Source organism: Muntiacus reevesi, chromosome 9 (genome assembly GCF_963930625.1).
Source record: "Muntiacus reevesi chromosome 9, mMunRee1.1, whole genome shotgun sequence".
Taxonomy (NCBI): Eukaryota; Metazoa; Chordata; class Mammalia; order Artiodactyla; family Cervidae; genus Muntiacus; species Muntiacus reevesi.
This window is the reverse complement of record NC_089257.1, coordinates 36,393,315-36,465,004: the sequence shown is the minus strand read 5'-3', so window position 1 is coordinate 36,465,004 and position 71,690 is coordinate 36,393,315. Positions and strand designations below refer to the sequence as shown.

Below are 71,690 nucleotides of genomic sequence, written 5' to 3'. Positions count from 1 at the left end.
AACCTAAATGTCCATAAACAGAGGACTGGATAAAGAAGATGCAGTACATATACACAGCAGAATAGCAATCAACCTTAAAAAATGAAAAACAATGCCATTTGCAGCAACCTGGATGGACCTAGAGATCGTTACACTTGAGTGAAGTAAGTCAGACACATAAAGACAAAATTATATAATATTGCTTATATGCAGAATAGAAAAAAAGGGCACAAATTAGCTTATCTAAAACAGAACTTAAGAGCCACAGAGGTAGAAAACAAATTCATGATTACAAGTGGGTAAAGGGGGAGAGATAAACTGGGAGATTAAGATTGACATAGGCATGCTACTATATATAAAACAGATAACTAATAAGAGTCTCCTACAAAGATAGGGATGTACTCAAGACTCTGTGATGGTCTACATGAGAAAAGAGTTAAAAAAAAGAGAGTATGTATGTGTATATATAATTGATTTACTTTGTTGAACACCCCAAACTAACACAATACTGAAATGAATTATACTCTAATGAAAATTTTAAAAAATAAAGAAATTTAAAAAATTATTTTGATCATAAGTATTATGTTAAATATATTTTGGGTGATCAAGCACTCAGTCATCTCTGACTCTTTGCAGCCCCATGGACTGTAGCACGCCAGGTTCCTCTGTCTGTGGGATTTTCCCGGCAAGAATACTGGAGTGAGTTGCCATTTCCTCCTTCAGGGTATCTTCCCCAGCCAGGGATCAAACCCGCATCTCCTGCATTGGCAGGCAGATTCTTTTTTATTTTTATTTTTTTACATTTTTATCTCATGCATTTTATTTTTTTCCTTTTTTTCCATTTATTTTTATTAGTTGGAGGCTAATTACTTTACAATATTGTATTGGTTTTTGCCATACATTGACATGAATCAGCCATGGATTTATGTGTTCCCTATCCCGATCCCCCCTCCCGCATCCCTCCCCAGCCCATCCCTCTGAGTCTTTCCCCTGAGCACTTGTCTCATGCATCCCACCTGGGCTGATGATCTGTTTCACCCTTGATAGTATACTTGTTTCAATGCTATTCTCTCAGAACATCCCACCCTTGCCTTCTCCCACAGAGTTCAAAAGTCTCTTATGTACATCTGCGTCTCTTTTTCTGTTTTGCATATAGGGTTATTGTTGCCATCTTTTAAAAATTCCATATATATGAGTTAGTATACTGTATTGGTGTTTATCTTTCTGGCTTACTTCACTCTGTATGATGGGCTCCAGTTTCATCCATCTCATTAGAACTGATTCAAATGCATTCTTTTTAATGGCTGAGTAATATTCCATGGTGTATATGTACCATAGCTTCCTTATCCATTCATCTGCTGATGGGCATCTAGGTTGCTTCCATGTACTGGCTATTATAAACAGTGCTGCGATGAACATTGGGGTGCACGTGTCTCTTTTAGATCTGGTTTCCTCAGTGTGTATGCCCAGGAGTGGGATTTCTGGGTCATATGGCAGTTCTATTTCCAGTTTTTTAAGGAATCTCCACACTGTTCTCCATAGTGGCTGTACTAGTTTGCATTCCCACCAACAGTGTAAGGGAGTTCCCTTTTCTCTACACCCTCTCCAGCATTTATTGCTTGTAGACTTTTGGATAGCAACCATCCTGACTGGCGTGTAATGGTACCTCATTGTGGTTTTGATTTGCATTTCTCTGATAATGAGTGATGCTGAGTATCTTTTCATGTGTTTGTTAGCCATCTGTATGTCTTCTTTGGAGAAATGTCTGTTTAGTTCTTTGGCCCATTTTTTGATTGGGTCATTTATTTTTCTGGAATTGAGCTTCAGGAGTTGCTTGTATATTTTTGAGATTAATCCTTTGTCTGTTGCTTCATTTACACCATGGAATATTACTCAGCCATTAAAAAGAATTCATTTGAATCAGTTCTAATGAGTTGGATGAAGCTGGAGCCCATTATACAGAGTGAAGTAAGCCAGAAAGATAAAGACCAATACAGCATACTAACACATATATATGGAATTTAGAAAGATGGTAACGATAACCCTATATGCAAAACAGAAAAAGAGACACAGATGTACATAAGAGACTTTTGGACTCTGTGGGAGAAGGCGAGGATGGGATGTTTTGGGAGAATAGCATCGAAACATCTATATTATCTAGGGTGAAACAGAAAACAGATCACCAGCCCAGACTGGATGCATGAGACAAGTACTCGGGCCTGGTGCACTGGGAAGACCCAGAGGAATCGTGTGGAGAGGGACGTGGGAGGGGGGATTGGGATGGGGGATACATGTAAATCCATGGCTGATTCATGTCAATGTATGACAAAAACTACTACAATATTGTAAAGTAATTAGCCTCCAACTAATAAAAATAAATGAAAAAAAAAAAAAGAAAAATAGGATATTCTTGAGGAAAAACAGGATGCCCACTAGGGCAATGTGGCCACTGTGACTTCATCCATTGTTTGTCAGGTCACCACAATGGGCCTTATTTTAACTATATACTATGAGCCCCTTGTGAACCCTAACAATTTTTACCAAAATAACCAAATTAAGACTTGCTTGAGAAACAGGTCTGGTCTCAATAAAAGTGGCCTGATGATTTATATAACCATAATTGACCTTAAACTTTTTTTGCTTTTCTGAAACTTTTATAGAGTCTCAGACTGAACTTTTAAACTAAAACCTTTCAGGAATAAGAAAGTCACGTCAAAGGCTTATCACAGATTTTGCCTAACAGATGTAAGTGAATTCCTAAACCTAAAGGTTTCCAATCTCTGGAGGGGTCAGAGAGAGAGAAAAAATAAATGTTTCAATTTGTTTACAAAGTAAAATTTTACTCAATTACTGTCATAATTAGTTTTAGGGGAAGGTTTCCCCTACTCCTGGAAAACACAGATTCAAACTTGTAATTTTTCAGATAGAAACCATAAAAGTTATAAGCATATTTGCCAGTTCTTTCAGTCCTTTTGTTAACTTTTGTGAAGTCAATAGATTTCCCATTCAGTTCAGTTACTCAGTCGTGTCTGACCCTTTGCAACCCCATGGACTGCAGCACGCCAGGCTTCCCTGTCCATCGCCAACTCCTAGAGCTTGCTCAAAAATCATGTCCATCGAGTCAGTGATACCATACAACCATCTCATCCTCTGTTGTCCCCTTCTCCTCCCGCCTTCAATCTTTCCAATCATCAAGGTCTTTTCTAATGAATCAGTTCTTCGCATCAGGTGGCCAAAGTATTGGAGCTTCAGCTTCAGTTCAGAAACTGATATTTATCCAAAAGTCTTCCCCAGTGACTCAGCTGGTAAAGATCTGCCTAATGATACAGGAGACAGAAGAGATGTGGGTTCGATTCCTGGGTTGGGGAGATTCCATAGAGAAGGAAATGGTAACCCACTCCAGTATTCTTACCTGGAAAATTTCATAGACAGAGAAGCCTGGCTGACTACAGTCCATGAAGTTGCAAAGAGTCAGACATGACTGAGCAAACATGCCTTTCTATAATTGAGGAGTAAACATTTTTTGTGAAATTTGGTTAGTGCTATGACAATATTTTAAGAAGTAACTAGAAATATGACTGATAACATTTTACTCAGACATATCAGAATCTTAGGAACTCCATATAGTTTCCAGGATACCTATATTAGTAAGATTTACCGTACAATATAAGTTATTACTTGTCAGGAAGCATTTAACAAGAGGCTTCCTGTGTGCTGTTTTGGATCTGTCAGGAACCCTCTGGCCCTTATTAATTCCTGAATATTCAGAAATTAAGAGGAGAGGGACTGAGGAATCCAGGCATTTCTCATTATGGTGATAAGTACCCTCTTCTCTCGTTAATAGGGATCGCCTTGTGTTTTGTAAGTCTGGAATTTTAATCTTTATCTTTGCTGAGAATAACTACCTTGTAAGACAGTATATATGCCCACGCCATGTTGATTAAAACACCTTTGCTCCATCAGAGGTTTGGTCCCTGTGTCTCTCTCTCTCTCTCTCTATTTCTGGCTGATTCCCTGGAGCGTGGAAGCCGGCTGCATAACCCAGGGAATGTTAGCCTCTTTCCTTCCTTCACTCTCTCATCATCGACTCCAGACCACCAGGTTCCGATCCATTAGAGGCCCAACAATTACTCACTTGATAATACTTCCCACATAATTCTGCATACAAATGAACCTAATTAGTGTAATATCTCTTTGAGATGTTTCAGGGGACCTCTGAAGCATCCAAAAATTAGCTAGAAGTCAAAAGTGCTTCATTAGAATGATTTAGGAAGTTTTGTCAACAAATACTAAAAAGGTTTAGAACACTCAGTCAGGTAGGATGATTGCTCATTGTAAAACAATAGCTATCCATTTTGCCAAACTATAAAGGATTTCAGAACAGATCATTAAAGAGATAAAGAAACTTAAATCTCTCATCAAAGCAGTTCAACATCTGAAGAAAGGGTTTCTCTCTTAACTGAAAGAAAAGCCAAATTTTTGCACCAGCTTACTTTTGAATTTATTTAAAAGTAAACTTAATTTATTTTAAACTTAGTCAATCCTAACCATGCTCCAGGAGTTGGTGATGGACAGGGAAGCCTGGCATGCTGCACATGGGATCTCAGAGTCGGACACGACTGAGCAACTGAACTGAACTGAACCATGCACAAAACGCTTTTCTCAGGGTCCATTTTCCACAAAAGTTCTTACCACTTTCTGTACCCAATACTTTGTTCTCCCATCCTGAAATGGCCACCTGTAAGTCAGGCCTGCTTTCTTTTCCCTTCATAAAATGCAATTCCTTTCCTCATACCTTCTTTACCAAAAACACACTTCCTATTTTCCTTAAGCAACCAAGAATGTATGTTTATATTAGTATCCTATAGATTGGTGAACATAGGTACCAGTGATAATTTCTAAAAGCTTTTGTTTTTTTATAGAAAACATTTCAGGATGGCACCAAATATTATTTATTAATAGTCAAAAATCTTTTTAGTTTCTCTGTAAGAGGAAATTAGTTTTCAGTAATCAGTGTTTCAGAATCTTATTTCATTTGGAAATGACCTAGCCATTTAATAAATTTTATCACTTAGTTTAGCCCAACTCTAGAAATTTAAGTTACCCAAATCTGGAGAGACTATTTTAGACAGACACACCTAAATTATAATTATTTTTAATAGAATTTATCTAAAAGTTCCTATTTCATTAAAAATTATTTTTCACTTGAGTTGCATTCCTTGTTGACAAACTTGTAACAGATATAATAATATTTAACATTGGCACAATGAAAATATTATCCCTTAATGTTAATGACTCTTAGACATGTCTGTAACAGGAGGGAAAGGGGCAGGGGACAACTTTTGAAAGAATGACATAGCCCAAGGACACAATATAAACTGACTAGAATCAAATGGGACAAAGATGGCAGATAAGACTAGACCTTGACCCTGAATCAGCAAGTGAAATGACACACCCAGAGGTGCCAAGACAGTTCCCAGGCACTGTTAAAAGATCAAGGAGTGGGTGGTGGCCCAAATCCAGGGAATCTCTGCCCCTTCCCCAAAATAGTTGGATTAGTCCTCCCATTCATTAGCATATGAAATTACCTAGCCTATAAAAACCAACCATGCCACATTTCATGGCCGCTGCAATTGCCCTCTGTGATGGCCCACACCGTCTGTGGAGTGTTCTCTCTGTATCTGAATAAATCTACTTCTCACCTATCACTTGGTCTCTCACTGAATTCTTTCTGTGATGAGATGTCAAGGACCCAAGCTTCATTAGGTCCTGAAACCAGGTACTGTGGTTTTTGGCTGGGTTCAAGTCCCAGCCATGTGGGTTCAAGTTCCAAGCAGGATTTTGGCTGACTTCAAGTCCCAACACATGGGTTCGAGTCTCAATCTGTGGTAAACGGTTTTATGTTTACATTAGTTAAATCAACAAATAAACACTAATACCAGGTATTTAATACTGAATATTTTCCAGTTCATGTGAACCTGAAAATCATTTAGGTTAATTCTCTTGTATTTAGAATTGCTTGATTTATAAGCACTTACTTTTCTTTAGGCCAATTATATTAGCGCTCATTTACAAACTAGTTTCTGCAATTAGTAATATTATCCAAAGACAAAGACATATACTGAGACATACATATATCTAAATATATATACAAGGATTTTGTAGCTTTGTTTTTCAAACTTAGCTATAAATCAGATCTCACAATATAAAACTCACAAATTGTAAACTAGAGTTGGAATAAGAAACTTTTAAAAAGGCATTGTTCCTTTCTTCCTTTTTTTTTTTTTTTGTGCATGTAAAAATATAAATTTTGAAATATCAAAAGAACCCCATTAACTAGGCACTTGCAAGTATGAGCCTCCTATGTATTGTACATGGATCTGGCTGGAGTGTTAGAGGTTGGCTTTCTGACTCCCCTCATTCTGTTTTTAAGACTTTGTTTTTCTTTTCTCTTTTCTAAGACTTTGTCTTTCTTGTCTCTCTGTGGCCACCACAGAGATGAGCAGGACAGGAGGGCCAGGAGGAGAAAGCCCCAGGGGCACTGCGTTCTCGCTCACTACCCCCCACCCCCACTCACACCGTTGCTTCACTCCCTCCCCTGATCTATCTCTTACCTAGCCACTCAGCAAGACCACCCAGGCTTTTATAACTGAGTAACCCTTGGGCCCAGAATTTTTTTTTGTGGTCTTTTTTGAACCCTCAACATCCTCCCAATGGATGATCCAGGGGAATGTCACAGGAGAATCCTTACCTCCCTTTTCAGTGGTTCCCTAGGCCTAGAACATTTTTGACTGGTCCCTGAGTCTGAGTTTTCCTGTACACTCAACCACTCCCACTGGAGGTTTCTTTTATATCCTGAGAATTTCTTCGTCCGCTTCTAGTCACCTCCCTCACAAGAGAAACTGCAGATTGTGTTTCCCTTCTCGCTTGGAGTCTAGGACACAACTCTCTCACACGCACTTGATCACTGAAAATGCCCAACCACCAAGGAAGTACTTGTAGTCCAGTTTTCCCTACCTTGGCTTGTGCATGACGTTGCCTGGTTGCCTTAGTGCTGGCTTTCTCTTTCCCACATAGCTCCCGCTGTCCTCCAAGCAGGTCTCAGGTCTTTCTATGGCGTCTGCAGAGAGCTGGGCTCCAATGTAGCGGGCTACCCATAGTGGGGCGGGACACGTCTTCCCTACTACCAAAGTCCCACCTCCACGCCTGCACAGTGAACCTGGAGGAGCCTCCAAAATTGTGGAAAATAAGACCCACCAGCCCAAACCCAAAGAATGGACTTGGAAACACGAGGAGCAGCAGGAAGCAGGACTTTAAGACCTAAAAGCAAGGTTTTGCAAGGAGCATAGGAGTTGTCAGGTGTGGCAGAGAGTCTCAGAGGCGTTCAGGGTTGGGCAGAGCCAGAGTCCCCTCCTGACATCAGGCTACTCTGTGACATGGAAGAAGTTCTCAGACATCATTCCTTATAGGGGACAAAGGACCTGCTGGGGCCCAGCCTGGTGACACTGCTTGATGGTGACAAGTGGGACAGGAGGCAGTCAGCAGAGCTCTGCCAGCAGCCACCTGGCCTGACCCGGCATCACCCTCTCAGGAGGAGTCGGTTTTGCTAGGGATCAGAAGGTGGCAGAGATGGCAACATAGGAGCTACTGAGTGAGCAAAGGCAGAGGGGAGGGAGCAGTCAGAGCACATGTGGGAGAGATTTCTTGGTGAAGGTCAGGGTCAAGGTGAGTTTTCAGGAACCTAAGGTTGAGGTTTAGGCCTTTGTGCTGCAAAGTTCTATTGAGATAGAGAGGGAGCAGGGAAGACAGGGTCCCTGAGGATTCCTGGCCTGCTGTCTGGGGAACTACTGTCCAGCCCAGAGGTCAGAATTGATCCCCCAGGTAGGGAGGAGCTCTGGAAGGTGCTTGAGCTGGAGTGGGTCATGGACCAGATAAGAGAGGCAGTGGATGCCTCAGGCTGGACTGAGCATCTGTCTTAGTGACCCCACAGCAGGGCAGAGTCAGCTGCCTGAGCAACTTGCTAGTGAGCACCTACTGGGCTGGGCTCTGGGTGGATGCTCCACGTGCAGTATCTCGATGTAACTAACAGTGACCTCCTCATACAAATGAGGTTCACATCAGAGAGGTTAAAAACCTTTCTAGAATCCTGGTACCAATATGAAAACTGCCTGCCCAAGTGTTCTGCTCTCACCTTGCCTACTGTGGCCTCAAACTCAGCCAAGTTGTACATTGAAAAGATCAAAGGCACCAACTATGCCTATGGACCCCCAATACCACCTGCACTCTGTGCCCATACAACTCACATCCTCTCCCATCTTCACCTGTAAATGGTTCAGCCATAAATGAGGGGTCAATCAATGCCAGTTCTTCCTTGTCCCTTCCAGTTATAAATGCCTGGAAGTAGTTTTAAAGACTTGGGAGAGTTTGTGTCAATCATGAACTAGGTTTGGATTTTTCTTAGATTCTATGTCTTCCTCTCACTCCTTGCCAGAAAGCTGACCTGAGTGTTTCCTTCTTCAGCAAGTTGAACTGATGGTCAAGTTATATCCTTAGTGGGAGAATGGATAGAATAGATGTGTTGGAAGATTCCTTCCTTCAACTGCTTCAAAAAAGGTTCTGAACAGAAAACCACAGCATCAAACCCTGGTCTTATCTGTAAATGTCAATGATGAAGGGTCAAAAGAGTCTTCCTGCCTCAAAAAAATTTAAAAATGTCAGAAGTTACTGTTAGAATTGCCCTAGATTATGCTTCTCAATTAATTGTGGTTAAAACATCAGGTTTTTGCATTTTTCTTTTTTCTAAGCTACCATGGACTTATCTACTTGTAAAATAAAATATAAATTACCCAAGAAAACAAAGATAAACAGTCCAAATATAATTTTAATTTTTAGTTTCAATACACATAGAACTACTGTGCCACATTGCTCTAAGGTTTCTGAGCAGTCACTCTTAAACTCTGTACTTACATTGTCAGGAACCAGTGACAGGCAGGTCGTGGACAAGGCAGGTCCTCATACCTCACAGGAGCAGCACTGCCCCAGGAAGTATGGTACTGCCTGGTTGTTGGCCTGAAAGGAGACTGTGGGGTGAGGGACACAGAACCCCTGGTGAACTGCTGAGCACTGTACATGGGTCAGTAGGGGCTGTCGTCTTAGTTCCTGATACCTGGTAGGATGAGGGGCTCTGGGAAGGGAAGGACTTGTCTGAGGTCTCACAACTGGAAAGTGGCCAATGCAGGACTGGTCTCAGCCCTCATCCGAGGCTCTTCCAATCTGCCTTGGCGACTTTAGCCCATTTCAGGACCACTCTGATGGGTCATTTGGTTCAGCTTCTCTCTCTGCCCAATTCCACTACCTTCCTTCCTCATAAACGTTTCACAGAGAGGAAATGCAGTGAATAAAGTCATGTCCATTCATGATGAGGAATTGGAAATCAGGACCCCCAACTTGATATCTCCCTACACAACAGGAAATAAGATGTCTGAATTTACCAAGAAGGAGAGAGGATCTGTATCTATGGGACACTGATATAATCTGGGTGAGATGTAAATTGGTGCTGCTATTTTAGGAAAGTCTGACACCACTACTCTGTAGCTTGTGCAACCATGAAGCCTTAGACCCAGTTGTCCCTCCGACTGTTGAGAGTGTGGGAGAGAGAAAGGACACAGAGACAGAAACCAGTGAGAACAGTGGTGTCAGAGTTGATCAGAGGTTGGCTGTGGGAGTGAAAAGCAGCTTTCACATGCAAGAGATATTTAATCAATATTTATTGAATCAACAAAAGACTAGAACACGAACATATCATAAAATGATATTCAAATGAATAGTGAATATTATTTTTCACAGAGACTTTTAAAATTACACTACTCTTTGCACTGTGTATGGGAACAGTATGTTTAATTTACTAAGTCCAAGAGAAAAGATAATTCACTGACAGAATGACACATCCAAACATCCAAATATCTTCATTTAAAATTTAAAAGTACTTTATGGTGAATATGATGAATGGATAAGGAATCTGTGGTATAGATACACCATGGAATATTACTCAGCCATTAAAAAGAATTCATTTGAATCAGTTCTAATGAGATGGATGAAACTGGAGCCCATTATACAGAGTGAAGTAAGCCAGAAAGATAAAGAATATTACAGCATACTAACACATATATATGGAATTTAGAAAGATGGTAATGATAACCCTATATGCAAAACAGAAAAAGAGACACAGAAGTACAGAACAGACTTTTGAACTCTGTGGGAGAAGGTGAGGGTGGGATGTTTCGAAAGAACGGCATGTATATTATCTATGGTGAAACAGATCACCAGCCCAGGTTGGATGCATGAGTCAAGTGCTCAGGCCTGGTGCACTGGGAGGACCCAGAGGAGTCAGGTGGAGAGGGAGGTGGGAGGGGGGATCGGGATGGGGAATACGTGTAACTCTATGGCTGATTCATATCAATGTATGACAAAACCCACCGAAATGTTGTGAAGTAATTAGCCTCCAACTAATAAAAAAAATAAAATAAACAAACAAACAAACAAAAAAAAGAATCATTGCTTTAATAAAGTGTAAAGTACATGAGACAATTGCTTACTGATGGAGCAGTCATTTTGGATAAGAGAGGTAGGCAATACTGCCTTTTGTGTCTATATAGGCCATGGAGAATTTCTGGAAAAGTAGCTGACAATTCCAGGTGTCTAATATGATTGCAATTATCTAGTTTCTTCTCCATCTCCTCACTGGTCTGTAAGCTCATTGAGGGTAGTGAAAGTGTCTTATTCATCTTGAGATTGCCCCATCACATTCAGGTTCAGGACAATAGATGTTCAATAAATAAGTAGTTAATCAGTAAATGAATGAAAAAAGAAGAAAAAAAATTACTTTAACTATAGACAGTATCATGTAGAGCAGAATTCTAAACCAGATCCTCCCAAATTAAGTTTCTATCTTTCAGAAAAGTCTCTTCTTGACAGAATTGTTTCTCCTATAAGCTTAGTAGGTTCAGGAGCGGATTACCACAGCGCTTTCTCAACCCCAACAATTGCCCATGAAGGATGAACATTCCACAAAGCCTCCAGCACCACTTTACATCTGTGCAGGGGATCTTTCAACACATGATTCCTGATTCTAATGAGACGGCAATTACTGAAAAGGGCAGCAATTTCTTCATCAGCCACTGATTGAAGTTTATTTGGGAAAATGGTATTCTTCCTGAGAATTGCTCCATAGCCTCTTTACTTACAGGCCTTTTTCTTCTCTTCTGAAGACGCATGTTTTCCAGTCCATATAGTAACTTCAAACTTGGCCTGAAGCTGATGAAAGAACAACTTACCGGACAATCCACAAAACAGATCCAAGGATGGAGGCTGCCATGTTGTCCCGCCCCATTCAGTCAGTCAGCTCAGTCACTCAGTCGTGTCTGACTCTTAGGTGACCCCATGAATCGCAGCATGCCAGGCCTCCTGTCCATCATCAACTCCCGGAGTCTACTCAAACTCATGTCCATCGGGTCAGTAATGCCATCCAACCATCTCCAACCATCTCATCCTCTGTCATCCCCTTCTCCTCCTGCCCACAATTCCTCCCAGCATCAGGGTCTTTTCCAAAGAGCCAACTCTTCCCGTGAGGTGGCCAAAGTACTGAAGTTTCAGCTTCAGCATCAGTCCTTCCAATGGACACCCAGGACTGATCTCCTTAGAATGGACTGGTTGGATCTCCTTGCTGTCCAAGGGACTCTCAAGAGTCTTCTCCAATACCACGGTTCAAAAACATCAATTCTTCGGTGCTCAGCTTTCTTCACAGTCCAACTCTCACATCCATACATGACCACTGGAAAAACCATAGCCTTGACTAGACAGACCTTTGTTGGTAACATAATGTCTCTGCTTTTTAATATGTTGTCTAGCTTGGTCATAACTTTTCTTTCAAGGGGTAAGTGTCTTTTAGTCTCATGGCTGCAATCACCATCTGCAGGTGATTTTGGAGCCCAGAAAATAAAGTCTGTCACTGTTTCCACTGTTTCCCCATCTATTTGTCATGAAGTGATGGGACCAGATGCCATGATCTTAGTTTTCTGAATGTTGAGCTTTAAGCCAACTTTTTTATTCTTCTCTTTCACTTTTGTCAAGAGGCTTTTTAGTTCCTCTTCACTTTCTGCCATAAGGGTGGTGTCATCTGCATATCTGAGGTTATTGATATTTCTCCCAGCAATCTTGATTCCAGCTTGTGCTTCTTCCAGTCCAGCATTTCTCATGATGTACTCTGCATATAAGTTACATAAGCAGGGTGACAATATACAGCCTTGGCATACTCCTTTTCCTATTTGGAACTAGTCTGTTGTTCCATGTCCAGTTCTAACTGTTGCTTCCTGACCTGCATACAAATTTCTCAAAAGGCAGGTCAGGTGGTCTGGTATGCCCATCTCTTTCAGAATTTTCCACAGTTTGTTGTGATCCACACAGTCAAAGGCTTTGGCATAGTCAATAAAGCAGAAATAGATGTTTTTCTGAAACTCTCTTGCTTTTTTGATGATCCAGCGGATGTTAGCAATTTGATCTCTGATTCCTCTGCCTTTTCTAAAACCAGCTTGAACATCTGGAAGTTCCCGGTTCACATATTGCTGAAGCCTGGCTTGGAGAATTTTGAGCATTACTTTACTAGTGTGTGAGATGAGTGCAATTGTGCAGTAGTTTGAGCATTCTTTGGAATTGCCTTTCTTTGGGATTGGAATGAAAACGGACCTTTTCCAGTCCTGTGGCCACTGCTGAGTTTTTCAAATTTGCTGGCATATTGAGTGCAGCACTTTCACAGCATCATCTTTTAGGATTTGAAATAGCTCAACTGGAATTCCATCCCCTCCACTAGCTTTGTTCGTAGTGATGCTTTCTAAGGCCCATTTGACTTCATATTCCAGGATGTCTGGCTCTAGGTGAGTGATCACACCATCGTGATTATCTGGGTCATGAAGATCTTTTTTGTTCAGTGCTTCTGTGTATTCTTGCCACCTCTTCTAAATATCTTCTGCTTCTGTTAGGTCCGTACCATTTCTGTCCTTTATTGTGCCCATCTTGGGAGGAAACCTCTAATTTTCTTGAAGAGATCTCTAGTCTTTCCCATTCTGTTGTTTTCCTCTATTTCTTTGCCTTGATCACTGAGGAAGGCTTTCTTATCTCTCCTTGCTATTCTTTGGAACTCTACATTCAAATGGGAATATCTTTCCCTTTCTCCTTTTTTTTTGCTTCTCTTCTTTTCACAGCTATTTGTAAGGACTCCTCAGACAACCATTTTGCCTTTTTGCTGTTCTTTTCCATGGGGATGGTCTTGATCTCTGTCTCCTGTAAAATGTCACGAACCTCTGTCCATAGTTCATCAGGCATGCTGTCTATCAGATCTAGTCCCTTAAATCTATTTCTCACTTTCACTGTATAGTCATAAGGGATTTGATTTATGTCATACCTGAATGGTCTAGTGGTTTTCCCTACTTTCTTCAGTTTAAGTTCAACCTCTGTTAAGCATTGAGAAAACACTGTTAAGCACAATGAAGTACACGAGGAATCCCAGATCTGAGCAGTGAAAGTGCAGAGTCCTAACCAGTTGACCGCCAGTGTAATGTGTAATGACTTTGGGAAACTCTATTGCTTTGTGGAGACTGTAGAAAGGGTGTGTGAGGGGAGGTCAAGTTCAGTTCTAGATAGACTGTGATGGAAGTGCCGAGGAGAGTAGCCAAGAGAATGTCAAGTACCCACCTACAAAGTCAAGTCTGGAGCCTGGGGGAGGTCAGGCAGGAGATGCAGTTTAGAAGCCTTCATCCTGTAGACAGATTCCAAGGCCATGAGCCTGGATGAAGTCCCTGCAGGAGAGAGGGTGGAGAGAAGAGGGAAGGTCCAGAGACTGAGGGGACAGGAGGATTCTCAAACACTTAACCTGGTGAAGGATAAGAGCCACTGTGGAGACCCAGGGGCAGCCAGAGGGGCAGGAGGCAAACCAGGAGAGGGTAGTGTCCATAGGCCAAGTGCTTTCAAGGAGGAGGGAGGGACCAACTGTGTCTGAGGCTGCTGAGAGGTCAAGACAAGAGCTGAGAATTGACCACTGGATTCAGCAGCATGGAGGCCACTGGTGAACTTGTCAGGGGCAGTTTTGTGGAAGAATGATGTCTGAAGTCTAGAGGAGGGAGGGCAGAATGAGAGGGGGAGGGTGTTTAATGCAGATGGCTCTTTCTTGAGTTGTGCTGTGCAGGTGAGCTGAGGAATAGGGCAGGAGATGGAGGAGATGGTGGGGCCAAGAGATATTTATATGGCAACTCTGAAGGGAAGATATGTGAAGAGGAACCCCTGACCTGGCAGGTGAAAGGAGATTGAGGCCAAGTAGTTGGGTAAGTGAAAAGAGGACAGGATTGGCCTATACTTGCTGCTTCACTTGCCTAATAATGGGTAAGATTAGAGCAAAGATGATCTGGCAGATAATATTCTGCTTGAAGAGTAAACTGTACTTTTCTTCCTCCATATTCAGCTAGGCTCAGGTCAGATGTCTTTAAAGATTTCTCAGGAAATCGGTTCTTGCTGGGGCAGGTGCAATGAGATCTTAGGACTGACTAGATATCCACCCCCAGTCCCCATAAATGCTTAGGTAACTGTTGACAACAATGGAAACCAGCAGGTGTTGCAGAGCTCAGAGAAGACTCCAGAGCCAGCAGAATAACCATTATGGTGGAGTTCGTGCCCTTGTGTGTGCCATGGGAATGCAGGCTGCAGACACTGGTGGTCCTGCAGTGGGTCGGCTGTTTGGTGTCCTTGGGTAAGGCAAGCTGGGTTGGAAAGGGGCAACCTAGGGCACCTGTCACATCTGGTACACACTGTGCACTGATGGGGGAATAATCACCAGCTCAGTGCCTGGGGATCACCAGAAATTAGGAAGATCTTGCTCAGCTTGCCTTGAGGGAGCTCTGGGAGCTGTGTCTGACTAGCTGCGCCAACCCCCAGCCCATCCTGGGTCCTGGGAGTGTCAGGAACGGCACAGGGAGGTGAGGTAGCCTTGGGCCTGGAGCTAGAGGGAGGGCAGCTGAGAAAAGGTATCTGGGCCCACTGGTGCCAGGAGCAGGAGCTTGTACTAATCCCTTATCTGGGGACAAAGGAGAGGCCCAGGTGGGCTTTAGATATAGAAGTAACATGGTCCAATCTGCGTGTGACAGGCTGCAATTCAGGGATCTTCTGTGTTGCGATGTCTGTGGAAGAGAGATCACAGGGAGCGGTTGTTACCAAATCAAATTTGTACCAGCTTGCCTGAGTACAGGAAAGCTCCCATGTTGATACTGGGTTGTGGTGAAAGAAACTGCAGTATTTATTGCAGGGACCAAGCAAAGAGTCCAAATAGTTTTAGTCAAGACACTTGACCCCCTCCCCCTCTCTCTCATGAATTTCAGGGAATGGCTTCTAGAGATTGGGTGAGGTAGAGTTGCTTGGGCACATGATCAGCCCCTAGACAGTTATCTGATTGCTTGGTGGTGAGGTAACTGGGAGCCAACATCACCAACCTTCTGGCTTCCCCTGGTTTGAGGTCTACGGGATGGAGAGAAACTTCCTCTACCTGGTGGTGGCTCAGTGGTGGCTCTGCAAAGAAGCTCAAAGATAAGGCTCAGAATTGTATCTATAGCACTTGTTTTTGTTTTTGTTCAGTTGCTCATTCACGTCCAACTCTTTATGACCCCATGGACGGCAGTATGCCAGGCTTTCCTGTCCTTCAGTCTCTCCTGGAGTTGGCTCAAACTCATGCCCATTGAGTTAATGATGTCATCCAATCATCTCATGCTCTGTTGCTCCCTTCTCCTATCTTCAGTCATTCCCAGCATCAGGGTCTTTTTCAATGAGTTAGCTCTTTGCATCAGGTGGCCGAAGTATTGGAGCTTCAACGTCAGCATCAGTCCTTCCAATGAATATTCAGGATTGGTTTCCTTTAGGATGGACTGGTTGGATCTTCTTTCTGTCCAAGGGACTCTCAGGAGTCTTCTACAGCACCACAGCACTCAGCCTTCTTTATGGTCCAACTCTCACATCCATACATGACTACTGGAAAAACCATAGCTTTAACTAGATGGACTTAGGTTGGCAAAGTGATGTCTCTGCTTTTTAATATGCTATCTAGATTTGTCATAGCTTTTTTTCCCCCAAGAAGCGACTGTCTTTTAATTTCATGACTGCAGTCACCATCTGCAATGATTTTGGAGTTCAAGAAAAGATAGTCTGTCACTATTTCCATTTTCCCCCATCTACTTGCCATGAAGTGATGGGACTAGATGCCATGATCTTAGGTTTTTTTTTTTTTTTTTAAATAATTATTTATTTGGCTTTGCTGAGTCTTAGTTATGACATGTGGGATCTAGTTCCCTGACCAGGGATGGAACCCTGGCCTCCTGCATTGGGAGCTCAGAATTTTAGCCATTGGACCACCAGGGAAGTCCCATGATCTTAGTTTTCTGAATGTTGAGTTTTAAGCCAGCTTTTTCATGCTTCTCTTTCACCTTCATCAAGAGGCTCTTTTGTTCTTCTTTGCTCTCTGCCATGGGCTTCCTTGGTAGCTCAATTGGTAAAGAATCTGCCTGCAATGTAGGAGACCCCAGTTTGAGTCTTTGGTCAGGAAGATCTGCTGGAGAAGGGAACAACTACCCACTTCAGTATTCTGGCCTGGAGAATTCCATGGACAGAGGAGACTGGCAGGCTACAGTCCATGGACTCACAAAGAGTTGGACACAGCTGAGTGATTTTAACTTTCTTTTTTTTGCCATGGAGTGGTATTAACTGTGTGTCTGAAGTTATTGATATTTCTCCTGGCAGTCTTGATTCCAGCTTGAGTTTCATCCAGCCTTGCATTTGGCTTGATGTACTCTGCATATAATTTAAATAAGCAGGGGTACAATATACAGCCTTGACATATCCCTTTCCTAATTGAACCAGTTCGTTGTTCCTTGTTTGGTTCTAACTGTTGCATCTTGACCTATATACAGGTTTTTCAGGAGGCAGGTAAGGCGATCTGGTATCCCCATCTCTTTAAGAATTTTCCACAGTTTGTTGTGACCCACACAGTCAAAGGTTTTAGCATAGTCAATAGGGCCAAATCCAGCCTCCTGATTGTGCTTGTATTTTTGTAGAGCCCAAGAGCCAAGAATGGGTTTTACAGTTTAAATGCTTGTATGAGAAATGATTTTGTACCTATGCAGTATCCTCCAAATTGCCTCTTGAACCTCACATTCTGAATTACAGCTCTGAATTCTGAAAAGATTACTTACCTTGGTCTATGGAGGATAGCAGTGGGCAGAGAGATGGGGCCCCTTTTCAAAGATACTTAAGAGGTTGTCCACAGACAGAATGCAGACTGGCAGGAAAGTAAGGGTTTCCAGTGCTCCAGTAAATGCTGCACATGTAGTGAACTGCTGACTCATGCTGGACATAGAGCAGGCATTTGGGGGAGGGGCAAAGAAATGGCCTGAAAAGTCAACAGGGACCTGTCATCAAGGTCTCAAGTCCAAGAAACAAATACTTTCCATTGGTTACTTGTTTACTCTGTTTTCTTTTTTTCTTTAATGCACATACTCACACAGGAAGGTAAGCTCCTTTCAAACAGGTGGTCTTCTCATCTGTGTCTCCAGCTCCTTGAAGAGTTGATGTTGATAAGTGTTGAATGAATGAATGTTGGGAGCATGATGGAGCAAAACTGTAGAACTGAATGTCAGGTCCCATCCTACTAGCTTGCTGTGTGACCTTAGCCAATCTGCCTATCCTCTTGGTAAAGTGTGGTTTTACATTTTTCCTTCTGGGTATTATGAGGGGAAAGAAGGGATCTTCCATTCTCAGGGACTGGAAATACTCCCAAGTTTGACAATGCCCGCTGATAGGAGTTAAAATATGAGCCCAGGGTGAGGTATACTGTGGGGTGAGGAGAGTTTTTTTGGTCAAGTGGAAATACAAGCATTTTTAAAATCTTTTATTTTCTGAGTGAAAAATGAATCTATATTATTGTAACTCATCCAAATAGAATATGTACGCTAAAAGTGAATTGTACCCTGTAGGGAGCCACTGTGAACAAGTTGGGTTCTATTCTCTAGACCAGACATGGGAGTTCTTATTTCATGGGTACAGAGGTTCAGTTTGGGAAGATGAAAAGACTTCCAGAGACGAAGGATAGTGATTGTTACACAATATGAGTGAATTAATGTCATCAACAATACACTAAAAACCATTTCAGGTATATGCCCAGGAATGGGAATGCTGGGTCTAATGGTAGCTCTATCTTTGATTTCATAAGGTATCTCATTATAGTTCTCCATAGTGCCTTTGTCAAGAAAACCACAATTTGAAAAGATCCAAGCACCACAATGTTCTTTGCAGCACTATTTACAATAACTAAGACATGAAAACGATCTAAATGTCCACTGACAGAAGAATGGATCAAGAAGATGTAGAACATATAGATAATGGAATATTACTCAGCTATTAAACAGAACAAAACAATGCCACTTGCAGGAACATGGATGGACCTAGAGATTGTTATACTGAGTGAAGTAAGTCAGAAACAAAAAGACAAATATTAGTTGGAGACTAATTACAATATTGTAGTGGTTTTTGCCATACATTGACATAAATCAGCCATGGATTTACATGTGTTCCCCATCCTGAACCCCCCTCCCACCTCCCTCCCCATCCCGTCTCTCTGGGTCTTCCCAGTGCACCAGCCCCGAGCACTTGTCTCATGCAGCCAACATGGACTGGCGATCTGTTTCACACTTGATAATATACATGTTTTGATGCTATTCTTTCAGATTATCCCACACTCGCCTTCTCCCATAGAGTCCAAAAGTCTGTTCTATTCATCTATGTCTCTTTTCTGTAATGTTAAGTGTTTGGATAGGTTTAGTGAAATAAAGACTGAAAAGGAAAAAAAAAAAAAAAACAAAAATGAAAAGACAAATATTATATGGTGTCACTTATATGCAGAATCAACTAAAAGGGCACAAATAATTTTATTTATTTATATATCATTAATGGAGTCATGGATGTAGAAAACAAACTTATGGTTACCAGGGGAACCAAGTAGGGAAAGAAATATTGGGGGATTTGGATTGACATATACACACTACCATCTACAAAATAGATAGATTAGACCTATTAGACAGAGTGACTGATGAACTATGGATGGAGGTCCATGACATTGTACAGGAGATAGGGATCAAGACCATCCCCAAGAAAAAAAAATGCAAACAAGAAAAATGGCTGTCTGAGGAGTCTTTACAAATAGCTGTGAAAAGAAGGGAAGCGAAAAGCAAAGGAGAAAAGGAAAGATATACCTATTTGAATGCAGAGTTCCAAAGAATAGCAAGGAGAGATATGAAAGCCTTCCTCAGTGATCAGTGCAAAGAAATAGAGGAAAATAATAGAATGGGGAAGACTAGATATCTCTTCAAGAAAATTAGAGATACCAAGGGAACATTTCATGCCAAAATGGGCTCAATAAAGGGCAGAAATGGTATGGACCTAACAGAAGCAGAAGATATTAAGAAGAGGTGGCAAGAATACACAGAAGCACTGAACAAAAAGGATCTTCATGACCCAGATAATCACGATGGTGTGATCACTCACCTAGAGTCAGACATCCTGGAATGTGAAGTCAAATGGGCCTTAGAAAGCATCACTACGAACAAAGCTAGTGGAGGGGATGGAATTTCAGTTGAGCTATTTCAAATCCTAAAAGATGATGCTGCAAAAGTGCTGCACTCAATATGCTAGCAAATTTGGAAAACTCAGCAGTGGCCACAGGACTGGAAAAGGTCCGTTTTCATTCCAATCCCAAAGAAAGGCAATGCCGAAGAATGCTCAAACTACTGCACAATTACACTCATCTCACACACTAGTAAAGTAATGCTCAAAATTCTCCAAGCCAGGCTTCAGCAATACGTGAATCGAGAACTTCCAGATATTCAATCTGGTTTTAGAAAAGGCAGAGGAACCAGAGATCAAATTGCCAACATCTGCTGGATCATCGAAAAAGCAAGAGAGTTCCAGAAAAACATCTATTTCTGCTTTATTGACTATGCCAAAGCCTTTGACTGTGTAGATCACAATAAACTGTGGAAAATTCTGAAAGAGATGGGCATACCAGACCACCTGACCTGCCTCTTGAGAAATTTGTATGCAGGTCAGGAAGCAACAGTTGGACATGGAACAACAGACTAGTTCCAAATAGGAAAAGGAGTATGCCAAGGCTGTATATTGTCACCCTGCTTATGTAACTTATATGCAGAGTACATCATGAGAAATGCTGGACTGGAAGAAGCACAAGCTGGAATCAAGATTGCCAGGAGAAATATCAATAACCTCAGGTATGTAGATGACACCACCCTTATGGCAGAAAGTGAAGAGGAACTAAAAAGCCTCTTGATGAAAGTGAAAGAGGATAGTGAAAAAGTTGACTTAAAGCTCAACATTCAGAAAACTAAGATCATGACATCTAGTCCCATCACTTCATGACAAATAGATGAGGAAACAGTGTCAGACTTTATTTTTCTGTGCTCCAAAGTCACTGCAGATGGTGACTGCAGCCATGAAATTAAAAGATGCTTACTCCTTGGAAGGAAAGTTATGACCAACCTAGACAGCATATTAAAAGCAGAGACATTACTTTGACAACAAAGGTCTGTCTAGTCAAGGCTATGGTTTTTCCAGTGGTCACGTATGGATGTGAGAGTTGGACTCTAAAGAAAGCCGAGCCGTGATGAATTGATGTTTTTGAACCGTGGTATTGGAGAAGACTCTTGAGAGTCCCTTGGACAGCAAGGAGATCCAACCAGTCCATTCTAAAGGAGATCAGTCCTGGGTGTCCACTGGAAGGACTGATGTTGAAGCTGAAACTCCAATACTTTGACCATCTGATGCGAAGAGCTGACTCATTTGAGAAGACTCTGATGCTGGGAAAGAATGAGGGCAGGAGGAGAAGGGGACAACAGAGGATGAGATGGTTGAATGGCATCACGGACTCAATGGACATGAACTCTGGGAGTTGGTGATGGACAGGGAGGCCTGGCATGCTGTGGTCCATGGGGTCGCAAAGAGTCGGACACGATTGAGCAACTGAAGTGAACTGAACTGAACTGATCTATAAAATAGATAACTAATAAGAACCTCTATAGAGCACATAGAGCATTGTTTATATGGGAAAAGAATTTTTAAAAAGTGTGGATATGTGTGTACATATAACTCATTTACTTTCTTGTACACCTGAAATGAACACACTGTGAATTAACTATACTCTAATAAAAATTTTTTTAAAAAATACTGAAATACAAAAAATTATTTTGATGATAAGTATTATGTTTAATCTATGTTTTACTACCATAAAAAATTGAATAAACAATACAAACTGCCCCAGACACAACACTGAAGTCCCCAGCATAATGGCAAGAATATGTGTGTTGTTCACAGGTGGATCACCAGCATCTGACACATTGTAGGTGCTCTGAATAAAGTGAGCTTCTGTGAGCCCCAACCTACTCAGCTTATGCATTTACTACTATTCAGACTGGATCAAAAGTCTTGCCTCCTGGAAGTTGGCCATGAATGATAAGCCCAGTCTACCTTACTTTCAACTGGAATACAAGTGGAAGTTGATCTTCTTAAAGAGTGTGAGAGCATGGTGTCAAGTAGAGGGAATGGAATGGAGAGACACAATATTTTCTAAGAATGAGGTCCATTGGCTTCAGATTAAAGACAGCCTCACAGACCACCTGACCCTGAGTTAAAGCTGGGATTAGCCTGTGAAAGGAACTCAGAAAATCCTAAGTCTGGGATGAATTCCTCTCTGTGCTGCTCCTAGTCCTGTTGCACTCCTGATGTACAGGCCAGGCATGGGTTGCCCTCTTCTTCTCTCTCTCCTTCAGTAGGACAAGGTATAGCAGTGGAGAAAAGAGCTGAGCAAAAGCTAAAGAGCCCAAGGAGTTGTATCAACACTGAACAGCTTAGTGCAGCTGGAACATGGGGTGCAGTGAGGCTGGAGCAAGAGAGAGCAAGACAGGCCACCAGTGGGGAGCTTGAAATCAGGCTGAGCTGCTTGAGCTGAGCCTCAAAGTTATGATAAAGCATGGGAGGACTTTAGCTAAAGCGAGGGTCTATCTATGCAATACAAAATTATGGAAAGATGTGCTGGGGGTAAACAGGAAGTGGGTTGGGTAGAAAGAATCTCTATTGTCTCTGGGGTCTCACAGAATGGATACTAGAGAGTTCTGTCACATTTCCACCAGGCATCTATTGATGAATAAGACAGAGAAGGAGGTGGAGGGGGAAGACCCAAGTGAGAAAAGTGTCTGGTGCTGTGGGAAAAAGTGAGTTTGGACTCAGTCTTACCTGGTTTCAAATCCAGGCTCAGGGTGACACTAAATGTGTTGCTTGTATTCCCTCTTCCTTGAAGGCTTGAGAAGCTGATTTCTTCCTCCTGGGCTGAGGACTGGACAGAAGAGTGCTGCTAGTGCTGGGCAAGTGGGGAGAGCTCTTTCCTTCAGACTGCTGACCACTAAAGCTTCTGCTTCCCTTCCCAGCCATTCTCTGCAGTGTGGTCTTCATAGGCCTCCTGTTCACAAGATTCTGGATCATCAGTATTCTGTATGCAGTGTGGTGGTACCTAGATTGAGCCAAGCCTTGGCAGGGGAGCAGGCACATTGATGTACTAAGGCGCTGTGTTGTATGGAAGTACATGAAGGACTATTTCCCCATCTTGGTAAGTATGGGGCTGGCTAGGGAGTGGTCAGGACCATAGTCCCCATGTGACCCTGTGTGCAGTGAGCAGAATACTGGGCTTGGAGACAGGAGACAGGCTTTTACCACTGTGTGGCCCAAGAAGAGTCAGTTTCTGTCTGACTGTTTTCTTATGTGTAGAGATCTGGAGCCAATATGAGGATTGATGTATGAATGAGATTTGAAGGGCTCTGTGGGGCAATTGGTGAGGCACACATATGTATCTTAGCACACAGGTGTAAAGCCTTTAGAGTGTAAGTTTTGGGGTGAAGGATTCAATTATAAATACAAGGCATCAAGACAGCATCTAGCCCACACTATATCAGATGATGAGACTGGAGGAAGGAGGAAGGTGTGATCAAGGACACACAGCGAGTTCATTTACTGCTTTTAAAATGTGTGGTTAGCTCTGAGGATAGAAGCAGAGCAGAGAGCACTCAGGATGAATCCTGCCTGAACTCCAGTGTGCTGTGTGTCCTAGGCCAGAGCCTTGTCCATTCTGAATCCTAGTTTCCACACAAAATTGATCCCTTGTATTTTGCATGTCTCTTAGTCTCTTGCTCAGGGTACTTCATGCCCAGTTTAGACACGTGACTCTACCCCCAAATCAGACATTAGTAATGGAGGACCCTGAATTTGAGTCAACTGACCTTTTGCTCCATTCCTGAATTCCAGACAGACTAAACCCTTGGATGTAAGCAGCTGTGATGGTTAATTGTCTAGTGGGGACAGGAAGAGGAAGGCAGTGAGGACACAGAGAGGAGCCAGGCAGGGACAGGTGACCCTTTCTGGACACAGGAGAGAAGAATGTATGTGGTGTCTCCTCTGAGGGTGGACATCATAGATTCTACTACCAGGTCTGCAACACGCCAGCTGTAGGACCTGGGGTGAGTTACACACGCTCTCTGAGCCTTGATTTCTCCATTGTAAATTAGAGATGCTGTCACATACGTCATTGGGTTGCATGGATTCCATAAGACATCAGGTCATCCTGGGACCTTCTAAGGTCAGCATCTGGCTCTCCTTTCACACCTGGAGCTGCTGTCATTTGTACATCTGGCAGAAAAATGGTGCTGAGTTGCTCTGTGCCAGTCTTATCTATGTCTGTTCTGTCCGTCCTCTAGTCAAATAGGGCTCTGTTGACTTTGTGGGAAACTGAAACTGAATTGCAGAAATTCCACATACACAGGGTTCAGGATTGTAGGCCACTTGCAGTCCTGTGGGATCAACACCTGCAGAGGGCAGGCAGTACCACCGAGTGGCCAGCAGAGGGAGAGATGACATGCACTTTGACCTCCCTGTCCTGGACTGAGGCCTGCAGGGGTTGCTGTGGAGCGCAGATTCTGGACTCTTGTCACCTCCCAGGAGAACTTTCAAGTCATCCACACAGCTTTACAGAGCAGGCCCTGCAGGGATGTTAGGAGGTTAGGAAGGAGAGGGGCCAGGGAGTCTCCATTGTCTACTGAAAACAAATGCACAACTCAAAAGTTGTGAGGGGTTTTGTTCTGGGACCTTACTGAGGACTGTAGTCAGGAGAGAGCCTCTCAGTAATCTCTGGGGAGCTGTTCTAAAAGGTAAGGGAGGAGTCAGAACTTACAAATTTTGCTGGAAAAAACAAAAAACCAAAAACCTATGTAGCCAAATTTCAAAAGATTACTTGCCAGTCACAAAAAGCAGATGTCTCAAGTTAATAATTTTTGTCCTTTTCTATGTAAGGGAAGATGGGAAAATTTGGGCTCACTGCAATTATTCCTGTGATGTGCATCCTCACTCACTGTGACCAGTATCCTGTTTTCCTCCATCCAGAATTCCTTTCAAGGCCCATTGTCAGTGGCAGCTACAGTGGCTGCTGGCTTGAAGGCAGACAAACAACATTCCTTGTCCTTACATCTCTGCTGGGTCTACTTCACATCACAAACCTTTGCGCTGTGATTCTATGAGCTAGGGCCTAATGGTACAGTTTCTAGTGAAATTAGGAGACTACTCCTGAGCACTGGAGCTTTCTAAATGCACCCTATGGGCTTCCTAAAGAGGTGATGGTGGAGAATCAGGCAGTGTTTCCTCCAGGACAAGCTGCCTTCACCTCATGCTGAAGATCAGTCCAGGACCTGGGTTTCTGCATGAAGATTTCATTATCCTAGAGCAGCAGTATCTACACAGGCCAAGGCCTGAGCAAGGGTACAGTGCTGTGGGCAGGCTATGACCTGGTGTCAGGAAGTGCTGCAGTCTTGGCCGGACACTTCCCTGGCCCCCTCTCCACTCACACCTGTGGACATCACCAGAGACTTCATGCCCCTCCTCCTGGCACCCACATCCCTGTGCTCTGGGGTCTCTTACACTGAGTACAGGGACTCAGGGGTCCACCCCAACCTGGGACAGAACTCCAGCTGCCACAGTCCTTAGAGAGATGCTCACTCCCTCCTATGATGGCTCCTTTATTTTGGGTGGGCTCTGCCTGGGATTAGGTCTCCCTTCACATAGGACAGGGGCTTGTGTCACCATCACTCTGCCAGGAGTCCTACCTCTGCCTTGGGCAGGGATCTTCCTTCCCTGGCAGGGGACATTGGCCTCATCCATTCATGGGTCCGCTCTCTCCATCTTCATTCCATGGTCTCCCAGAGCATCTCCTCTGCTCCAGGCCTGCACCAGGAACAAGGATCCTCTGATAGGCCATCTCTAATTTCAGGACACTCACATGGGAGTGTGATAGCACTTGGGCACAGGGGAGACATAGAAGAGGACAGAAAGTCATCAGGGAGACCAGGGTGGTCACGAGGTGCAGCCCCAATTCACAAGGCTGCTGTCCCTGCAGCTGGTCAAGACTGCTGACCTGAACCCCTCCCGGAACTACCTTGCTGGCTACCACCCCCATGGGATCACAGCTGTTGGAGCTTTTACCAACAGCACAGAAGGCACTGGTTTTTCCTCACTGTTCCCTGGGATCTGCTCACATCTGATGCTGCTGAACTTGTGGTTCTGTGCCTCTGTCTTCAGGGATTATATCATAATAGGCAGTGAGTCTTCCCAACCCTGGGTAGCCCAGGTAGATGAGGTCTGCTGGCATGGAGGAGGGATTTTAAGGAGGGCTGCCAACTGTTCTTGCAAGTGAATGTGTAGTGGAGAAGGAAGCTAGACTCAAGGAAGCACTTCCCACAGTACTGTGCTTAGCAATCTGCTTGACTGGGGGTTGGGAAGACCTGAAAGACGCGGTCCCACCCAGTCCTCAGAGAACTCCCAGCTGGGAACTGGAGTGGGGCCCAGCCTACATCCTCACCCACCATCCTGGCCCCCTTAAAACCGTACTTCATCTTTTTCTTCCCTTCAGGGATGGTTGCTGCAGACAAGGAGAGTGTTTCTCACATTCTGAGCAGGGAAGGAGGTGACAACCTGCTGGCCATCCTTGTTGGGGGCGTCCAGGAGTCACTGGATGCCAGGCCTGGAGCCTACAAGGTGGTGCTGCGGAACCGCAAGGGCTTCATCAGGCTTGCCCTGATGCACAGGTATCAGGGAGAGGGCTCTGGGTTCAACTGGAGATTGGCAAGGATTGTAGTTTGGAGAGAAGACTGCATAGGCAAATGCAGATCCTATTTTGGCAGGGAGAGTCTAAATTCATTGACAATGAAGATTCTGTGTTGGTGATCCATGTACTGTCTCATGCACAAATACCCAGAGAATATTCTAGAAGGAAGATCTTGTGAAGGGATTAAGTCTCAAAAGTCATATTGCTTAAAGTTTGCATTACATCGGAGACCTAGGGAATCTGGGACAATGGAGCTTGGGACATAGCTTAGAACTATTCTCCTATCTTTAAACATCTATGAAGAATACATAGCTAGCTGGGCTGGAAGAAATTTTTCCAGAAAGTTTGGAATTGTTTTATATCTGTGGCATTCTGGATTCACTATCATGTTACAACTGCCAGACAGTGACTCTGAGACAGGCCAAGTCCTGCTTACAGTCACAAAGCAAGGCCGTGGCAGGTCTGGGAGACACCCGAGGCCTCCTACTTTTGTCCCAGGACTTTGTCCTCTCCTCCAGTTCCCGATCACTAGGTCCCTACAGGAGGCTAAGTGACGAGCTTGTGCCTTCTTGCCCCTCCACATGCCCTCTCTCCTGTCTCCCTCTAGGGCAGCTCTGGTGCCGATCTTCCCCTTTGGGGAGAATGACATATATGACCAGGTTGAGAATTCTCCTGGCACATGATTGCGCTGGTTCCAGGATGGACTTCAGAAGATCATGGGAGGCTCTGTCCCGCTCTTTTATGGCCGTGGAGTCTTCCAGTACAGCTTTGGTCTTATGCCCTACCGCCGGCCCATCACCACCATGGATGAGCCTAGACCCAGGCTTAGAGGCGGGAAAGGGCTACAGAGCAAAAGGTGGGCTTGTGCTGCAAGGGAATATGGACATAGACCAGTACACACTTGACTTTGTGGAGCACACTTTCTAGAGTGTTAAACAGAGACACAGGCAAGTAACCCTGATGAAGGCAGTCTAGAATGAGAAGAGTAACAGAAGCACGAAGACCAGTAGCCGCTGCTGATTACTGAGCCCCTGCTTCTGTCAGGCACTGAACGGGCTCCTTACATGCAGCGGCTCAGTTTTCACACAACTTTTGAAGTGGGACACCCATCTCCATTTTATTGATTGCAACTTGAGACATGGAGAAGATAAATCACTTCCAAAAGATTATCCTGGCCTTTGTAACAAAGTTGAGGTTTAATCAGGGTGTTTGACTTATTATTACACCAGAGAAGGAGAGTTTAATTTTGACCAGAGGGTCTTATAAGGCTTATTGGAGAAAGTGAATACTTTCTTGCCTTGGAAAGGGCATTCTAAGCCTGTTAGAATTATGTGTAAAGTAGCAATTAGCAGGTTATGAAGGAGAGTCTGAGGAATTTCTCTGTAAATAGACTTGGCATGGACTTAGCACCATCTTTTCAGCTATTTGATCATCTCATTTGCTTTCTTCTTGAGCTCCAACTAGGTTCCAAAGGCAAAGGTGTGTTCATCTCCACTTATCCAGTCATTTCTTAGTTGAGTACAGGTAACCCCCTCTACCAAACTTTCTCTGCATTGTGTGGTAATATTCTCATGAACGTTTATAGTGTTACTGCCTCCAGACCATTCTCAAGAGAATAAGACATGACAGCTGCTTTCTGAGCCAAGCAGAGCCAGAAGGAGGTTGATATGTCCTCCCATGTCCTCCTTAGAACAGGGGCACTGCAGGCCAGCATGGAGGGAGAGGGGGAAGAAGGATGATTGGGCTGTGGGCCACCTCCTCCCAGCCATACATGCACTTCCAATCATGGCATCTGAGACTCCCAGATCCACCTGTTCCTGAGGCTAAGAGCACATCCCCAGAGCTACGTACAACCTGGCATTGATTGTTTCTGGCTATGTGACCTTGAACAAGTTACTTAACCTCCCTGAGCCTCATGGCCTGAAAGGAATAATAGCAGGTTCTATCACTGCAGGATTGGTAGGATGATATAGGAGATATGACATACAAATGCCAGCTGGAGCTTGGTATTGTTAACATATCAGAATCTTGAAGTTGCCTTAACATCTTTGAACCTGTGACCCAAAATAGAATTGAAAGGGAGAGATAAAGAGTGCTTACCTGCTCAGATGACCACACTATTGGGAACCCCGAGGGTCACTGCACCTTCAGTGGTTCTGGCTCTGAGCCACCACTCACCTCTGTGTCTTGCACTGGGGAAGCCCATAGAGGTGCAGAAGACGCCACATCCCTCCCAGGAGGAGGTGGACAGGCTGCACCAGCGCTACATGCAGGAGCTGGAAAACCTCTCTGAAGCCCACAAGCTCAAGTACAATGTCCCCAGAGACCAACACTTGGAGTTCTACTGAGCGCCTCCCCAGAGAAGGGGCTGCCCCAAAGGTCAGGGCTGGCATTAGGAAGGATGGAGGGAGGTGCTATGATACCAGAAGGCTTCCTTCAGGTGTCTGTTGAACACATCTCCAGAGCCTTCACTGACTCCTGCAACTCCACCCCCTTCCTGGCCCTGGGTCATAGCTCGCTTCTGGCAGAGAAGACCAGACTCTGGCATCGGTGATTTGCTCTCCTGCTATGACTCTTCTGCAAGGAACCGTCTCCTCGATCTGCCCACCTGAGAAGTGGAAGAAATGCTTGGAGAGAATGATGTCTGTGACTCTGTCCTCTGTGGTCCTGTCTCTCAATGGGTAGGACAAGAGCAGCTAGCAGGTTTCTCTTCCTCTGCCTTGAGTGATAGCACAGAAGCAGCCCCCAACTGCAGCCCTTTCTCCTGCAAGCTCCCTCATCCTGCATCCTGCCTGTCCCAGCTCCTCCCTTACTTAGCTGGAGAGGAGGACGAAGCCACAACTCCCCGAAACTGGCACCTTTGAGTTTCTGAGTCGTCTGAGCCCCGAGCTGGCAGCCAGATGGGCCCACGAGGTGGGGAAGGAGACTTCAGCTCTGTCACTGGCTGAATGACCAAGGGCAGATCTCTTCACCCTCCCTCTGAGTCTCAGTCTCTCTGAGGGACTAAGGTGATTTCTGACCTCAGCTCTGATTTCACATGAGCTGAGAGCTCTATGATGTAGCCCTTACTCCTCCTTTGTAACTTCAGCCCTGACCTTGACACAGAAGGACACTCCAAAAATGTCAATTCATCAATGAAAGAATTCTGTTTCAGCCTTCTCTTCCTTCGCCCTACTCCCCAACGGGGAGCCTCCCATTTAATCTCAACCTGGCCCTGTAGCCCTGCTGCTCTGTGTCCTCTTCCCAGATGGTGGATCGCATGGGCCAGAGAATGGCATGTTACTTCTTCCTCCCTGACCAGTCAGCTCCAACTTACCACCTCTGGCCTGTTCTGTGGGAGACAAGGGGGAGGCTATGTACAGACACAGGGCAGACCAGCCAGAGGAAGAACATGAGGAGTGAATGGTCAGTGTCTGCAAGCAGGGCAGATGGGGACAAGCCTCTTATGAGAAGAATTCTGGGTCACTGGGTCTGCGACACCCATCATGAGTGAGGGACAGGATGGCAACATAGGGGTTGTACTGTAAGCCATCACACTTGTTGCAGGAAAATAGCTTTTCTTCCTCCAGAAGCTAATCAACCAATAATTATAAATGCGGGGCATTTCAAGAATGTAAGTTTGAGTCTAAATCTGGCTCAACCCTTTTCAGTGGCCCTGAGCAAGTCATACCCCCTCCATACCTCAGTTTTGCTATCGGAAAAACAAGTATCATAACATTCACCTTGCATCTTGGAGTGAAACAGATATAATGTTATAATGAGCCCTTCTGCATCTCGTGAGGAATGGCACAAGGTAGGTATAAACAGCATTTGGTCATAAATGTGCCCAGCCTCTCACGATGGCCTGATGTTCTGACTGATGACATGGGCGCTATAGGGTCCCAAGAAAGGGGGGAATCAAGAACAGTGGAATTGAGAAGGGGAGTGATAGTTTCCACCCAGGAAAAGGGAGGTAGTGGCAGGTGGGTGGGGCAATGAAGGAAGGCCAGGTTTGCCAAGGACAGAAGTTCCCGTCCCCTGCAGGTTTCCTTTGCTGGTAATGAACCACTGCAGACCTTAGTGTCTGAAGGCAGCAAGGATTTATTAGGTTCACACTTTTGTGGGTGGCTGGCCCTCCCACTTGCTTTGTCCTAGGACCTGCTCATCTCTTTCTCAGGATGCTCTGTCTCCTCAATTTAGTCAATCAAGGTAATCACCTTCTTTGTCACATCAGCTCTGTCCCTCCCTCCATCCTGAATCCCTCCCTTCCAACTCATTGTCCTGATCACTGTCAGCTACTCATGTTGTGGGTTAGCTTAGGGTGAAAGGGCCATAAGCATTAATGGATGAGTGGTCAACTATGTCCCAAGGGGGCTGGGAGCGACTGAGGGTTCCTGTTCAGTTCACTCATGAGGAGGTAGCTGACCTGTTCTACTGTAGGGGGATAGTCTCAGAGCCTTTAGTAGGGCTGGACAATCCACTCCCAAGTTCACCCATGAAACTTCTGGCAGAAGGCTTTAGAGCCCTGCTTATGGGCTTGTCCATTAGCCTGACCATTGCCACTTACCAGACTTCTCCAGAGCAAGCCAGTCATGAAAGAAAGAGAGAGACTGAGATAGAGACAAAGAGAGACAGACAGAGAGGTGGAGAGAGAGCCATATATCTTCTGCTACCTAACCTCTGAGTCACTCATCATCAGTTCTACCTTATTCTATCAGTTGGATGCAAGGCCCTAAGTCTGAGTCACACTCAATAGGAGGATGTGACACCTGGAGGTGATCACTGGAGGCATCTTGCAGGTGCTACCACAGTGACAGTCTATGAGCCCTCAGAGACTGAACTTGGCAACTCCAGTGCTGTGGGTGCTGCAGGAGGCAGTCTACCTGGAGGACACAGGCTGAGATGCCCACACAGTAGGGCCCCAGGTGGGGCAAATGTGTGAGCCAGGTCAGAGATGGGAATCATGACTGTGAGCCCAGGCCTTACTGGGATGCAGTACAAGGTGCCATCAGACTGGGGGCAATTGGATGGGGGGTAGGGGGTGAGAAGAGATTGGTAGAGCCAGAGGGAAAGGGATCCCCTTCATTTACCACAACCTTGGAGCCACACAAAGAGGGAGCAGAAGGCATGATCTTAGAGGAGGGCTGCCTAGATATGTTCCTGAATAGGAATATTCCCTCTGGACTTTGTGTGAACAGAAGTGCCCTTTTATGTGCTAAGGACTGATACTGGGCTGTTTGTTAGGCAGTTGACCTTCCCATGAATACAGAGAGCCAGGAGCTGCACGGCAACGTTCCAATACTACACAGTACCTGCTTCCTGACACCCTCTCAAGGCCCCAGCCTGCCCAAAGTGACTTGCCCTTGTGAGAAGATCTCCCACTAACACACAGGCTGACTCACACAGCCCGAGGAGCACAGAGCTGTCAGGTGTGGTAGATAGACTCAGAGGCTCTCAAGATTACAGAGCTAGAGTCTCCTCCAGAAATCAGGCTGCCCTTTGACCTGGAACAAGTTTTCAGACATCATTTCTCATAAAAGATAAAGAGCCTACTGGGGTCTAACCTTCTGACACTGCTGGATGGTGACAAGAAGTGGGACAGAGGTCAGCCAGCACAGCTCTGCCAGCAGCCACATGGTCCAGCCAAGCCTCACCCTCACAGGGGGACTGGGCTTTGCTAGGGATCAGAGGAGGCAGAGATGGGAACATGGGAGCTGCTGAGGGAGCCAAGGCAGAGAGGAAGGAGAGGACAGAGCATATGTAGGTGAGACTCCCTGGTGAGGGTCAGGGTCAAGGTGAGGTTTAAGAAACAAGAGACTGAGGTTTAAGAAACAAGAGACTGAGGTTTAGGTCTTTGTGCAGCAAAGTTCTATTGAGATAGAGAATAGAGAGGGAGGAGGGCAGACAGGGTCCCTGAGGATGCCTGGCCTTCTGTCTGGGGGGCTACTGTCCAATTCAGGGGTTAGGAATTGACCACTCCCCACCCCAAGTAGGGAGGAGGCCTTGGAGGTGCTTGAGCTGGAGCGGGTCATGGACCAGATGGAGGGGCAGTGGATGCCTCAGGCTGGTCTGAGCATCTGTCTTAGTGACCCGACAGCAAGGCAGAGTCAGCTCCCTGAGCCACTATCTAAGAACCCACTACATGCTGGACTCTGGGTGGAGGCTACACACACAGTATCTCGATGTAACTGACAGTGACCTCTTTATGCAGATGAGGTTCATATCTAGAATCCTGGTCCCAGTGTGAAAGCTGCTTGCGCAGGCGTCCTGCTCTCACCTTGCCTACTGTGGCCTCAAACTCAGGAGAACTGTACATTGAAAACAGCAGTGGCACCAGCTGTGGCCACGGACTCCCAACACCACCTGCACTATGTCCCTGCAAAACTCTCTTTTCCTCCCATCTTCACCTATAGCAACTTCATCCATAAATGAGGGTACAACCAATACCAGTTCTTCCTTATTCTTTCTGTTAGTAAATGCCTGGAAATGGATTTAAAAGACCTGAGAAGGTTTGTGTCAATCACCAACTTAGTTTGGACCTTTCTTAGATTTATGTCTTCCCCTCACTCTCTGCCAGAGAGCTAACCTGAGTGTTTCCTTCTTCAACAAGTTGAACAGGTGCCACAAGTCATGTTATATCCCCAGTGAGAGAATGGATAGAAATAGATGGGCAGGAAAATTCCTTCTCTCAGCTATTTTAAAAGGGGCCCTGAATAGAACAAAGCATCATCAAACCCTGGTCTTATCAGTAAAAATCAGTGATGAAGGATCAAAAGGGCCACCTCCCTCAAATAGTGTTAAAAATATCTGATGATCTTGTTGGAGTTGCCCTAGATTAGTAGGCATATCACCTCAATATGTTGTGGTACATGTCCGGATTTTTGTATTATTTCTTTTTTCTAACCCACCATGGACTTTACCTTGTTGTTTTTTAGTCACTAAGTCATGTCCAACTCTTTTCAATCCCATGAAGTGTAGCCCACCAGGCTCCTTTGTCCATGGGATTCCCCAGGCCAAAATACTGAACTTGGTTGCCATTTCCTTCTACAAGGGATCTTCTTGACCAAGGGATCAATCTTGTGCCTTCTGCATTGGCCAGTGGAATCTTTACCCCTGAGCCATCAGGAAGCACATCTATTTGTAAAATGCAATATAAATTACCCAGAAATGAAGAAAACAAAGAAAACGATTTCAATCCCATTTTAAATTATTAGTTTAATTACACATAGAAGTACTGTGCCACATTGCTCTAAGGTTTCTGAGCAGTTCCTCTCCAACTCTGTACCTTGTTAGGAACCAGTAACAGGCAGCTGGTGGACACAAGCAGGTCCTCAGACCACACAGGAGCTGCACTGCCCCAGGATGTACGCTGCTGCCTGGTTGTTGGCCTGTAAGAGGGTTGTGAGGTGAATAGAAACCCCCGGTGGACTGCTGAGCACTGTACACCGGTCAGAAGGAGCTGTTGTCTCAGCCCCTGATACCTGGTAGGATGAGGGGCTCTGGGAAGGGAAGGACTTTTCTTAAGTCACACAGCTGGAAAGTGGCCAATGCACGACTGGTCTCAGCTCTCATCAGGGCTCTTCCAATCTGCTTTGAGGGAGGACTCTGGAAAACGCCTCCCAGATGCACCTTCAAGGAAGAAGGGGTGGTCCCAGCTGCAGAGCTGCCTGCACAAGGGCAACTAATCCTAAAACATATCCAGGCTGGATGTCAACCTTGGCCTCATTAGCCCAGTTCAAGACCACTCTGATGGGCCATTTTGGTTTGCCTTTGCCCTCTGCCCAATTCCACTGTCTTCCATCTTCACAAACTTTTCACACAATGGAAATACAATGAATAAAGTCATGGTCACCATTTGTGATGTGAAATGGAAATCAAGACCCCCAACTTGATATCTCTCTAACACCAGCAAATAAGATGTCTGAATTTACCAAAGAGGAGAGATGATCTACATCCATGGGACACTGATATATTCTGGGTGAGATGTTAACTGGTGCTGCTATTTTGGGAAAGCCTGATACTACTACTCTGTAGCTTGTGCAATCATGTAGCCTTAGACCCAGCCATCCCTGGCTGTTGAGACTGTGGCAGAGAGAAAGAACACAGAGACTTAGACCAGTGAGAACACTGGTGTCAGCGATAATCAAAGAGGCTGGCTATGGGGATGGGAAGCAGCTTTCCCATGCAAGAGATACTTAAATTGACAAAAACTAGAACACAAACTTATCATAAAATGATATTCAAATTAACAGTGAACTTTTTTTCTTCACAGAAACTCACTTTTTAATGCTCAACTCTTGGCACTATGTGTGGGAAGAGTATGTTTATTAAGTCCAAGAGAAAACATAATTCACTGACAGACTGAAACATTGAAATATCTTCTTTTAAAATTTAGAAGTACTTTAACTATAGACAGATTCAGGCAGAGCAGAATTCTAATCCAGGTTCTCCCAAATTAAATTTCTATCTTTCAGAGAAGTCTGTTCTTGCCAGAATTGCTTTTCCTGTAATCTTAGTAGGTTCTGGAGTGGCTCACTACAGTGCTCACTCAACCCCGACAATTGCCCACAACCAGCTAAGTGAAGGACAACCGTAACACGAAGCCTCCATCGCCACTTTACACCTGTGCAGGTGTAATCATCTCAACACATGATTTCCAATTCTAATGAAACAGCTATCACTGAGAAGGGCAGCAATTTCATCAGACACTGACTGAAGTGTATTTGGGAGAACGGTGTTCTTCCTGAGAGAACTGATGCATAGCCTCTCTACTCATAGACCTTTTTCTTCTATTCTGAAGCATTTACCTTATATGCAGAGTACATCATGAGAAACGCTGGGCTGGAAGAAGCACAAGCTGGAATCAAGATTGCCTGGAGAAATATCAATAATCTCAGATATGCAGATGACACCACCCTTATGGCAGAAAGTGAAGAGGAACTAAAAAGCCTCTTGATGAAAGTGAAAGAGGGGAGTGAAAAAGTTGGCTTAAAGCTCAACATTCAGAAAACTAAGATCATGGCATCTGGTCCCATCACCTCATGGGAAATAGATGGGGAAACATTGGAAACAGTGGCTGACTTTATTTTTGGGGGCTCCAAAATCACTGCAGATGGTGATAACAGCCTTGAACTCCTTGGAAGGAAAGGTATGACCAACCTAGGCAGCATATTAAAAAGCAAAGATGTTACTTTGCCAACAAAGGTCCGTCTAGTCAAAGCTATGGTTTTTCCAGTGGTCATGTATGGATGTGAGAACTGAACTGAGAGATTTCTTCAAGAAAATTAGAGATACCAAGGGAACATTTCATGCAAAAGATGGGCACAATAAAGGACAGAAAATGATATGAACCTAACAGAAGCAGAAAAAATTAAGAAGAGGTGGCAAGAATACACAGAAGAGCTGTACAAAAAAGATTTACACAACCCAGAAAATTACGATGGTGTGATCACTCACCTAGAGCCAGATATTATGGAATGTGGAGTCAAGTGGGCCTTAGGAAGCATCACCATGAACAACGCTAGTGGAGGTGATGGAATTCGAGTTAAGCTCTTTAAAATTCTAAAAGTTGATGCTAAGAAAGTTCTGCACTGAATATGCCAGCAAATTTGGAAAAACTCAATAGTGGCCACAGAACTGGAAAGGTCAGTTTTCATTCCAATGCCAAAGAATGTTCAAACTACCACACAATTGCACTCATCTCACACCCTAGTAAAGTAATGCTCAAAGTTCTCCAAGCTTTCAACAATATGTGAACTGTGAACTTCCAGATGTTCAAGATGGTTTTAGAAAAAGCAGAGGCACCAGAAATCAAATTGCCAACATTCATTGGATCATCAAAAAAGCAAGAGAGTTCCAGAAAAGCATCTATTTCTGGTTTATTGACTATGCTAAAGCCTTCAACTGTGTGGATCACAACAAGTTGTGGAAAATTCTGAAAGAGATGGGACTACCAGACCACCTGATCTGCCTCTTGATAAATCTGTATGCAGGTCAGTAAGCAATAGCTAGAACTGGACATGGAACAACAGACTGGTTCCAAATAGGGAAAGGAGTACATCAAGCCTGTATATTGTCACCCTGCTTATTTAACTTATACTAACTTATTCTCAGAGTACATCATAAGAAACACTGGACTGGATGAAAGGGATCAAGATTGCCAGGAGAAATATCAATAACCTCAGATATACAGATGACACCATCCTTATGGCAGAAAGTGAAGAAGAACTAAAGAGTCTCTTGATGAAAGTGAAACAGGAGAGTGAAAAAGTTGGTTTAAAGCTCAACATTCAGAAAACTAAGATCTTGGTATCCAGTCCCATCACTTAATGGCAAATAGATGGGGAAACAGTGGAAACAGTGTCAGACTTTATCTTTTGGAGCTCCAAAATCACTGCAGATGGTGATTGCAGCCATGAAACTAAAAGACGCTTACTCCTTGGAAGGAAAGTTATGACCAACCTAGACAGCATACTAAAAAGCAGAGACATTACTTTTCAACAAACGTCCATCTAGTCAAGGCTATGGTTTGTACAGTGGTCATGCATGGATGTGAGAGTTGGACTATAAAGAGGGGGAGTGCAGAAGAATTGATGCTTTTGAACTGTGGTGTTGGAGAAGACTCTTGAGAGTCCCTTGGACTGCAAGGAGATCCAACCAGTCCATCCTAAGGGAAATCGGTCCTGGGTGTTTATTGGAAGAACTGATGTTAGAGCTGAAACTCCAATACTTTGGCCACCTGATGCGAAGAGCTGACTCATTTGAAAAGACCCTGATGATGGGAAAGATTGAAGGCAGGAGGAGAAGGGAACAACAGTGGATGTGATGGTTAGATGGCATCACCAACTCAATGCACATGAGTTTGAGTAAACTTTGGGAGTTGGTGATGGACAGGGAGGCCTGGCGTGCTGCGGTTCATGGGGTCACCAAGAGTCACACACGACTGAACAACTGAACTGAACTGAACTGAACTGAACTGAGTTCCACATGAGATCAATCATTGTAATAATGTAACTCTAGATATGGGGAGAGGCAACAAGAGGAAATATTTTCTTGGACAAAGAGGCCAATAAGACAGTTATGGTCCAGAGAATTTTTCTACTTACAAGGTCTGGTCTAGTGACAACACATTGAGTAACCTGTCAATGGAATCTTTGTTAGACCTGGGAATGAGTCTTCCCAACACCATGGGACACAACGGCCATGAAATACCATTCAAACATGGTCAAATATGTGGCCATGAAGGGGCCATGCTGACTGGAAGTTGGCCGTTGCCAGCTGCTTCTACAAAGATTAAATCATGACCACTACAAGATATTGACCTTCAACACCCCCTTGAAAAGAGTTCAGGGTGGAGACAAAAAGTAAGGCACTCTGTGCTCTGGGAAAACCCCAGAAAAACAGGCCTTCAGATAGTTAGATGTTTTCAGGTAAAGATTTTTATGAGTCCACATTCTTGCATCTTCTCATACCCAGAGAAACACTAATGTCACAAACCAATGTTCTCCTGGCTAGCCCTCCAGCAACTTTCCTATTTCTATTAATCTTTGTGCCATACATCTTTTAACTTTCTTGTGAAGTTTGTTTTTCCAAGTAATAGTACCCAAGAATATCCCCCTGCCAACACCCAGACAATGCTAGAACAAGCTGCCTTATCATTCTGGGGACTCTCATCTCCCTCTGTAAATGCATCCCGAGGACTTCTGGCTATTCTCTCTTTGAGATCTTGTATGGGAGACTACCCCCAGTAGTAGAAAAGCTCAAGGGAGACCATCAAAAGCTAGATGATCTGGAGATGTCCTGACACCTCCAGGCCCTGGAGAAGTCTTACACCATATCGACCAGGAAACTTTAAAAAGGACACCCATTCCTTTGGGCAATTGGATTCATCCCTATCAGCCAGGAGATGAGATATGGGTTAAATATTAAAAGAAGGAATCATTTCAGCCAGTTTCGACAGGCCCTCACATGGTTGACCTGGCAACCCCTATTGCTGTTTAAGTTATAGGTTTCATCCCTTGGATCCACCATACCAGAGTTAAGAAGTCAGCAGCTTCCTGGGAGGACACTTGGAAAACAGTTTGGGACCGCCAAAACCCACTCAAGGTCTGGTTCCAGAAAAAACAACCCTCACCCATGAAGGACGCTGAGCCCTGCTCTAGTTGATCTGGAAGCTGACTAGTAACACACAGCAGAATGCTTGAGGATTCTTCAGTCTTTCTCCAGCCACACTCTGGTAGCTGGCTGATCAATGCACAGCAGAAACTTGAGGATCTGGCTATCAAAATATTAATGGATTTTCACTGTCAACCCTGGACTCTATCCCTGATTGGTATTATTACTGTGCTCTTTGCTATAGGACTAGCTTCTGTCACACCCCAGGGCTGGGATTTGGGTCAGAAGCTGCAGTTAGCTGTCTGTTATCTCACTGTAGTGGGAAGCCTTATTCTCATTAGATGTCTCTATGATCAATTCTCCCTACTAACTAAATTGCTCCACAGTATAGTGGACCCTCCTTCATGATAGGCTCAGTTGCTATAGCCATGACAACCAAAGATGAGGAGAAAACTTTTTGCTAGTGCTCAGTAATCTGTTATGTGCAGGCTGCTTTGCAGCCTTTTGGTGTCCCTTGTTGTAACAGGTGGTGCCGTCCCTTATCCACCATGCACCTGTCAACATTACCGTCAACCCTTGGAAAAATCGCTTACTTAACCATCAACTAGGAGAGGAAATGACAATCCCCTCCAGTATTCTTGTCTAGAGAATCCCATGAACAGAGGGGCCTGGTGGGCTGCTGTCCATAGGGTCGTACAGAGTTGGACACAATTGAAGCGACTTAGCAAGCATCATGGATTGGAGAAGGAAATGACAACCTACTCCAGTATTATTGCCTGGAGAATCCCATGGACAGAAGAGCCTGGCGGGCTGCTGTCTATGGGGTTGCACAGAGTCAGACACGACTGAAGTGACTTAGCAGCAGAGGCAGCAGCATTAACCATTAACTAGAACAATGTATAGATAGCCAATCCTATAGGCTGATCACCTAATGCCGTCATAACCATGTGATGTATATCCAGGTGCCTGGGTGCCAAAAATGTTTTCCAGTTACGCCTCCCACTACTGCTACCTTTCCCCCCCATAGGATCCAAACCCTGGGCGGGATTCTGCCACCATGGCATTGCCAACATGCCCCTGTGCCTCCATCTACCCCTAAGTGCCATGCAGGTGTTACAACCCAGAACAGGTGTTTGTCTGCCAAATAAATGGAAAAATGTACTGGACAGGGACAATAATGCAGACAAATAAAATCACAGACCAACTTTGCCCTAAAAAATCAGGCTCTGCCTATTGGCAGTATGACCCTGGTTACAGAGTTAACTCCTCCTTAGGCCCTCATCTGTGCTAGGTTCTCAGAGCAACTCATCACCTTTTTAATGATACCAACCCCCAGATGGCCAGGGATTGCTGACTTTGCTTATCCTTTGGAGCTCCACAGTATTTAGCTACAACAGTACCATTAAATAATTCAACAGCCATGAGAACTCCTATAAATTCATCCTTACAAGGGTCAGTCTTAAGAGCAATTGAATTAACTCAAAAGACTCCAGAATGCTTTACAAATGATGGAGGAACTGAACCTGCAGGCAATTTACCCAGGGACCAATGTAACCAAACTTAAAAGGTGAGTGGCCCACTCATCCTCCCATAAACAGAACATGTGCTGCCCTCATTGAGGCTTTTACTTTGTTTGTGGGACAGAAGCTTACTTATGTCTACCAGTCAATTGGATGGGTATCTGCACCTTAGCTTTCCTCATTCCCCAGATGAATATTGTTCCTAACAACTAGACCCTCACCGTACCTCTGGCAGCACATACGCGACCAAAAACAGTCATCCAGGTTATCCCCCTACTAGTTGGCCTAGGAATCATGGCTGGGATAAGTATGGAAATAGGAAGAACTGCTTCATCAGCCACCTTTTACCATACACTACCCAAAGACTTCATAGACGACATTGAGAGAGTGGCCAAATCTTTAGTGGCCTTACAGGACCAACTAGACTCCCTGGCTGAGGTGGTTTTACAGAACAGAAGAGGGCTAGACCTACTGACAGCTGAAAAGGGAGGACTCTGCCTCTTCTTGAATGAAGAATGCTGCTTTTATGTAAACCAACCAGAAATAGTCAGGGACATGACCCAAGAGCTAAGGGAACAAATCATAAAAAGGAGAGAGAAACTAGCTAATTCCTGGGGTAACTGGAACAATATCTGGAGCTGGGCATTGTGGCTTCTCCCTGTAACAGGTTCTCTCTTCATACTCTTTGCAGCACTCTTGTTTGGCCCTTGTATTCTCAACGCAATTACCCAGTTCATAACCTCTTGGATTGAATCCATAAAGTTACAAATGGTAATAGCTCCATATAGCCCCTAAATGACGGGGAACTCTGAATGTCCTACCAAAACATGAAACGATGCTTTTTACAATGAGTGATAGAAGCATCAAGTCAAGGGAATGAAGAGGAAAAGTTAAAATTTTACATAACCTCCTGCTCCTTCTGCCTCTGTAACTCAGCTTGCTCCTTGCAAAGTCTGGATCACATAGGTCTCAGAAAGTGGGGACTCACAATACTAGGAACTGGAGCTTATCTTGAGAGGGTAACAGGCGGGAAGACCAAGGGTCTCCATAGGAAGGAAATTGGCTGCAAGTGTCAGACATTTTTTTCTCTCTCTCTTCAGCAGCAGGAGGAAACAAACTAGTGATGTATTTTTTCCCCTTCTATATACAAGTTTAAAAAGGTTTCTCTTAAAATACTGTGTTGCCATAATGACAGCTGGTTCCACCTGAACTTAACTTTTCACAAATCTTGAGTTAACCAGTGCATTTTTCCTATGGAAATGTTTGTCTTAAGCTCTGTTAATGTCCTATGCATTTACCCCAAACTCTGTCTTCAAGCTGGTTCTGCAATGGCTCAGAACCAACTTGACAAACCTGTATTTTATACTCAGACATTGGTCCCCTAATCTATATAAATGAAATTATTTGTATGATAATCTGCCTCTATACAAGATTCAAGACAATCGTTTTATGGCCTGGGATGACTCGTCTGGTGCCAAGATTATCCCAAAATGCATCTTATAGATGAGGGGCCTGATACCATTCTCTGAGTTTTAAGACATTCCTTTCTTTCATTAACAGACTGCTAGTAACTATATAACATCCAGCTAAAACCTACCAGGCGGGTATTCTTTCTGCCCCCTTCTGATGTCTATGTCAGAAGCTTTCTCTATCTCCTTTATACTTTAATAAAACTTTATTGCACAGTGAATGAATTCTCCTCCGGAGGCCAAGAATCCCAGCGTGTTTACTGGTGCAGCAACAACCTTTCAATCTTACTCACCCTTGTCCTGCTCTTTGCAATCGCCCAGTCCCTGAAAACTCACAAACCCACATAATCATGCCTGTCTCCATATAAAACAATATGTCAGGCGAGTGCATACTCCTCGGTTTTTGTCTCGTCACAACAAAGATTTGGAGTGACGGACATTTAAGCCCCCCTCAGCGGGTCACAGCTCTCGGGTCTTGGACAGACCGTGTCATAGCTCTCAGGTCTTGAATGGACTGTGTTTAGCTCTTAAATAAATCAGTGTTACAGCTCCATTTTATTTAGATAATAGCAGGAAAATCCATCTTCGAGGCGTGAGGGCATGTCGATCCAGAGACGCGAAGAGAGGAGCGCCCCATCGCATGGAAGAGAGAGAGAAGAGAGCTTTGGCTTCTCTTTTTATATGTTTCTCTCTCCCTAGGCTTGTCCTATGTAAATTGGGCCAGCCAGGAGTGCTGTTTGTTTTACCTGAAGTTCTCACTACGGTCCTCGGACCTTCCTTTGTTCTATTTTTGTGGGCTTTTCCCTCCCAGGTCTTTTAGCCACCGCCATTCTGGACTCCTTTTCCCTATTCTAACTACCTAACAACTGTAACCCCTTTGTTCAGTACTCAGAGCTTCGAGTGTTAACTACTCGGGGCCCGCCGGCATAATAAACCTGAGTTCTCCATCTCTTGGAGTGTTGTACTTGGTTTCTCGAGTACTGGTTTCTGCAACACTGTGAGCCCAGATGACTTCCTGGAGGTGTCTGTTGAACAGGCAGTAGACAGACCCCAGCTTTGATGTCACATGGGCGAGAGCGTCAGGAAACAGTCCCTCCTCCTCTTTGTAGCTTCAGCCCTGAGTTTTACACAAAAGGGAGCTCCCTAAATGTCAATATATCAACGAAAGTATTCTGATTCAGCCTTCTTCCCTTTCCTTACCCTACTCCCCAACGGGGAGCCTCCCATTTAACCCCAGCCTGACCCTGCAGCCCTGCTGCTCTGTGTCCTCTTCCCAGATGGTGGATCGGATGGGCCAGAGAATGGCATGTTACTTCTTCCTCCCTGACCAGTCAGCTCCAACTCACCACCTCTGGCCTGTTCTGTGGGAGACAAGGGGGAACCTATGTACAGACACAGGGTAGACCAGCCAGAGAAGGAGCATGAATAGTAAATACCCTATGTGTCTGCAAGCAGGGAAGTTGGGGACAAGCCTCTGATGAGAAGAATTCTGGGTTACTGGTCTGTGACACACATCATAAGTGAGAAGACAGGGTGGTAGGGTAGGACAAAGTACTGCGAACCTCAACACCTAGTGTGGGAAAATAACTTTTCTTTCAACAGAAGCTAATCACACAAATAAATATAAAAGCAGACCATCTCAAGAATGTAAATATGCATCCAAGCCTGGCCCAACCCTTTTCAGTGACTATGGGCAAGGCACATCCCCTCCAAACCTCAGTTTTGTTACCAGAGAAGCAAGCCTCACAATATGCACCTAGCATCTTCTCAGTGGAAAAGATATAGTGAGATAATTCATCACTCTACATCCCATGAGAAATGTTGGGTAGCAGATATAATTATAAGTCAGGTTGTATATACGCCCGGCATCTCATGATGGCCTGTTCTGACCTGATCAGGTGGGTGCTACAGTTTCCCAAGAGAAGCAGGATTCAAGAGCAAGAGGGTTGAGAGGGGGAGTGATGGCTTCCACCAGGGAAGAGAGAGGAGGTGGCAGGTGGGCTGGGCCATGAAGGAAGGTCAGATTTGCCAAGAAGAGAAGTTCCCGCCCACTGCAATTTCCCCTGTTGGGTAAGGAACCACTGCAGACCTGAGTGTGTGAGGGCAGGAAGAAGTTATTATGTTGACACTTTTGTGGATGGTAGGGAAGTTCTTCTAGAAGTTCCTGGCCTCCCACTGACTGTGTCTTGGGACCTGCTGATCTCTTTCCCAGAACACTATCTCCTCAATTTGGTCAAGCTTGTGGCAGAAGGCTTTGGAGCCCTGCTTATGGGCTTTTCCATTAACCTGGCAGTTGCCACTCACCAGACTTCTCCAGAGCAAGCCAGTCACAAAGAGGAGAGAGAGAGACTGAGACAGAGAGAGAGAAGGAGAGAGAGAGAGCCACACATCTTCTACCACCAAACCTCTCAGTCACTCACCATCAATTCTGCATTATTCTGTCAGTTGGATGTGAGGACCTAAGTCCAAGTCACACTCAATAGGAGGGTGTGACCTGGAAGTGAAAACACGGGGGGCATCTTGCAGGTGATACAACAGTGACAGCCCAAGAGAATTCAGAGACTGGACTAGGCAGCTGCAATGTTGTGTGTACTGCAGTAGGCAGTCTGCCTGGAGGACAAAGGCTGAGAAGCTCACATAGCAGAGCCCCAGGTGGGGCAAAAGGGTGAGCACAGTTCAGAGGTGGGAATCATAGTTGTGAGCCCAGGCCTGGCTTGGATGCAGAACAAGGGTACCATCAGACTTAGGGCCCCTGGAAGGGGGGGAATATGCGGAGAGACTGGCTGTGCCAGGGTGAAGGGGATCCCTTCATTCACTGCAACCTTGGAGCCACACAAGGAGGAAGCAGAGGGCCTGATTCAGAGGAGGGCTGCCTAGTGAAGAAACCGAATAGTCATATCTGGACTGGAGTTTATGTGAACAAAAATGCTTTGATGTGTTAAGCACTGACTCTGGAGTGTTTGTTAAGCAGTCGGCATTCCCATGGATACAGAGAGCCAGGAGTTGCACTGCAAGGGTCCAATACTACACAGCACCTGCTACCTGACAGCCCTCTGAGTCCTCAGCCTGCCCAAAGGGACTTGCCCTTGTGAGATCTCCCACCAACACACAGGCTGACTCAGACAGCCTGAGGAGCACAGGAGCTGTCAGGTATAGTAGAGAGACTCAGAGGCCCTCAAGGTTGGGGAGAGCTGGAGTCTCCTCCTAAAAGCAGGCTGCTGTTGACCCGGAACAAGTTCTCAGACATCATTATCCACAGGGGAAAAAGGACCTGCTGGGGTCTAACCTGGTGACACTCCTGGATGGTAATGATGTGACAGTTGACAAGGGGTCAGTCAGCACAGATATGTCAGCAACCACCTGGGTTGGCCAAACCTCACCCTCTCAGGTGGAATGGATTTTGTTAAGGTCAGGAGATGGGAGAGGTGGGAGCTGTGAGAGAGCAAAGGCAGAGAGGAGGGAGCAGTCAGAGCACACATGGGTGAGATTTCATGGTAAGAGTCAGGGTCAAAGTGAGGTTTAGGAAACAGGAGGCTAAGGTTTAGGCCTTTGTGCAGCAAACTTCTATGGAGATGGGAATGGGCAGTGCAGACAGGGTCCCTGAGAATTACTGCCTGCTGTTTGGGAGACTATTGTCTGGTCCAAGAGTTAGGAATTCATCACCAGGTAGGGAGGAGACCTCGGAGGTGCTTGAGTTGAAGTGAATCATGGACCAGATGGAAGAGCAGTGGATGCCTCAGGATGGACTGAGCATCTGTCTTAGTGACCCCACAGCAGGGCAGAGTCAGCTGCCTCTGCAACTTGCTAGTGAGCACCTACTGGGCTGGGCTCTGGGTGGATGCTCCACGTGTAGTATCTCAGTGTAACTAACAGTGACCTCCTCATAGAGGTTAGGTTCATAACAGAGGTAAGGACCTTTCTAGAATCCTGGTCCCATTATGAAACCTGTCTGCCCAGGTGTCCTGCTCTCACCTTGGCTACTGTGTCCTCAATCTTGGCAGAACTGTACACTGAAAACACCAGTGGTATCAGCTAGGTACACGCCCCCACCCACCTGACCCCCCTGGTGGCTGCATATCCCCTCACAACACTTATTCCCTCCACTTTTTCTTATTGTAGCTACCCTCGATTAGTGGGCCTCCCTTGTGGCTCAGCTGGTAAAGAATCCACCTGCAATGTGGGAGACCTTGCTTCAATCCCTGGGTTGGGAAGATCCCCTGGAGAAGGGAAAGGCTACCCACTCCCATATTCCTGCCTGGAGAAGTCCATGGACTTGTATAGTCCATGGGGTCACAAAGAGTCGATACTACTGAGCTACTTTCACGTTACTTGGTTAGTGTCAAACATTACCTCAATATGTTATGCTAAAGGTTGAGATTTTTGTATTATATCTTTTTTCTAACCTTCCACGAACTAATCTATTTTTAATTGCTTTTGTTGTTGTTTTGGCGGTAAGTCGTGTCCAACTCTTTGCGATCCCATGAAGCATAGCCCACTAGGCTCCTCTGTCTATGGGATTTCACAAGAAAAATACTGAACTCACTTGCCATTTCCTTCTCCAGGGAATCTTCCTGACCCAATGTTGATCCTGCATCTCCTGCATTGGCAGGCAGATTCTTTACCACTGAGCAACCAAAGAGGCCATCATTAGTAAAATGCAAGATAAATTACCAAAGAAATGAAGAAAACAAACAGTTCAAATCCAGCTTTTAATTATTAGCTTCATACACATAAAACTACTCTGCCACATTGCTCTAAGGCTTCTGAGGCATTACTCTCCAAATCTGTGCTTACCTTGTCAGGAACCAGTAACAGAAGGGTCGTGGACAAGGCAGGTCCTCAGACCACACAGGAGCCACACTGCCCCAGGATATAATGTGCTCCCTGGTTCTTTATTTGTTAGGGGGTTGTGAGGTGAAGGGCACAGAACCCCTGGTGGACTGCTGAGCGCTGTACATGGGTCAGTAGGGGACCCCATCTTAGCCCCTGATATTCAGTAGGATAGGAGCTCTGTGAAGGGAAGTAGTTGTCTGAATTCACATAGCTGGGAGGTGGCCAATAAAAGACTGGTCTCAGCTCTCATCCATGGCTCTTCCAACCTGTCTTGAGGGAGGACCCTGAAAAATGACTGCTAGATGCACTTTCAAGAAGGAGGGGTAGTCCCAGCTGCAGAGTTGCCTGCACAGGGGCAGTGATTTTGGAGCCCCCAAAATAAAGCCTGTCACCTTTCCCACTGTTTCCCCATCTATTTGCCAAAAAGTGATGGGATCAGATGCTATGATCTTAGTTTTCTGAATGTTGAGCTTTATGCCAACTTTTTCACTCTCTTTCATTTCTTTTTTTTTTAAGCTAAAATTAGATTTCTTAAAATCTTTATTTTATAATGGGAATGTTAAAAAAACCATTAACATTGTGACTTCAAAAGCACAAAGAATCTACTTATTTATTTAAAAAATTATTGCTCATGCCATATGGCTTGTGGAATCTTAGTTTCTTTTTCTTTTTTCTCCCTTTGTTTTTATTAGTTGGAGGCTAATTACTTTACAATATTGTAGTGATTTTTGCCATACATTGACATGAATCAGCCATGGATTTACATGTGTTCCCCATCCTGAACCCCCCTCCCACTTCCCTCCCCATCCCATCCCTCTGGGTCATCCCAGTGCACCAGCCCCAAGCACTTGTCTCATGCATCCAACCTGAACTGGTGATCTGTTTCACACTTGATAATATACATGTTTCCATGCTATTCTCTCAGATCATCCCACCCTCGCCTTCTCTCATAGAGTCCAAATGTCTGTTCTATACATCTGTGTCTCTTTTTCTGTCTTGTATATAGGGTTATCGTTACCATCTTTCTAAATTCCATATATATTCGTTAATATACTGTATTAGTGTTTATCTTTCTGGCTTAATTCACTCTGTATAATGGGCTCCAGTTTCATCCATCTCATTAGAACTGATTCAAATGCATTCTTTTTAATGGCTGAGTAATATTCCATTGTGTATATGTGCCATAGCTTTCTTATCCATTCGTCTGCTGATGGGCATCTAGGTTACTTCCATGTCCTGGCTATTATAAACAGTGCTGTGATGAACATTGGGGTACACATGTCTCTTTCAGTTCTGGTTTCCTCGGTGTATATGCCCAGGAGTGGGATTGGTGGGTCATATGACAGTTCTATTTCCACATTTTTAAGGAATCTCCACACTGTTCTCCATAGTGGCTGTCCTAGTTTGCATTCCCACCAACAGTGTAAGAGGGTTCCCTTTTCTCCACACCCTCTCCAGCATTTATTGCTTGTAGACTTTTGGATAGCAGCCATTCTGACTGGCGTGTAATGGTACCTCACTGTGGTTTTGATTTGCATTTCTCTGATAATGAGTGATGTTGAGCGTCTTTTCATGTGGTTGTTAGCCATCTGTATGTCTTCTTTGGAGAAATGTCTGTTTAGATCTTTGGCCCACTTTTTGATTGGGTCATTTATCTTTATAGAATTGAGCTGAAGGTGTTGCTTGGATATTTTTGAGATTAATCTTTTGTCTGTTGCTTCATTTGCTATTATTTTCTCCCATTCTGAAGGCTGTCTTTTCACCTTGCTTATAGTTTCCTTTGTTGTGCAAAAGTTCTTAAGTTTAATTAGGTCCCATTTGTTTATTTTTGCTTTTATTTCCAATATTCTGGGAGGTGGGTCATAGAGGATCTTGCTGTGATTTATGTCAGAGAGTGTTTTGCCTATATTTTCCTCTAGGAGTTTTATAGTTTCTGGTCTTACATTTAGATCTTTAATTCATTTTGAGTTTATCTTTGTGTATGGTGTTAGAAAGTGTTCTGGTTTCATTCTTTTACAAGTGGTTGACCAGTTTTCCCAGCATCATTTGTTAAAGAGGTTGTCTTTTTTCCATTGTATATTCTTGCCTCCTTTGTCCAAGATAAGGTGTCCATAGGTATGTGGATTTATCTCTGGGCTTTCTATTTTGTTCCATTGATCTATATTTCTGTCTTTGTGCCAGTACCATACTGTCTTGAGGATTGTGGCTTTGTAGTAGAGCCTGAAGTCAGGCAGGTTGATTCTTCCAGTTCCATTCTTCTTTCTCAAGATTGCTTTGGCTATTTGAGTTTTTTTGTATTTCCATACAAATTATGAAATTGTTTGTTCTAGTTCTGTGAAAAATACCGTTGGTAGCTTGATAGGGATTGCATTGAATCTATAGATTGCTTTGGGTAGTATACTCATTTTCACAATATTGATTCTTCCAATTCACGAACACGGTATGTTTCTCCATCTATTTGTGTCCTCTTTGATTTCTCTCATCAGAGTTTTATAGTTTTCTCTATATAGGTCTTTTGTTTCTTTAGGTAGATATATTCCTAAGTATTTTATTCTTTTTGTTGCAATGGTGAATGGTATTGTTTCCTTTATTTCTCTTTCTGTTTTCTCATTGTTAGTGTATAGGAATGCAAGGGATTTCTGTGTGTTAATTTTATATCCTGCAACTTTACTATATTCATTGATTAGCTCTAGTAATTTTCTGGTAGATTCGTTAGGGTTTTCTATGTATAGGATCATGTCATCTGCAAACAGCGAGAGTTTCACTTCTTCTTTTCCTATCTGGATTCCTTTTCTTTCTTTTTCTGCTCTGATTGCTGTGGCCAAAACTTCCAAAACTATGTTGAATAGTAGTGGTGAGAGTGGGCACCCTTGTCTTGTTCCTGATTTTAGGGGAAATGCTTTCAATTTTTCACCGTTGAGGATATTTGCTGTGGGTTTGTCATATATACCTTTTATTATGCTGAGGTATGTTCCTTCTATTCCTGCTTTCTGGAGCGTTTTTGTCATAAATGGGTGTTGAATTTTGTCAAAGCTTTCTCTGCATCTATTGAGGTAATCATATGGTTTTTATCTTTCAATTTGTTAATGTGGTTTATTACATTGATTGATTTGTGGATATTAAAGAATCCTTGCATTCCTGGGATAAAGCCCACTTGGTCATGATGTCTGATCTTCTTAATATGTTGTTGGATTTTGTTGCTAGAATTTTGTTAAGAATTTTTGTGTTTATGTTCATCAGTGATATTGGCCTGTAGTTTTCTTTTTTTGTGGCATCTTTGTCTGGTTTTGTCATTAGGGTGATGGTGGCCTCATAGATTGAGTTTGGAAGTTTACCTTCCTCTGCAATTTTCTGGAAGAGTTTGAGTAAGATAGGTGTTAGCTCTTCTCTAAATTTTTGGTAGAATTCAGCTGTGAAGCCATCTGGTCCTGGGCTTTTGTTTGCTGGAAGATTTTTGATTACAGTTTCAGTTTCCGTGTTTGTGATGGGTCTGTTAAGATCTATTTCTTCCTGGTTCAGTTTTGGAAAGTTATACTTTTCTAAGAATTTGTCCATTTCTTCTAAGTTGTCTATTTTATTGGCATATAGCTGCGGGTAGTAGTCTCTTATGATCCTTTGTATTTCAGTGTTGTCTGTTGTGATCTCTCCATTTTCATTTGTAATTTTGTTCATTTGGTTCTTCTCCCTTTGTTTCTTGATGAGTCTGACTAACAGCTTGTCAACTTTATTTATCTTTTCAAAAAACCAGCTTTTAGCTTTGTTGATTTTTGCTATGGTGTCTTTTGTTTCTTTTGCATTTATTTCTGCTCTAATTTTTAAGACTTCTTTCCTTCTACTAACCCTGGGGTTCTTCATTTCTTCCTTCTCTAGTTGCTTTAGGTGTAGAGTTAGGTTATTAATTTGACTTTTTTCTTGTTTCTTGAGGTAAGCCTGTATTGCTATGAACCTTTCCCTTAGCACTGCTTTTACAGTGTCCCATAGGTTTTGGATTGTTGTGTTTTCATTTTCATTCATTTCTATGTATATTTTAATTTTTTCTATGATTTGCTGGTTATTCAGAAGCATGTTATTTAGCCTCCATATGTTGGAATTTTTAATAGTTTTTTTTTTTCCTGTAATTGAGATCTAATCTCACTGCATTGTGGTCCGAAAAGATGACTGGAATGATTTCAATTTTTTTGAATTTACCAAGGCTGATTTATGGCCCAGGATGTGATCTATTCTGGAGAAGGTTCCGTGTGCACTTGAGAAAAAGGTGAAATTGATTGTTTGGGGGTGAAATGTCCTATAGATATCAATTGGGTCTATCTGGTCCATTGTGTCATTCAAAGTTTGTGTTTCCTTGTTAATTTTCTGTTTAGTTGATCTATCCATAGGTGTGAGTGGGGTATTAAAGTCTCCCACTATTATTGTGTTATTGTTAATTTCCCCTTTCATACTTGTTAACATTTGCCTTACATATTGTGGTGCTCCTTTGTTGGGTGCATATATATTTATAATTGTTATATCTTCTTCTTGGATTGATCCTTTGATCATTATGCAGTGTCCTTCTTTGTCTCTTTTCACAGCCTTTATTTTAAAGCCTATTTTATCTGATATGAGTATTGTGACTCCTGCTTTCTTTTGGTCTCCATTTGCATGAAATATTTTTTCCCAGACCTTCACTTTCAGTCTGTATGTGACTGTTGTTTCGAGGTGGGTCTCTCATAGACAGCATATATAGGGGTCTTGCTCTTATATCCATTCAGCCAGTCTTCGTCCTTTGGTTGTGGCATTCAACCCATTTACATTTAAGTTAATTATTGATGACTATGGTCCTGTCGCCATCATTTCACTTTCATTAAGAGGCTTCTTAGTTCTTTTTCACTTTCAGCCATAAGGGTGGTGTCATCTACATATCTGAGGTAATTGATATTTCTCTCGGCAATCTTGATTCCAGCTTGTGCTTCATCTAGTCCGGGAATTCTCATGATATACCCTGCATATAAGTTAATTGAGCAAGATGACAATATACAGCATTGCTGTACTACAGTCCTGATTTGGAACCAGTCTGTTGTTCCATGTCCAATTCTAACTGTTGCTTTTTGACATGCATACAGATTTCTCAGAAGGCAGGTCAGGTGGTCAGTATTCCCATCTCATTAAGAAATGTCCACAATTTGTTGTGATCCACATGGTCTAAAGCTTTGGCATAGTCAATAAAGCATAAGTAGATGTTTTTTTGGAATTGACTTTCTTTTTTGATGATCCAGTGGATGTTGGGAATTTGATCTCTTGTTTCCTCTGCTCTTTCTAAATCTAGCTTGAACATCTGGAAGTTCATAGTTCACAGTTCAGGTACTGTTGAAGCCTAATTGGAGAATTTTGAGTATTACTTTGAAAGTGTGTTAGATGCATGCAATTTGTGTTTGAATTTGTGTTGAATGCGTGCAACGAATGTTTGAACATTCTTTGGCATTGCCTTTCTGTGGGATTGGAATGAAAACTGACGTTTCCAGTCCTGTGGCCACTGCTTTGATTGTAGTGATGTTTCCTAAGGCCCACTTGACTTTGTATTCCAGGATGTTCGCTCTAGGTGAGTGATCATACCACTGTGGTTATGTGGGTCATGAAGATCTTTTTTGGATAGTTCTTCCGTGTTTTCTTGCCACTTCTTCTTAATATCTTCTGCTTCTGTTAGGTCTACACCCCAGCAAATAAAATGTCTGACTACAGAGAGAATCAGAGAAGATATGTATCTGGACACTGCATTTATTCTGGTCTAAGTCTACATTGTTGCTACAGTTTTGTGCAAAGGCCTGGCACTACTGCTCCTTAGCTTGTGCAATCAGATACCCAGCAGTCCCTCTGGCTTATGAGTCTGTGGGAGGAATAAGGGCACAGGGACTGGGACCAGCGTGAACTTTGTCATCACAGTCCATCAGAGTGGCTGGCTGTGGTGGTGGAAAGCAGCTTTCCATCGCAAGAGACATTAAAGCAATAAAGAGTAGAGCATGAACTTGATGAAATGATATTGAATGACTTGTAAACATTTTCAAGTATACTCACTACCATTAGGAAAGCACTGTAACCACAGTGAAATTTCCAAGGCACCTGGGCCATCAGCCATGAAAGGCAGCGTCATAAGCACTGGATGACCAGGATATCCCTGTGTGACCACTTTGGAAAGCTCTGTGGCTATGTGGAGACTGTAGCAAGGGCAGGTGAGGGGAAGTCAAGTTCAGTTTTAGACAGGATGTGATGGAGGTGTCTAGCCGACTAACAGAGAGGATGTCAAGTACCCACCTACATAGTCAAATCTGGAGTTTGTGGGGAAGTCAGGGCTAGAGATACATTTTAGAAGTGTTCGTCCTGTAGACAGAATCCATGACCATGAGCCTGGAGGAGGTCTCTGCGGGAGGTGGGTGGGGGGAGGGTGGAGAGATGAAGGAAGGTCCAAGGACTGAGGGGACAGAAGGGCCCTGAAACACTTAGCCTGGTGAAGAATAAGAGCCACCACGGAGACCCAGAGGTAGATGGACGGGCAGGAGGGAAACCAGGGGAGTCGTGTCCAGAGATCAAAAGTTTCAAGGAGGAGGGAAGAAACAGTTGTGTCTGAGGCTGCTGAGAGGTCAAAATGAGAGCTGAGCATTGGTCACTGTATTCAGCAGTGTGGAGGCCAGTGGTGAACTCGTCAAGGATAGTTCCATGGAACAGTGGCATCTGAAGTCTGGAAAGGGGAGGACAGAATGGAGGAGAGGGCATGGGAATCAGACCGCTCTTCCCTGAGTTTTGCTGTCCAGGCAAACTGAGGAAAAGTCAGCCAGATGGAGGATATAGATACTGGGGTCTAGAGGTATTTATATGGGAGCTTGAACTTCTTATTTGTAAAGGGGAACCATGGTCCTGGCAGGTGAATGGAGACAATTACTGCAGCCAAATAGTTGAGTAAGTGTAAAAAGGGCAGGATTGCCCTATACTTGCTGCTTTATTTGCCAAGTAATGGGCAAGATTTGAGCAAAGGTGATCTGGCAGATAATGTATTGCCTGAAGAGTCCACTGCACTTGTCTTCCTCTGTAGTAAGTTTAGTCCAGGCAAGTTGATTTTAAATATTTCACCTAGAATACTGTTCCCTGCCAGGGTAGATGCAATGAGACTCTATGGCTGGCTGGACACCAATCTCCCTACCACCCCCCACCCCACCCACAGAAGCTTAACAAACTCTGGCAGCAACAAATCCCAGCAGGTGTCTCAGACCACACTGGAGCTCAGAGAGGCCTCCAGAGGAAGCAGAGGAATCAGCATGGTGGAGTTTGTACCTTTGATTGTGCCACTGGAATGCAGGCTGCAGACCTTCGCGGTCCTGCAGTTGATCTTCTGTTACTTGGCCCTGCGTAAGGAAAGCCGAGATGGATTTGGGAGGTCATGGGCACCTGCCACTTCAGGTGCACATGGTGCATTGAAGGGGGAAAGATACAGGTCCTAAGGTGGATGCTGCACCTAGTTTCTGGGGATAATCTGGGCTGAGGGACATCTTGCTCACGTGGCCTTGGGGGAGCTTTTCCAGCATGAGTGTGTGTCTGACTGTCAATGCCCACCTCAGCCCATCCTGGGACCTCAAGTGTCCAGAGGCAGACAAAGAGGCAAGTAACCTTGGGCCTGGAGATAGAAGGAGAGCAGCTGAGAAAGGGCATCCAGCCACTCTGATGCAAGGAACAGTAGCTTTTATCTTGTCCCTTATCTCAAGGACAAAGGGGATCCCCAGGAGGGTTTTAGGTAAAGGAGTGACAAGGTCCAATCTGTGGGTGACAAACTGTAATTTACAGGTCTTTTGTGTTGGTATGTTGGGGAAGAAAGACGACAGGGAGCAGTTGTTAGGAAATCAGATTTGGGTCTGCCTGTGGGAACACAGTAAAGCTCCTGTACTGACACTGGGTTGTGGTGAAAGAAAGTGCAGGCTTTATTGCAGGGACCAAGGAAGGAGTCCAGGGAACTTAGGCTCAAAATGACTGGAATCTCTTCGATTGCCAGGGAATGGTGTCTAGAGACTGGGTGAGGTAAAGATGCTGGGTACATGATCAGCCCCTAGAGAATCATCTGATTGCTTGGTGGTCAGCAACTTGGAGTCACCATCATCAACTTTCTGGTGTCCTCTGGTCTGAGTCTATGGGCTGGTGAGCAACTTCTTCCACCTATTGGGAAAACTGTATCTGCAAAACTGCTCTGTGATGAGTCTCAATATTATCTATAGTTCTTGGGAACAAACTAAAAGTGTTTAAATTTATGGAATGGTTAAAGTGTTATTTATTTTCTTGCTTGACTGTTTTCTTTCTATGTTTATGATTTCTGTTAATAATTTTATTTTTGAAATTTGGTGAAGGCTTAGGCAGCTGAAGATTTACTACAAATAAGGGGCAGGCAGAGGACAGGAGGGATCTTCCCCAGGAAGGCTATATAGATCTGGTAAAATTACAAGGTCTCAGTCTACAACAGGGGTCCCCATGTAGACCCATGAGTGAAAACCAGCCCCCTGATTGTTTTTGTGTTTGTACAGCCCATGAGTGAAGTATGGTTTTTTCATTTTAAATGTTTGCATTTTAAATGATTCTCTGCCTATGCAATATCCTCCAAGTTGCCTCTTGAACCACAGTGTCTGAAATACTTAAAATTTGGCTTGAAAAAGATTACTTACCCTGGACTAGGGAGGCTGGCAGTAGGTGGAGAGAAGGGGCTCTCTTCCAAAGATATTAGGAGATGAATCTACCAGGCAGAGTGTACAGGCCTTCAGGAAAGTAAGTTTTCCCAGAAGGCCAGTAAGCATTGCACATATACTGAACAGATGGTACATGCTGGCCTAGTGCAGTTGTTTGAGGATGGGCGAAGATGTGGCCTGAAAGGTCAACAAGGACGTGTTACTGAGGACTCAGGCTCCAGCAACAAATACTTTCCAGTGGGTTACTTGTTTAATGTGTTTCTTTCCTCTTCTCTGTAATTGACACACTCACGCAGGAAGGTAGTTCAGTTCAGTCACTCAGTCATGTCCTACTATTTGTGACTCCATGAACTTCAGCAGGCCAGTCCTTCCTGTCCATCACCAACTCCCGAAGTTTACTCAAACTCATGTCCATTGAGTCGGTGATGCCATCCAACTATCTCATCCTCTGTTGTCCCCTTCTCGTCCCTCCTTCAATCTTTCTCATCATCAGGGTCTTTTCCAGTGAGTCAGTTCTTCGCATCATGTGGCCAAAGTATTGGAGTTTTAGCTTCAACACCAGTCCTTCCATTGAATATTAAGGACTGATTTCCTTTAGGATGGACTGCTTGGATCTCCTTGCAGTCTAAGGGACTCTTAAGAGTCTTCTCCAACACCGCAGTTTAAAGGCATCAATTCTTCGGGGCTCAGATTTCTTTATAGTCCAACTCTCACATCCATACATGACTACTGGAAAAACTATAGCTTATACTAGATGAACCTTTGTTGACAAAGTAATGTCTCTGCTTTTAACTTGCTGTCTAGCTTGATCTTAACTTTCCTTACAAGAAATAAGCGTCTTTTAATTTGATGGCTGCAGTTACCATCTACAGTGATTTTAGAGCCCCCCAAAATAAAGCCATCCACTGTTTCCACTGTTTCCCCATCTATTTGCCATGAAATGATGGGACCAGATGCTATGATCTTAGTTTTCTGAATGCTGAGCTTTAAGCCAACTTTTTCACTCTCCTCTTTCACTTTCATCAAGAAGCTCTTTAGTTCTTCACTTTCTGCCTTCAGGGTGGTGTTATCTGCATTTCTGAGGTTAAAGAGGGAGTGATGGAGATAAGAGAGTGAGGGAGATGTTTAGATGGGGGAGTTTCTGATCAAGTAGAAATGCCCACAGTTTTAAATTCTTTTTTTGGACTGAAAAACAAATGTATGCTATTTTAACACATGGAAACAAAATGTGTGTTCTAAAAGTCATAGACTTTCCCCAAATCCTACCCTACAATGAATCGTTATTAACAACTGGTTTTATTCTCTCAAGTTGGAAGGAAGATGGAGCAGGACAGTAAGCTCCTTTCAAATAACTGGTGTTGTTCTCATCTGCATCTCCATCTCCTAGAAGAGTTAGTGTTGATAAATGCTTGTTGAATGAATGAATGTTGGGAGCAGGATATGGACATAATGGTAGAATTGAAACCACCAATCATCCTACTAGCTTTCTGTATGACGTTAGCTAACCTGAATACCCTCTCTGGGTCTCGGTAAAGTGGGATCTTACATCCTTCCTTCTTGGTGTTATGAGGGGAAAGCAGGCATTTCCTTTCTTAGGAACTGCAAATACACCCAAGTTTGGATTTTGCCTGCTGACAGTCGTTAAAGGAGACGCCAGAGTGAGGGAGGTGTTTAGATGGGGGAGTTCTTTCAGATCAAGTAGAAATGCCCACATTTTAAAATTCTTTTTTCTGACTGAAAAACAAATACATGCTATTTAACACATCGAAACAAAATGTGTTCTGAAAGTCAAAGATTTCCTCCAAATCCTACCCCACAATGAACCACTATTAAAAACTGGTTTTATTCTCTCTACCTGGATGGAAGTTCTAGTTTCATGGGTACAGAGGTTCAGTTTATTTTTCTATTTTTATTTTTTTTAGAGGTTCAGTTTATGAAGATGCAAAGAGTTCTGAGATGAAGGCTGGTATTGTTTCCACAACAATGTGAATTAATTTAATGCTGCCAAATTGACGGTCAAAAATCATTTCTAGTATATGTCCAGGAGGGGGATTGCTGGGTCCTATTGTATTCTAATAGTTTTATAAGAAATCTCCATACTGTTCTCCATAAGGCCTCTGTCATGAGCTCATAGTTTGAAAAGATACAGTCTCCCGAATGTTCATAACAGCACATTTACAATAGCTAGGACATGGAAGCCACCTAAATATCCATTAGAGTAATGCATAAAGAAGATTCAGTAAAACAGGCAATGGAATATTACTCAGTCATAAAAAGGAACATATTAATGCCATTTTCAATAACATGTGTGGACCTAGCCATTGTCAAACTAAGTGAAGATAGCCAAAGAAAGAAAAAAATATTACGTGATATCACTTATATGCAGAATCAAAAAAGAGGTACAGATGTACTTATTTACTAAACAGAAGTAGGAAAAACCTATGGTTACCAGGGGATAATGGGGAAGGATTAAATGGGAAATTTGGATTGATAAATAACACTACTGTGTATATAGTAGATAACAATAAGAATCTGCTATATAGCACAGGGATCTCTACTCAATGCTCTGTGATGATCTGTATAGGAAAGGAATTAAGAAAAAAAAAAAAACAGAGTCGATATGTCTATGAGTTTAACAGGTCTACTTTCTTACACAACTTAAACTAATACAACATGTACAAAAACTATACTGTAATGAAAACTTAAAAAAAAACAAAACCAAGGAGTCATTTCAATGACTCGTATGTGTTAAACATATTTTACTATCGTTAAAATTGAAAAGACAAAACAAAGTGCTCCAAACACAACTCTGAAGCCAGCACCAGGAGGGCAGGAATTCCTGTCCGTTGTCCACAGCTGCAGTTACGCAACACCAGCACCCGACACGCTGTAGGTGCTCTGCAGAAAGCGAGGCTCTGTGAGCCCCAGCCTATTTGGATTTATGCATTTTGCTTCTGTTCAGTCTCGGCTTCCCCTGTGCCTCAGCACTAAAGAAACTGCCTGCAATGCAGGAGCTACAGGAGATGTGGTTTTGATCCCTGGGTCTGGAAGATACTCTAGAGGAGCATGGAAACTGACTCCAGTATTCTTGCCTGGAGAATCCCATGAACAGTAGAGCCTGGAGGGCTACAGTTCACAGGGCAAAGAGTCCTGTGGAAGTGGGCCAGGTAGAAAGAATACCTTTTCTCTGGGGTTCTAAAGAAAGGATACCAGAAAGAGTTCATCCTGTCACATCTCCATCAGGTATTTATCGAGCATCTGGTGAATACAGACAGAAAAGAAAGTGGAGGGGGAAGACCCAAATGAGTAAGCAATCTGGTGCAATGGGAAACTGCAAACTGAAATTTGAAATTAGGCCAACTGGTTTCAAATCCAGGCTCTCACTGTGACACTGGTGGTGTTGACTGCATTCTCTCCTCCTTGATGTCTTGGGAAGCTGGTCTCTTCCTTCTAGGGTGAGGGCTGGACTGGACAGTGCTGCTAGAGCTGGGTATATGGGGAGAGCTCGTTCCTTCATACCTCTGAAAACTGCTTCGCTTCTCAGACTTGATCTGCTGCATAGTCTTCATTGACCTCCTGTTCACAAGATGGATGATCAGTATCCTGTATGCGATCTGGTGGTACCTGGATCGAGACACGTCATGGCAGGGGGGGCAGGCAGAGTGCTTTCATAAGGCACTGGACCATATGGAAGCACACGAAGGACTATTTCCCCGTCTCGGTGAGTATGGGACTGACTAGGGAATGGTCAGGATAATAGTCCCCACGTGTCCATGGGGATGTCTGACCCTGTGTTCAGTGAGCAGAATACTGGCCAGGAGCAGAAGACAGGCTTCTACCACTATTAGGGGAAGAATCAGCTTCTGTCTGACTATGGTTGTCTGACTTCAGTGAGGTGAGACCACTGTGACAAGTGATGTATGAACAGGATTTGAGGAACCCAGCAGGCCTTGTAGTGCAGCACACTTATGTATCTTACAGGTGTAAATCCCTCAACCGTCTAAGTTTTGGTAAAGGAATCTGTAATGAAAACAAGATTTTTGAGCTGTGGTTGACACTTTATCAGATTATGATACTGATACCCTGAGAGGGAAGAAGATGTGAGCAAGGATATAGAGCAGGTTCTTTTACTGCTTTTAAAGTGTGTGCATTAGCTTGAGGTTAGAAACAAAGCAGAGAGCCCTCAGGATGTATCCTGCCCTTGTGTGTTTAATATGTTGTGTGTCCTTGGACAGAGATTTGCTCATTCTGAATCTCAGTTTCCCCAGGGATCCACTGAACAGTCTAATTCTTCCTGTTCTGCCTATCTCTTAATCTCTGATCCCTGGCTCATGGTACCTCATGTCCATTTTGTACACTGGACCCTGGACCCAAGAATCAGTCCTTAGGGATGCAGGCCCCTGAATTTCAGTGAACTGACTTTTGCTCCATTCTGAATCCAAGACAGGCTAAACCCTTGGATGTAAGCAGTTGTGATGGTTGATTATCTAGTGGGGCTAGGAAGAGGAAGGCAATGAGGACACAGAGAGAAACCAGACAGGGACAGGTGGCCCTTTATGGACACAGTATACAAGAATGTATATGGTGTCACCTCTGGGAGTGGACATCATAGGTTCTAATACGGGTCTGCAATGTGCCAATGGTATGACCTTAGGTGAGTTACACATGCTCTATGAGCTTCACGTTCTTCATGTGTAAAGTGGAGATGCTGCCACATACATCACTGGGTTGTGTGGATTCCATGAGACATCAGGTGATCCTGGGGCTTCTGAGGACAGCATCTGTCTTGCCTATCGCCCCTGGAACTGTTGTCATTTGTACATCCGGCAGAAAAACTCTGCTGAGAGTCTCTGGGCCTGTCTTATCTATGTCTATTCTGTCTCTCCTGTAGCCTGGTATCTCCTCCAGAGGATTTCCCAAGTAAGACACTGTTGACTTTGTGGAAAGTGAACCTGATTTGCCGAGACTTCATGAGCAGAATGTTCAGGACTGTAGGGCCCTGCAGTGCTTGGCAACAGCTGCAGACGGTGGGCAGTACCACTGAACAGCCAGTAGAGGGAGGGATGACTTGCACTTTCACCACCGGGTCCTGGACTGTCCCTCTGTTCTGGACTGAGGCCCTCAGGAGGTGCTGCAGCAAACAGATTCTGGACAACTTCCAAGTCATCCGCTCAACTTAACAGAGCAGGCCCTGCAGGGATCTTTGGTTGGCAGTGGATAGGGGGTTCAGGGAGTCTCTACTGTCTACTGAAAAGACGTGTACAAGCTTAAAGATGTCAGGTGTGTTATTCTGAGGACTGTATTCAGAGATAGCCTCTCAGAAATTTCTGAGGAGCTGCTCTGAAAGGGAAGGGAGAAGTCAGTACTTATGGGGCTTTGTTGGAAAAAATAAAACAAAACAACCCATGTAGCTAAGCATCAAAAGATTACTGTCAGTGAAAAAGCAGACATCTACAGTTAAGGATTTTCATGTTTTTCTACATATGGGGAGACACAAAATCTGGGCTCACTGCAATATTTCCTGTGATGTGCATGCTCACTCTCTGTGACCAGTATCCTATTTTTCTCCATCCTGAATTCCTTTCAAGGTCCATTGTCAGTTGCAGCAACAGTGCCTGGTGGCTTAAAGGCAAGCAAGCAGCATTCCTTGTCCTAAAAACTGTGCTCGGGCTACTCCACATCACAAGTTTTTATTCTGTGATTCTACCAGCTAGGGCCTAATGATAGAGTTTCTAGAGAGCTTAGGAGACTACTTCTGAGCACTGGAGCTTTCTAAATGCACCCAGTGGGCTTCCCACAGAGCTAATGCAGAATCAAGCAGTGTTTCCCCGAGGACAATTGATTCCCTCTCATTCTGAAGATCAGTTCAGGAGCTGGGTTTCTGTGTAAGATTTCATTGTCCAGGAAAGCAGTGTCTACCCAGGCCAAGGCCTGAGCAGGGTGCGGTGCTACGGGCAGGCTGTGACCTGGTATCAGGAAGTGCTGCAGACATGACAGGACACCTCCCTGACCCCTCTCCACCCACACCTGCAGGCATCACTAGAGACTTCATGGCCCTGCTCCCAACCTCTACCTTCAGCACCCTGGGATCTCTTACACTGAGTCACAGGGACTCAGGGATCCAGCTCTTTATCCAGGATGGAACTCCAGATGCCACAAAACTTGGTAAGAGACTCACTCCCTCCTGTGCTGGCTCCTTCCTTCTAGACAGGCTCTGCCTGGAAGAAGTATCCCTTCATATAGGACATTGGCTTGTCTCCAGTCTTCTTCCCAAGAGTCCTACCTCTACCTTGGGCAGGGGTCTTCCTTCCCAGGCAAGTGGCATTGGTCATCCATTCTTGGGTCTGTAATCTCCCTCTTTATTCCATAGCCTCCAAGAGCATCTCCTTTGCCCCATGCTTCCGCCAGGGTCAAGGATATTCAGACAGGCCATCTCTCATCACAGGACACTCACATGGGGTGTGGTAGCACTTGGGCACAGGGGACACATAGAGGAGGTTAGCACAGAAACATAACAGGGAGACCGGAGCAGGGGTGGGGGGTAATTAGGTGCAGCCCCGATTCACCAACTTGCTGTCCCTACAGCTGGTGAAGACTGCTGAGTTGACCCTGCCGGAACTACATCGCTGGCTTCCACCCTCATGGGGTCCTTGCCACTGGAGCTTTTACCAACCTGTGCACGGAGGGCACAGGTTTCTCCTCATTTTCTCCAGACATCCGCTCGCATCTGATGATTCTGCACTGGAGTTTCTGGGTCCCTGTCTTCATGTCAGTGGGTGAGTCCTGCCACTCTTTCTATCCCAGGAAGATGAGGGCTGCAGGCATGAGGAAGGGTTTTAAGGAAGGCGGCCAATTGTTCTCTACTTCTTCTAAGTGAATGTGCACTAGACAAGGAGATGAGACCCAAAGAAGCATTTTCCATTCTTCTGTGCTCATGAACTTGGCAGGAGTCTTGGGAAAAGGGGTAACATTCAGTGCCTGTCATCGGGGGACTCCCAGTTCGAGAGTGGGGGAGAGCCCAAGTCACACTCCTGATCCATGCTTGCCGCCTTCACACTGTACGTGACCACCTTCCTCTCTTCCCAGGGCTGGTCTCATCAGACGAGGAGAGTGCTGCTCACATTCTGAGCAGGAAAGGAGGCGGCAACCTGCTATCCATCATTGTTGGGGGCGTCCAGGAGTCACTGGATGCCAGGCTTGGAACCTACAAGCTGGTACTGCGGAACCGCAAGGGCTTCATCAGGCTCGCCCTGACGCACGGGTATTGGGGAGAGGGCTCTGGGTTCAACTGGAGATTGGCAAGGAATGTAGTTTGGAGGGAAGACTGCAGAGGCAAATGCAGAACCTATTTTGGCAGGCAGAGTCTCCAGTCATTAACAATGAATACTGTATATTGGTGATAGATGCACTGTCTCAGGCCCACATACCCAGAGAAGATTCTGGAAGGAAGATGTTGTATCTAAAGGATTAAGTCTCAAAGGTCATATTGCTGACATCTCTCATTACATCAGAGATCTAGGAACTCTGGGAGAATGGAGCTTGGGACATAACTTAAAGCTATTCTCCTATCTTTAAATATCTGTGAAGAATACAAAGTTAATGGGAAGAGATTTTCCGAAAATGTCTGCAGAGGTTTTAAATCTGGGAGGAATCTCTGCAGTATTCTGGTTTGTCTTATGATCCTGTAACCAGAAAGGGTTAATCTTGAACTTGTGCTGGACCTTCTTCTCTAACTTTAACCCTCATCTTGCAGCTTTTGTTACTGTGGGAACCCATAATGGGCTGCCTAAGGAAGACAACCTGAGCTGCCCTCCTCTAGAGGACTGTAAGGAAGTGAAACTAACACATTCCTCTGCCTGAGGCTCACCATTCTATTAGACATTTGCAAGGATCAAATCATCTTCTTAGTTTGTTTCCTCACCTATATCCCAATCGATGATCCATAAAGAACTTGGCAACCTGGCCCTTCAGGATGGTTATTTGGAGACACTAGCCTGCCGTCTTCTTGGTCATCCACTCCGAATAAAGTCCTTTCCTCGTCCCAACACTTCGTCTCAGACTCAGCGGCCTATCTTGTGGCAAGCAGAGAGAGCATGGACTCAGAAAAAGTCCGAGTGCCAGTCATTGGCCCTGAGAAGAGCCATGAACCACTTGAAGTTATAAAAGAGGGCCGAGGCAGGTCTGTGAGACACCCAAGGTCTTCTACTTTTGTCCCAGGGCTCTGTCCTCTGCTCCAGTTCCTGATCACTAGGTCTCTTCAGGAGGCTAGGGGACCAGCTTGTGCCTTCTTGCCCCTCCACATGCCCTCTCTCCTGTCTCCCTCTAGGGCAGCTCTGGTGCCGATCTTCTCCTTTGGGGAGAATGACATACATGACCAGGTTGAGAACTCTCGGGGTTCCTGGTTGCGATGGTTCCAGGACCGACTTCACAAGAGCACTAGGGTTCCTTCCCTCTCTTCTATGACCGTGGAGTCTTCCAGTACAGCTCTGGTCTTATGCCCTACCACCGACCCATTACGACTGTGGGTGAGCCTAGACCCGGGCTGGGAAGGGGAGGTGTTACAGAGTAAGAGGCCTGAGCTTGTGCTGCAAGAGGACATGGATCAGTACACCCTTGACATTGTGGAGGACACTTTCTGGTGTGTGAAACAGACACACAGGCAAGCAACCCTATGAAAGGCAGTCTAGAATGAGAAGAATAACAAGGACACAAAGGTCACTGGCCACTACTAATTACTGAGACACTGCAGTGTGTCAGACACTGTGCTGAGTCCTCAGCAAATATATGCAATATATATATGCAAAGATAATGCAGCAGCTTATTTTTCCCAACTTGTGAATAGGACTCTCATCCCCATTTTATTGATTGCAAACCTAGATCCACAGAGAGATCACCCAGCATTCCAAGAGGTCACCCTCCCTTTGGTAACAAGGTTGAGGTTTGATAAGAATATTTGCCTTTTTATTATGCAAGACAACGAGGGTTTAATTCTGACCACAGGGCCCAATGACAGTAACTGGTGAAGGTGGATACGAGGCCATGGCAGCTCTGTCAGATCCCTGTGTAAAGTAGCAATCAGCAGTCTCTGAAGGAGAGCCAGAGGGATTTCCTTGTAAATAATGGACTTGGGCTTTAGCCCACAGACTTAGCACTGTCTTTCGACTATTTGCTTTCTTCTTGAATTTCAACTAGGTTCTAATGGGAGAACTAAGAGAGCTGTTCATCTCCACTCACCCAGTCATTTCTTAGTTGAATACAGCCAAACCCCTCTAACCAAACTTTGTTTGCATTATGTGGTAATATTCTAAAGAATGTTTACAGTGCTGCTGCCTCAGGAACATTCCCAAGAGAAGAAGACATGTCAGCTGCTGTCTGATCCACCTCTTCACACAGACACAGTCTCTTCCAATCATGGCCTCCGAGACTCCAAATCCAATTTTCCCAGAGGCTAAGAGCCCATCCCCAGGGCTTACACCCTGGTACTGATTTCTTCCTGGCTATGTGACCTTGAACAAGTTATTTAACCCTCCTGGGTCTCATTTCCTCAGCTGTCCAACAGGAATAATACCAGGCTATATCCCTATAGGATTGATAGGCTAACATAAGAAATAATGCATGCATACCTGCTGGCTGTGCTGTTGATATACAGACTCTTGTAGCTGAGGTAACATCTTAGAATCCATGGCGCAAAATAGAATGGAAAGGGAAGGATTTAGAGTGCTTACCTGCTCAGATGACCATTGTAGTGGGAACAACAAGGTCCCTGTGCATTCAGTGGTTCCGGCTCTGAGCCAGCACGCACCTCTATGTCTTACAGTGGGGAAGCCCATTGAGGTGCAGAGGACACCACATAACTCCCAGGAGGAGGTGGAGAGGTTTCACCAGCGCTACATGAAAGAGCTGGAAAATCTCTTCAAAGCCCACAAGCTCAAGCACAACATACTCAGAGACCAACACTTGGAGATCTGCTGAAAGCCACCCAGAGGAGGGGCTCCTCCAAAATGCAGGGCTGGCATAAGGGGTGGATGGAGGGACGTGCTGTGATCCCAGAAGGCATCCTGGAGCTGTCTGTTGAACACATCTCCAGAGCCTTCCCTCACTTCTGCAGCTCTACTCCATGTCAGGCCCCAGGTCACCGCTGGCTCCTGGGAGAGGAGACCAGACTCTGGCATCAGTGATTTCCTCTCCTGCTGTGCCTCCTCTGTAATGGGTCCTCTTCACGTCTGCCCACCTGAGAAATGGGAGAGAAGCTGGGAGAGAATGATGTCTGTGTCTGTGTCCTTTGTGGTCCTGTCACTCAATGAGCAGGACAAAGAACAGGTCCAGTGAGCAGGTTTTTCCTCCTCTGCCTTCAGTGACAGTACAGAAGCCACCAGCAAGTCCAAGGATTACTCCTACAAGCTCCTCCAGCCAAAACCTCCAGATTCAACCAGGCACCTTTGAGTTTCTGAGTCGTCTGAGCCCAGGCTGGAAGCCAGAGAGTCCCATGAGGTGGGGAAGGAGACTTCAGCTCTCTCACTGGCTAAATGACCATGAGCATACCTATTCACCCTTCTTCTGAGTCTCTGTTTTCCTGAGTGACTAAGGTGATCTCTGCCCTCAGCTCTGATGTCACATGAGTTGAGAGCTCCACGAGAAAGCCCCTACTCATCCTTTGTAACTTCGGCCCTGAGCTTGACACAAAAGGGAGGTCCATCAATGTCAGTTTATCAATGGAAGGATTCTGTTTCAGCCTTCTTCTCTTCTTCCACCATACCTCCCAACTGGGAACACTGAGCAAAGCCTCCCATTTAATCCGAGCCTGGCCCTCTAGCCCTGCGGTCATGTTTCCCCTTCCCACATGGTGGATCCAGTGGGCCACAGAAGAGCATATTGCCTCTTCCTCCCTGACCAGTCAGCTCCAAATTATCACCTCTGCCCTGTTGTGTGGGAGACAAGGGGGAGGCTATGTACAGACACAGGGCAGACCAGGAAGAGAAGGAACATGAGGAGTGAATGGTTCTGTGTCTCTGCAAGCAGAGAAGATGAGGATATGCCTCTGATGAGAGGTATTCTGGGCTGCTGGTCAGCGACACACATCATAAGGGAGGGGACAGGATGGGAGCTTAGGGCCAGTACTGTGAGTCCTAACAGCTTTGTGTGAATATAGCTTTCCTTCCAACAGAAACTAATGCCACCAATAACTATGAATGTGGGCCATCTCAAGGATGTGAAGATGCATCCAAGCCTGACCTAAACCTTATCATTGACCACGTGCAAGTCACATCCCCTCAAAGCTTCCATTTTGTTATCAGAGGAACAAGCATCATAATGTGCACCTCGAATCTTAGGAGTGGAATAGATTGAATGAAATAATGAACCATTCTACATCTTGTGAGGAAGGGTGGGAAAGTGAAAGTCGCTCAGGCATGTCCAACTCTTTCAGACCCATGGACTGCAGCCTATCAGATTCCTCTCTCCATGAACTTCTCCAGGCCAGAATACTGGAGTGGGTAGCTGTTCCTTCTCCAGGGGATCTTACCAACCCAGGGATTGAACTCAGATCTCCTGCATTGCAGGTGTATTCTTTACCATCTGAGCCACTAGGAAATGTTGGCAGTCTGGTGTAATTAGAAGTCAGGTCGTTTATGTACCGAGCATCTCATGATGGCCTGCTCTGACATGATCAGGCGGGTGCTATAGGTTCCTTAGAGAAGTGGGTATCTAGAGCAAAGGTTTGAGATGGCGAGTGACAGTTTCCACGAGGGAAGACCGAGGAGGTGGCAGGTGGGAATGACCATGAAAGCAAGGCAAGATTTGCCAAGGAGATAAGTTCCTGCCCACTGCAATTACCCCTTCTTGGGTATGAAACCACTGCAGACCTTAGTGTCTGAAGGCAGCATGGAGTTATTACGCCTTCACTTTCCTGGGTAGCTGGGTGGTTCTTCTATGAATTCCTGCTCTCACCTACTGTGTTCTGGGACCTGCTGATCTTTTTCCTTGGACACCTTGTCTCCTCAAATTGGCCAATGAATGTCACCTCCTTTGCCATATCACATCTACACCCCTTCTCAAATACAATATTCTGCCCTCCCAACTCACTCTCCTGATCACAGTCAGTGAATCAATTTGTGGGCTCACTTGTGGTGAACGACCATGAGCATTAATGGATGAGTGGTCAATTATGTATCCTGGGCACTGGGAGCAATTGAGGCTTCCCACTTAGTTCATTCATGAAGAGGCAGCCAACCTGTTCTAGTGTGGGAGGACCAGAGCCTTGATTTGGGCTGGAGGACCCACTCTCAAGCTCACTCACAAAGCTTCTGGCAGAAGATGAGAGCCCTACTTGTGGACTTGTCAATTACCTGGCAGTTGACACTCACCAGACTTCTCCAGAGCAAGTCAGTCATGAAGGAGAGACAGAGGGTGAGAAAGAGGGTGTTAGAGAGCAGCAGACACCTTCTACTACCTAACCTCTGAGTCACTTGGCATCAATTCTGCCTTATTCTCTCAGTTGGATTCAAGTCCCTAAGTCCAATTCACACTCCATAGGGCGATGTGACACCTGGAGGTGATGTCAGTGGAGGCGTCTTGACAGCATTACCACAGTGATAGCACATGAGCCCTCAGAGACTAGACTAGGCAAGTCTAATGCTGTGGGTGCTGCTGCAGGCAGTCTGCCAGGAGAACAAAGGCTGAGATGTCCACACAGCAGATCCCCATGTGGGGCAAAGTTGTGAGCACAGGTCAGAGGTAGGAAACACGGGTGATCCCAGGCCTGGCTGGGATGAAGTACAAAGTGAGAATCAGACTTAGGGCACCTGGATGGAGGGTGGGGTATGGGGAGAGACTGGCAGGGCCAGAAGGAAGGAGATCCCCTCATCCACCACAACTTTGAGCTGCACGAAAAGGAAACAGAGAGCGTGAACTCAGAGAGTGCTGCCTAGTGAGGAACTGCAATAGTTATATCCGCACTGGCTCTTATGTGAACAAAGATGTGCTTTAATGTGTTAAGCACTGACTGTGGGATGTTTGTTATGCAGTCGGCATCCCCATGGATACAGAGAGCCAGGAGCTGCACAACAAGGGTCCAGTACTACACAGCACCTGCTACCTGACAGCCCTCTGTGTCCCGAGCCTGCACGAACGGACTTGCCCTCAGAGGAAGATCTCCCACCAACACACAGGCTGACTCAGACAGCCCATGGAGCACAGGAGCTGTGAGGTAGAGACTCAGAGGCCCTCAGGGTTGGGCAGAACTGGAGTCTCCTCCTGAAATCAGGCAGCTGGTGACCTGGAACAAGTTCTCAGACATCACTACCCACAGGGGACAAAGGACCTGCTGGGGTCTAACCTGGTGACGCTCCTGGATGGTAATGACTTGATAGCTGACAGTGGGTCTGTCAGCACAGATCCGTCTGCAACCACGTGGGCTGGTGAAGCCTCACCCTCTCCTGTGGAATGAACTTTGCTAGGGTCAGGAGATAAGGGAGGCGGGAGCGTGGGAGCTGTGAGAGAGCCAAGGCAGAGAGGAGGGAGTGGTCAGAGCACAGGTGTATGAGATTTTCTGGTAAGACACAGAGTCAAAGTGAGGATTAGGATACATGAGGCTAAGGTTTAGGCCTTTGGGAAGCAAACATCTATGGAGATGGTAGTGGGCAGTGTAGACAGGGTTCTTGAGAAACACTGCCTTGTGTCTGGGAGACTGTGGTCCTGTCCAAGGGTTAGGAATTCATCATCAGGTAGGGAGGAGGCCTCCAAGGTACTTGAGTTGAAGCGAGTCATGGAACAGATAGGAGGACAGTGGATGCCTTAGGATGGACTGAGCATCTGTCTTAGTGACCGCACAGCAGGGCAGAGTCAGCTGCCTAGCAACTTGCTAGTGAGCACCTACTGGGCTGGGCTCTGGGTGGATGCTCCATGTGTAGTATCTCAGTGTAACTAACAGTGACCTCCTCATAGAGGTTAGGTTCATAACAGAGGTAAGGACCTTTCGAGAATTCTGATCCCATTATGAAACCTGCCTGCTGAGGTGTCCTGCTTTCACCTGACCTTCTGTGTCCTCAATCTTGGCGGAATAATACTCTGAAAACACCAATGGCATCAACTGGTTATACGCCCCCACCCACTTGACCCACCTGCTGGTTAAATGTCTCCTCACAACAATTATTCCCTCCCATCTTCATCTATAAATTGTTCATCCAAAACTGAGGGTCCAATTAATGCCAGCTCTTCCTCATCTGTTCTTTTTATAAATGCTTAGAAATGGTTTTAAAAGACCTGAGAGGGTTTGTATCAATCACCAACTAGGTATGGCCTTTTTTACGATTCCATAGCTTCTTCTCACTCCCTACCAGAGAGCTCACCTGAGTGTTTCCTTCTTCTACAAGTTGAACTTGAGCCACGTCTGTCAAGTTTCATCCCTAGTGAGAGCTTAGATGTAAATAGATGGACAGAAAGATTCCTTCTCTCAGCTATTTTATGAGGGGTCCTGAATATTAACAAGAACAGCATCAAGCACTTGTCTTATCAGTAAATATCAGTGCTGCAGGTTTAAAAGGGCCACCTCCCTCTCAAGGTGGTAAAAATGTCAGACGTTCTTATTGTAGTTACCCTCGATTAGTGGGCCTCCCTTGTGGCTCAGCTGGTAAAGAATCCACCTGCAATGTGGGAGACCTGGGCTCAATCCCTGGGTTGGGAAGATCCCCTGGAGAACAGAAAGGCTACCCTCTCCAGTATTCTGGCCTGGAGAAGTTCATGGACTGTATAGTCCATGGGTTCACAAAGAGTCCACACTATTGAGCTACTTTCACTTCACTTGAATAGTGGAAAATATTACCTCAATATGTCATGTGAAAGGTTGATATTTTTGTAATATTTCTTATTTCTCACCTACCTTGATGCTATTTATTTTTAATTGCTCTTGATGTTATGACAGTAAGTCTTGTCCAACTCTTTGCGATCCATCAAGTGTAACCCATCAGGCTCCTTGTCTATGAGATTTCACAGGCAAAAACACTGATATTAGTTGCCATTTCCTTCTCCAGGGGATTTTCCTGACCAAATGTTGATCCCTCATCTCCTGCATTAGCAGGCCTGTTCTTTACCACTGAGATACCAAAGAGGACCATTCATTTGTAAAATACAATATAAATTACCAAAGAAATGAAGAAAACAAAAGCTCAAATCCAGTTTTTATTTGTTATTTTCATACACATAGAAGTGTTTTGCCATATTGCTCTGAGGTTTCTGAGCAGTTACTCTCCAAACCTGTAGTTACTTTGTCAGGTACCAGTAACAGGCAGATGTGGACAAAGCAGGTCCTCCAACCACATAGGAACCACACTACCCAGGACATAGGTTACTCCATGGCTGCTTACTTGTAAGGGGTTGTGAGGTGAAGGGCACAGAATCCTGGTGGACAGCTGAGTGTTGTACATGGGTCAGTAGGGGCCCCCATCTTAGCCCCTGATACCCAGTAGCATGAGGAGGTCTGGGAAGGGAAGGACTTGTCTGAAGTCCCACAGTTGGGAGGTGGCCAATACAAGACTGGTCTCAGCTCTCCTCTGTGGTTCTTCCAACCTGTCTTGAGGGAGGACCCTGGAAAAGGACTGCTAGATGCACCTTCAAGAAGGCAGGGTGGTCCCAGCTTCAGAGTTTCCTGCACAGGGGCAACTGATCCTAAGACAGATCAGGTGAAATGTCAGCTTTGGCCACTTTAGCCCAATATAAGACTTCTTTGATAACCTGTTTTGGTTCAATTTCTCCCTGTGCCTAATTTCACTGTCTTCTTTGATCATAAGTTTTCCAATAGGAAGAATGCAATGAATGGTCTGGTTTTCCCAACTCTTGAAGAGATTTCCACAGTTTGATGTCATATACAGAGTCAAAGGTTTTGGCATAGTCAATAAAGCAGAAGTAGATGTTTTTCTGGAACTGGCTTTCTTTTTCGATGATCCAACAGATGTTGGCAATTTGATCTCTGGTTCCTCTGCCTTTTCTATTTCCAGCTTGAACATCTGGAAGTTCACAGTTCATGTACTGTTGAAGCCTGGGTTGGAGAATTTTGAGTATTACTTTGAGAGCATTTGAGATGAATGAAATTATGTGACTGTTTGAACATTCTTTGTACTTGCCTTTCTTTGGGATTGGAATGAAATCTGACGTTTCCAGTCCTGTGGCCATGGTTGTTTTTTCCAAATTTGCTGGCAGATTGAGTATAGCACTTTTACAGTATCATCTTGTAGGATTTGAAAAACTCAACTGGAATTCCATCACCTCCACTAGCTTTGTTTGTAGTGATGCTTCCCAAGGCCCAGGATATTTGGCTCTAGGTGTGTGATTACAACATCAAGGTTATCTGGGTCATGAAGATCTTTTTTGTACAGTTCATCTTTGTTTTCTTGCCACTTTTTCTTAATATTTTCTACTTCTGTTAGGTCCATAACTTTTCTGTCCTTTATAGTGCCCATCTTTGATAAAATGATATCACTCTACACCCCACAAATAAGATATCTGACGACACAGAGAGCCAGAGAAGATATGTATCTGGACACAGCATATATTCTGGTCAAAGTTTACATTGGTGTTACAGTTTTGTGCAAAGGCCTGGCACTACTGCTCCTTAGCTTGTGCAATCAGATACCCAGCAGTCCCTCTGGCTTATGAGTCTGTGGGAGGAATAAGGGCACAGGGACTGGGACCAGCGAGAACATTGTCATCACAGTCGGTCAGAGTGGCTGGCTGTGGTGGTGGAAAGCAGTTTTCCGTCTCAAGAGGCATTTAAATCAACAAAAGAATAGAACATGAACTTGATGAAATGATATTGAATGAC

At 44.6% G+C, this 71,690-nt stretch overlaps 2 pseudogenes; both read left to right on the top strand.

The window, feature by feature from the left end:
* Positions 1–14,682: 14,682 nt before the first annotated feature.
* On the top strand, positions 14,683–28,617 carry LOC136175748 (2-acylglycerol O-acyltransferase 2-like; annotated as a pseudogene).
* A 24,850-nt stretch (positions 28,618–53,467) lies between these two features.
* Positions 53,468–64,849, top strand: LOC136174968 (2-acylglycerol O-acyltransferase 2-like; annotated as a pseudogene).
* The last annotated feature ends 6,841 nt before the right edge of the window (positions 64,850–71,690 follow it).